The sequence below is a fragment of the Rhincodon typus genome, chromosome 2 (genome assembly GCF_021869965.1).
Source record: "Rhincodon typus isolate 14 chromosome 2, sRhiTyp1.1, whole genome shotgun sequence".
NCBI lineage: Eukaryota > Metazoa > Chordata > Chondrichthyes > Orectolobiformes > Rhincodontidae > Rhincodon > Rhincodon typus.
The window spans coordinates 101,433,169-101,505,257 of record NC_063333.1 but is presented as its reverse complement, the minus strand read 5'-3'; positions in this window follow the sequence as shown (position 1 = coordinate 101,505,257).

The window sequence follows — 72,089 nt, the reverse complement described above, 5'->3', positions numbered from 1 at the left end:
TGACGGCTTCACCAATACAAGTGCTCTGTCAATTTGCCTTATTGGACATCTTCGAGGAATCATTAATGGAAAGGGAAAACCTAGTCATTGGCATCACGCTAAACATTCTTTTGGCCTGGATGAGAATGGGAGGAGGACACGAGCCAGGAAAAGGTGAGCAAATTGCTTACAGAGAAGAAAGGGACAAGAGGGCAAACTTTCTCCCCGCTGTGATGCAGGACACTCTTAGACCTTCAAGACCTGTTTCAGGAAGACATGCTGAACAACTACAGGCAACCCTATTCAATTTGGGGTCCAATGCATTAAAAAAACTGCAATTAAAAAACACAAAGGTTGCATTTACATTGCCTTTCATAAAGACACCCAGGGCTTTCCAGCTAATCAAGTACATCTGAATTATATTCATTGCTTTCATGTGGGAAATGTGGCTGCCAATGTGCACATTGTAATGTTCCACAAACAGCAATGTGAAGATGACCAGATAATGTGCTTTAATGAGGCATAAATATTAGCCAGGATGCCAGAGAAACTTTCCTACTCATCTTCATATTGTACCATTGGACCTTTGTACCCCTGCGCTCCCTGCCGTCATCTTCAACCTAAGTATTATACACAGGGCTCTGGAGTGATACATGAAGGCACAAGCTGCTGACTCAGAGGAGAAATAGCACACCTGCTGAGCTACAGCACGGGGAGTGCAGAAGCTGCACATTTGGCCATACCTTTCTTTTACATTTATGCAGAATTTGCTGGAAGATAGCTGTAAGATGTGGTTACAAATCCAAAAGAGTTTTCTGGTAAAAAAGCAGAAAGTTCTCATCTCTTTATTGTCATGTAAAACACTGAACAGAATCCAATCCTCTATGGCAAACCAAGCCAGCAGTGAAAAATACAAAGCCAATCATCAAAACAAACGATGCCTTAGATTGTACTACAAAGTGTCCTAAGCTATAAAAGAGTCCTAAAGGTCAGAAGAATTCATAATCATTTGAAATTCATTTTTATAGCCAACAAAATTGCATTAGCTCTGTGATTGTTTTTGAGCATTGTGTCACATTCAGAATTGTCCATTGTACTATTGATAATCAATGTTCCAGAAGGGGATGAAGTGATCTCATGCTTTAATTAGGTTCAAGGCCTCCTCCAATGAACAGAAGATCTTTCTTTTCTGTCTGATTAACATCTTGTACCAACAATAGTTTGTTAACCTTATCTTAGAATTGTTGGCTTCTCTGAGTTTATGAAACTGACTTGAAATTGACAGCCAAGCAGTTGGGGTGGCGGAAGAGTTTTTGAATATCTTAAGAGATTGATAAATTTTTGATAAAAATAGAACAGGAAAGGTTTTTGGGCATAAGCAAAAATGTGGAATTGAGGTTGCAATTAAATCAAACATTATCTTAGCGAGTGGAATACTAGGTTCGATGGCCTACTCCTGCTCCACATTCATACGGACATTACTTATGTCCCATGAGTCTATTTCCTGGGATGAAGGCGTTGACATGTCAAGAACAGCTAACCAGTTTAGGCTTTTATTCATTAGAGCGTAGAAGATTAAGCGGTGATTTTATTGGAACTTACAAGATTCTGAGGGGCCTTGACACGGTAGTCGTTGAGATGTTTCCACTAGTGGAGTAATCTTACCTGGGGACATAGTTACAGAATAAGGGCACACTCATTTAAAATTGAGATGCAAAGGAATTTCTCCAGGAAGGTAGTGAATGTCTGGAATTCTCTACCCTGGAGAGTTGTGGAGGCTAGAAGATAGGTTTTTGAAATATCGAGGAGTTGACAGCTATGCTGAGCTGGCATGAAAGAGAAATTGAGGTCTAGTGCAGATCAACAATGATCTTGTTGAACGTTGGGAAGGCTTTGGGGACAAAATGGTTTACTTCTACTATTTCTTATGTGTTTATGTTCACATTTGATGTGGTGTGGTACTCCTCAAGCAATATAACCAGTAGTTCTCTCTCTCTCTCTCTCTCTAATGGTGTGAAATTCCTATGGTCCTTTGTGCACTAATTACCAATGATAAAGCATTAGAGTATATTTTTATCTTCTGGGTGCACACCAGCAAATCTCTTGTGGCTGAATGGGGGCTCATTTGGAGAGACAGGTCTCATTTTAATGCCACTGATGAGCTGCATAGTCTGAATGGGCAATCCACTGACGCTCATCAGCTTCAAGTCAGCACAATGTCAGAATCATCATGCATCATGCCAGGCTGCTAGTAGAAGACCAACACGAGATGGTTGTGAAGATGGCTGAAGCCAGGGCAACAGCAAGCCATAGCATTTTAGTGGAACCAGGAGGAACATTCTTGTTCTTTACAAATACTCAAAAATGTAACCCTGATATGTTAATTTTAATTGACCAGTTTTCTTCAGGTCTGTTGGTTATGCCACTTAATTCAAGGACTTTGTCTGTTCCTTCACCCATATATCACTGAAAATTGAAAACAGAGTTACTACATACAATTACTACATAGGACCCCAATTTGGATATCTAGCCCTGACCCTGAAGCACTGCAGTCACTGAAAAGACAGCTCTCTATGAAATTATGGCAGCAAAACTGTGGTGTGTGTCTACCAATCTCGTTTTAAGGTCAGTACTGTCCCATTAATGTTGATTGGAGCAATTTAAAATCAGCCATAAAATCAGTGTACTCCAAGTCTTTTTATAGCAAAAATCTAGTTTCCTACATAACTCAGCAAGATAATTGAGTATGTGGGTCATAAAAATCAGGAAGGTTCCAGGTTTACACCCTGTACTGAGTTACCCAAAGCCAAACTAGGCAGCAGTAAGGGATCTAATTAATGACATCATTGACACAAATTTATGGACGGGAAATCATCCCAGACTTCCATTCTTGATCCTTATCTAGAGGATATGGATGGAAGTATACATGTATGAACATTAAAATAAGACTTGGGGGTCTGTGACTCTCTTTTATTTTGTGATTTTGTGCCCACACCAAAGAGTTTGAATTCAAGAGAAGGTGAGGTCCAGAAGTGTCTTCCAGCTTTGGCTTCTTGGAAATCTGTTGAATACTGAAAGTAACTATGCATTATAATCTGAGATATGCCAGGCTCTAATCTTATTGTTATATTATTAAGAAACTACACCCTGAACTCTATCTATCTTCCATCTTTTAACTATTGATCTAACTATTGTCACCCACACTATGCTATTTAAGCTCAGAGGGGAGCAACTTTGTGATATTATCACTTGTTTGCTCCAGGGTCTGAAAGCTCTTACGCAACAGATTCCATTGCCAAATACAAATACAGAGGCCTGAGTGAAGTATCCATTATTTATTTCTGGAAACAAGAATAAGCCCATTTTAGCAATATGTAATTCAGATATTTTTTGAAGCCAAGGCTATGAATGAGCATTAATTATGATATCTTTTATCTTCTTTGACGTTTCTGCCACATAAACATAGTCCAAATATGGAGGCTTCCTTGCTCCAAACTTTTTTTCAATTAAAACACATTCGGCCTTTCAAGCCAGAGAGCATAGTGACTTCCTCTGACAGGCCAGCCTGTAGAAATAGTAAACCAAGACAGAAACAAGCTGGGAGGGCCTCTAAGCCAGCCTGGAGAGCTGCTCCCTGATGTACTGCCAGGGACCATCTCCAAGAAACTACAGTGTCCCTGCTGTTCCTGTTCAAGTTAGAACCAACTGGAGAATCCTAGCCAGCCTCTGCCAACAGGATTTGACAGGTCTTTAAGTGGGCAAATTGTCTATACACCAGTGCAAGGCTGGTAGCTCTGCCTACTCCTCCCTTCAAGCCTTCCCAGGAAAAAGGCCCAGAGACAAGATGGAGTTGGGGACAGGCATACCAGCCAGTCCCCCACTATCGTGAATCTTCTACAGAACCGATTACTATTCTCATCATATATACTTGATGTAAGTTATAGATATTTACACCTATATTAACATTATATATAATGCTCTATTCTCACTCTCTCACATGCATTCCATCAATTCATTGTCAAAATAATTCACTCTCATAAAGCTAATTAGATATTAATAATGTTGCCTGACAAGCAATCCACAGCTCACCACTAAATTGATAATTATGAATAGTATGTGGCCCATAAATTAATTATTTCTCTCATTTAATTACTCAAACCTGACATCTGATTAATCATTCCTTAGATTCACAACTTTCTTAAATGAAATGTTACAGTCATTCAGTTTCAGCTTTGATCAGATCCTAAATATTGATGAATAGCCTACAAATTCAGCAGAACAGTTTGGGTGAAGAATAAAACTAAATTACAAAACACAGATTTCTACATCTCCTGTGCAGTTAGGTTTCATTTATGAATCCACATGTAGCACCTCTTCCTTTCTGGGATCCAAAGATGTTCATCACATTCCAAAAGTGCACAGTGCAGCAAATTACACATGGTCAAAGTCATAAGGATAGACATGCAATGAAGATTGTAAAAATCTGCAATAGTTATTGTCCTAAATAACGATTTTTATGTAATTATTATATTATCAGTCATTTCTTTAAGAACAAGACTTAAATATTGGCAATATTAGCAGAACAATCAATTTATATGACATTAAGCAGTTTTGACATGGTACTGTAGGGTTACTAGTCAAGATTGGACATATTCCTGGAGATTTCACAATGGAATTTCTCCCTCAGTCATCTAGCCCCTACACTCCTATCATTGGTCATCCAACACTTCCATTCTAGATGTGCATCTTCTTAGCACATGCCATGTGAACAAACTCCTTTGGCAGGCTTGTCAATCTCCAAAGGAGACAGGACCAGAGGCAGATGAGGGCACAAATTCAGGTGCCCGACCAGCAAGCTGGCTCTCCGATGCAGTTCTACTCCCAAGAATCCCAGATGTCTGCCTTTTTCAAACAACACTCTTTTCCTCCTTCTGTCATCCAGACAGCCCTCCACCGTGCCTCCTTCATTCCCCATTCCACAGCTCTAAACCACCACCTCCAAAAATAATAAAGATAGGGTCCCCTTGTCCTCACTTTCCACTCCACCAGCCTCCACATCCAACATATCATCCTCAAACACTTCCGCCAATTCCAATTCGACCCCACCACCCGGAACATCTTCCACTCCCCATCCCTCTCTGCCTTCTGCAAGGACCATTCCCTTTGCCACTCCGTGGTTTGCAGCACACTCCCCACCAACTACTCCAACCCACCTGGTACCTTCCCCTGTAAAAGATGCAACACATGCCCACACACCACCTCCCTCACCTCCTTCCAGGGCCCTAAACAATCCTTCTAGGTGAGACAGAACTTCACCTGCATCTTCTCCAACCTAGTCAATTGCATCTGGTGCTCCCGATGTGGTCTTCTCTGCATCTAGGTGACCATTTCACCGAGCAATTTTGCCTGGCCTGTAACAGCCAACCTAACCTCCCGGTCACCGCCCATTTCAATGCTTCCTTCCCCCACTCCCCCTCCAACATGTCTGTCCTTGGCCTCCTCCAGTGTCGTAGCAACTTGCAACGCACTTTATCTTCCGCCTGGCACCCTGCAGCTTGGAGGACTCAACATTGAGTTCTCCAATTTCAAATAACCTTGCCATATATCGTCCAGCTCCCTTTCCAGACCCACTTCCTCCCTTCCATTCCACCTTCTGACCCTCCCTTCCAGCCACCAACCATATTCATCCCTCCCATTGAACAACCAGGTCATACCTACTACCAGTGTCCACCTATCACCTCCATTCTACTACCCTTTATCTGCAGCTCCCCCTACCCTCTCATCCAGTACTGAAGAAGGGTAATACCTGAAATGTTGACTTCTGCTTTCCTCCAGATGCTGCCTGGCTTGCTCTGTTCTTCCAGCCTCCTGTTTGTCTACCTTGGATTCCAGCATCTGCAGTTTTGTTTGTCTCTCCGAAGCAGTGTTGTCTTTCTCACAAATTTAGTAGAGGCATTAAGACCTGTTGGCAAGCCATATGAATGAAGCATTTCACCAATTCAGCATCCAAATGATTCATTTAAGAACCCATTGGTGTGACTCCTGGTTCTCATAATTTAGAAATAATTACACTTTGGACTTAAAATGCTGGAGCTTCATAAATGTTTTTCTTGTATCCCTCCATCTAGCTGGTCAACTGAATGACTGATACATTGAGCTAAATTATCCCATGATTTGGCTAAGTGCTAAATTTGATGAAGATTGCCTTAGTCCTGGAGATGAATCGACAATGGAGACTGTAGGCAAAACAACAGCCAAGAATTGGTGTTGGGTGCTTTAAAAATGCTCATTTGCCTCCTTATGCCCACTTTAAATACCTTTCCAAGAATTAGTTTTATAGAAATGTGCCTGCTTTGTTCAGGATTCTGAAGAACAATCATCTTGGCTCCAAAAGGATGACTTTCTTTCTTCACAGATGCTGCTACACCACTTAAGTGTATCCAACACTTTCTGTTGTCCATAAAGAGATTACTGTAAGTTGACATAAAAAATTAAATGTTTTTTTCTTGTTATACTGTGGAATTAGGGTGAGCAGGAGCACTCCTCCTGATTTGTTTTGGTCACTGCCAGAACTACATAGCTCCCTGCTCCCCCGCCAATTGCCTCCCCCTACTGCTAATGTCACAGCAACTCTAGATTAACATCTTTGCTTCACTGAAGAACAGCCTGCGCTTGCCTGCCTTATTAAAGTGAGGGCAGATGTTCAATGTCACACCATTAGCATACCTGACTGTAGAAATAGATTTCTACCCTAATTTATTTTAAAGACAGTGAGCAAAAAGATCATTAATGTCCTTTTTCAGGCATGGCTGTCATGATTCAAGAACTGCCCATTCCTCCTCATCAAAGTGGACTGCACCCAAACTTCATGCTGGTTTCTTAATTGCATGATTTCCGTGTGCAGCCCAGTGTGACTCACACTGCGGGATGGCTGTGTGCACAACAGAGGACCCAAAAGTGTTCAAGGTTGCCATATGTTTTAGCTAGCCTCCAGCTCTGAAATGTAGACTGTCCCACTCAAAGGGAACCTACACTGAATCAAAGGAGACTAATGCTGACTGCCAGGGCTGCAAATGGAGAGAATTAAAATGGAACATAAATGCAGAGAAAAGGGCCAACCGTAAACAACAATTTTTATTGCAAGAAATAAAACTCTGGGTCTGAATGAAATCCCTTCCCTGGATTTTGATTATAGGAGCTGATATACTAGCTTTTTCAAGAGTCTATCACTACTGACAGTTTACCAGAACAGTGGCACACTCAAAGAAAGGGATTAAACTGATCTGAAAAAGTATAGATAGGTGTCTCTCACTAGTATCTCACGCAAATTGCTTGAACATTCCATTCATTCCTATGTCATAAAGATTATTAAAACTCAAAATATTGTACCCTATGCAGTCAGTGTGATTTTGGGGCAAACTATCTCTGAATAGACAACTTTTATAGATTTTTTTTTAGCTGAAACTACTTACACTGCAATACTAGATTTCTCCAAAACCTACAACAAAGTTCTTCAGGAAAAGATTTTGTTCGAACTCCTTTGCTATTTAATCAGGGAGACACTATTAATTTGGTTCTGGCACTGTCTTTACCAACGGAAGTCAAAGACTGCGATGGGGAATCATCTATTCAAGATGTCCTCTCAAGTGCCCTAGGAAACTATGTCAGAACCATTATTCCTTTTGACATACAGATATAATGTTCTAAGAAGGGAAGGTGTGACCATTTGCAGATGACTGCATGGATAACACGTTAAGAGGAGATCATAGCTATTCATTGCAGATGATCTTCTGGATTTACATTAAAGGCAGGACAAATGGGAGATGAAATTCAGCGTCAAACATCACATGTCATGTTGCCAATAAAAATAATCCACCAATAAGTAACTTTAAATTCTGTCAAATTCTCCAGTGCACTGTCTATGGTTCATCTTAAAAATCATTGGGGATTCTGCATTCAACGGATTACATTCAAAGCAAACTGTTTTTATGGATCTCTTAGGTGGGATTTTTGATAATACAAGAAAAATATCAGTCATAGCTTACCAAACATTTGTTCATCTAATTCTAGAATATGCAAATTATTAAGTGGAATCCTTAAATGGCAAGGAATATAAGTAAGATTTAAGTTATCAAAAGGTATGCTGCATGGATCAGTAGGAAAATATATCCGTGTCAATTCCTTGATCAAAAATTGGAGTAGGAATCACTACAGCGAATGTGGGAGAAAAAATTAGTTTGCCAATGTTTCATAAAATTGACAGAAACAATAACCTGCAGCTTTCCAGCAAAGACGAACATAAAGTGGCCATCCACAAAAACTACAAAGGCCATCTGTTTCCAAGAAAATTTATCAATAATCTTTCTTCCTAAAGACAATGAATCAAGCTGTCAAAAGGAAATAGTCATATCACCATCAGGTGAAGCAAGGGTGTCTCATTCTGAAGAAAACTTGGTCTCAGATTGAGGAATACGTGGTTTCAGGCTGAGGAGGGGATTGTCTCAGGCTGAGGAGTCATAGAGCTATACAGCATGGAAACAGACCATTTGGTCCAACTCATCCATGCTGACCAGATATCCTAAATAATGTTAGGTCCATTTGCCAGCATTTGACCCATATCCCTCTAAACCCTTCCTATTCATATACCCATCCAGATGCCTCTTAAATGTTTTAATTGTACCAGCCTCCGCCACTTCTTCTGGCAGTTCATTCCATACATGCACGACCCTCTGCGTGAAAAGGTTGCCCCTTAGGTCCCTTTTAAATCTTTCCCCTCTCACCTTAAACATATGGCCTCTAGTTTTGGACCCCCCTACCCTTGGGAAATGACCTTGGCTCTTCACCCTTTCCATGCCCCACATGATTTTTTAAACTTCTGTAAGCCCTCTGACGCAGCAGGGAAAATAGCCCCAGCCTATACAGCCTCCCTGTAGCTCAAACCCTCCAACGCTGGCAACATCCTTGTAAATCTTTTCTGAACCCTTTAAAGTTTCACAACATCCTTCCTATAGTAGGGAGACCAGAACAGAATGCAATATTCCAAAAGTGGCCTAACCAATTTCCTGTACAGCTGCAACATGATATCCCAGTTCTTATACTCAATGCACTATCCAATAAAGGCAAGCTTACCAAATGCCTTCTTCAGTATCCTGTCTACCTGGGACTCCACTTTCAAGTATCTATGAACAAAGGTATCTTTGTTCAGCAACACTCCCCAGGATCTTACCATTAAGCATATAAGTCCTGCCCTGATTTGCCTTTCCAAAATGCAGCACCTCACATTTATCTAAATTAAACTCCAACTGCCACTCCTCAGCCCATTGGCCCATCTGATCAAGATCCCGTTGTACTCTGAGGTAACCTTCTTTGCTGTCCACTACACCTCCAATTTTGGTGTCATCTGCAAACTTACTAACCATACCTCCTATGTTCACATCCAAATCATTCATGTAAATTATGAAAACCGATGGACCCAGAACCAATCCCTGTGGCACACCACTAGTCACATCCTCCAGTCTGAAAAGCAACCCTCTACCACCACCCTTTGTCTCCTATCTTCGAGCCAGATCTGTATCCAAATGGCTAATTCTCCCTGTATTCCATGTGATCTAAACTTACTAACCAGTCTACCATGAGGAACCTTGTTGAACGCCTTACTGAAGCCCATATATTTCACATCGACCACTTTGTACTCATCAATCCTCTTCGTTACTTATTCAAAAAACTCAATTAAGTTAATGAGACATGATTTCCCATGCACAAAGCCATGTTGACTATCCCTAATTAGTCCTTGCCTTACCGAATACATATAAATCCTGTCCCTCAGGATTCCCTCCAACAACTTGCCCATCACTGATGTCAGGCTCAATGGTCTATAGTTCCCTGGCTTTTCCTTACCATGTTTCCTAAATAGTGGCACCATGTTAGCCAATCTCCAGTCTTCCGGCAGCTCACCTGTGGCTGTTGATGACACAAATATCTCAGCAAAGGGCCCAGCAATCCCTTCCCTAGCTTCCCTCAGAGTTCTACGGTACACCTGATCAGGTCCTGGGGATTTATCCACCTTTATGCATTTTAAGAAGTCCAGCACCTCCTCCTCTGCAATATTGAAGATAGTTCCCCTGACTGGGAACGGATGAATGATCTCGGACTGAAGATGGTGTGGTTTCAGGCTGAAGAGGGCCTGGTCCCAGGTTGTTATGAGCCCTCTGTTATAAGCCACCAAATCTTCAAAAGGGAGCAAAAAATGTTGCAAATGTATGTAATCCATGAATCCTGATGACTAAAATGTGATGGGGTTGCAGTGCACCGAGCAGCATTAGAATTTGCTGGTGCTGTGATTAGAGGATGGCACTTGAAGGTTGTATTCACCGACCTTGACTCCTCATGTTTGAAAGCATTACAGCCAGACCCTCAGGGCCAGACTCGTTGAATTGACCTCTGTGTCTACTTTTTTTCCATTCCCTTTGCAGCATCTGCCTTAAGGGTTCTCCTGTCCCCTGTTGAACATCTCTGTCACTCAGCTCTCCAGCACCGTATCAGGGTAACTCAGAGCCCCTGTCTGACTTGCTGCCTCATTGGTTCTCTTTATTCTTTCTCAGTGATACAGCTCCACAGCCTTTTACAGTAAAGATGTGCACACTGGCTTTAAGATACGCAGAATAGCTTCATCTCATGCTAGCTACGTATGCATCTTGGCCTCAGTTAGGGGCATATTCAGAGCTAGGTTGCAAGCTGTAAATGTGTTGGTTGGCAGGCAATACGAAGTTTGTGTCTCACCTACATCATCTCAATTGAATGCTGAGCAAATTATACATCACAATCCTCATGTTCAAAGGCCAGCAGTACCTAATTTTAGCCCTAAAAATAAAAGCAGATCAGAGATATTTACCAATTCAGAATCACAATTGTCTTGTAAATTGAATGATAAGCTGACAAAAAAGAATTTAAAGGAAAGGCTATGTGCTGCTAGATTCTATAATGCTAAATATCCCCTTCAAGCCACTCTCAAGGCTGTGGTTAGAAATTTGACTGAGAAATTCAACAATGCAGCACCTTTTAAAGGCACTTAATAGCCTCCTGATCATTCAGTATGGAGAGCAGAGAACACATGCTCATTGCAACCTGGAATTGTAGTGTCTATCTATTACCAGTGGACAAAAAGGCCATGTTGGGTGCACATCCACATATAGCAAGCAATCCTTGTTTGAGGCTCCTGCTGTAGGTCTACTTGCCCTGAGGAAGTTGGCATTGGGTGTGATATAAAGCAGTCAATTCAGTCCTATCAGCTTTTCACTAGGCAAGTTAAGTAAATTTGAGCTTGCAGCTGCATTTTTTAGTTCAGTTACAGAAAGATTTCCTTTGAATGAGTAATATGTGGTTACTTGATTAGGTGGTGCAGTGGCTCAGTGGTCAGCACTGCTACCTCACAGCACCAGGAACCTGAGTTCAATATCTGTGTAGAGTTTGCATGTTCTCCCCACGTCTGCGTGTGTTCCCTCTGGCTGCTCTGGTTTCCTCCCATGGTTCAAAGATGTGCAGGTCAGGTGGATTGGCCATGCTAAATTGTCCATAGTGTCCAAATATGCAGGCTCAGTGGATTAGCTATTGGGAAATTCAGGGTTACCAGGATAGGGTAGATGGATGAAGCTGAGTGGGATACCCACCAGAGGGTCAATGTGACTCAATGGGCTGAATGGCCTGCTTCCACACCGTAGGGATTCTACGATAGAGATTCAGAGAAAATTACAAGAAAACCTCCTTCACAAACCTCCTGAATTTATTGCGAACATGAAGATAAAGATGCAAATAAACTCCCTACAGTTCATTTGCATTTTCAGAGGCTTTCAAAAACTTTAAAATGGAAGTTTTCTGATTTAAGTGGAAAGCAACAAGGTTCAGTAAGAAGATGGTTAAAAAGTGTGAAGCAGACAGTAGTCAAGAGTGAGTGTTAGATAGGAGAATGCATTGAGACACCCTTCAGGACCAATGCTTTGATCTCTGTTATTTCCAACTTTGAAAGACTTCATGATTGAAACTTACAATACAAAAAATAAAAGTATGGTAGAGACAGGATTCAGCTAAATGACTTACAGAAAGATTTAAATCAGTTATACAATTGGGTAGACAAATTAAATTTAGCATTATTAAATGTAAAGTACAGGATGTTGACCAAAGTGTATATCATGAGCATGAAATGCTTAAAATTAAGTTAGCACAAGAGGATGTATAGTAGTAGTATGTAAAGTATTCTAGACTTGTCACTCTTAATCTCTAAACCTACTTTGATTGTGAAATATTCAGCCATTTAAAGTGCAAACATCCAGAGGTTTGTTAATGCTTTATAATGCATCAGTGAGACCATTCTTAAAATGCTCTCCTCTGTCCAGCTCTCCTGCAGCCGCCAGGCTGCCTATTTGGCTGGCTGCTTGGAAGAAGGCAGATCGACATGATGCAAAGCATAAAGCTGGGACCCCAACCTTGCTAGGACTTTCTGCCACTTTTGGTCTCAATTGTTGTCTTCCTACCAGCCCATAAGTATCAGGTTGATAAATGCAGTGGTAATTTAAATGTACTACAATATCTCAGCGAAATTTCAGTTTACCTTTATGATAATTATTAATACATATGAAAATGGTGCAGGGATGGATGCTGAAACAAAGTAGTGATCATTTGATGCCCCTCTCTACTTGACTCTGCTATCTCTGGCAAAAAAGAAGTTAAGCTACTCTTTGTCTTTGATCAGGGACAGTTTCAAATTTCATGTTATACAAGGATGTATGGATTTAAAAGCCTTATTGCTGAGATGTGCCTTAAGCACCATCCGCTGTGAAAAATGTCATACAGACTTGGTAGGAAAATAGCTTGGGATCTGGAAAGAGTAAGACACCATGTAACTACCTCACACTCTCTGTGGAGGGGGTACAGAGGAGGTTCATTAGGTTGATCCCGGAGGTAAGGGAGTTGGCTTATGAGGACAGATTGAGTAAACTGGAGCTATGCTCATTGGGATTTAGAAGAATGAGGGGGTATCTTATAGGAACATTTAAGATAGGATATAAGTAGGGATGTTGTTTCCATTGGTAGGTGGTAGTACTTTTATACCTCAGTGCAAGTTTTGCAAACTTTCATTTCAGTGTGAGCAACCAGCAGCTGCAATGTGTTCTCTTCCAGAAATTGTTATGGAATGTGACTAGGAACTTCAAGTTCTGCTTTCAAGTCCTTCATTTCCAAGAAATTTGTTTTGCTTACTCGGCAAGAAGACAATTCATACACATAATGTAATACAATGTAATTGCTTGAGGACGTATTTTGAAATCTACATTCCGACAATTTCTGAACTCCCAATGAAGTACAAACTGAAAGCAGATGGGCGGCCTTGCTTGATCAGTGAATGCATGGTTACTGCAATTGCCCCTAGGAAGATTCATAATCAAACCTGTTAACTTTGCCCCCAAATAAAAAAAAACAGTAGCCTACTCCAGAGCAGTAGCTTGTTCTAACAAGAAGTCCCTGGACTTGAAACAATTACTCTGCTTTCTTTCCACAGATGCTGCCAGGCTGACTGAGTTTCTCCAGCTATTTCTGTTTTTTGCTTCAGACCTCAAGCATCTATAGTTCTTTGTTTTATTATAGTTGCTAGCTCATCCACTTTGTACATGGTCACTGCCATTTTGTGAGATTATTACACAGATATGACCTAGCAAGGTTCTAACTCATCATAACCTGAGATCCCACTTTGCTATCTCCAATTTACCCCTATCACACTGGCCATTCTCTGTGCAACCCAATATAGTAAAGCCTACCGCCAGGATTGAATTGCTTGCTTACCTCAGAACTCCTTGGACGGCCCTGGAAATGCCTCTTGATCATAGAATCATATAGTACAGAAGAGGTCCTTTGGCCCATCAAGTCTGTATGGATATATTAAAAACATGACAACCTACACGAGGCAAACTTTTCCACACTGGGCCCAGAGCCTTGAATGTACAACACTAAATGTTGTCCAAGTATTTTTACAAGTTTGGGAGGTTTCCTACCTTAACTATCCTCCAGGCAGTGCATTCCAAACTGTACTACTCTATTTGTGAAAAACGTTTTCCTAAAATCCCCTCCAAGCCTTCTGTCCTTCACTTGAAAATTATGCTCCCTTGTTGCTGGCCATTCACTTACGGGGAAAAGCTGCTTCCTATAAACCCTGTCCATGCCCCTCATAAGTATACAGTTTTGACAGTAACCCCACATCCCCAACCATCTTTGCTCCAAAGAAAACAATCCAAGTTTATCCAGCCTCTCTTCATAGCTAAAATGCTCCATCCCAGCCAACACCCTGGTGAATCACAGTTGGGAGCACTTCTTGCATGTGGTCATCCTGGATGCTGATGCAGTCTATGACTCCCCATATATCACAGGACACACATTCCACTCGCCTGTTTAGTCTTCCTTAAAATTCCTTAGCCTTACTGCCTAAGTTTGACTTTATCCCTAAATAATTTTACATGTTTTAAAATATCTGTGATTTAGGGACAGTTCCTAAAAGTAGTTCCCTTATCGGGCATTCAGCTCACTGCTTCCTATGACATCATTCTCTTTTTTCCCTAAATTCAGAGTGAATAAATTTATATAAAGTTTTTAACTCATTGCTCCTTGCACCTCCTCCATAGGCTTCAACTCTCAGGAAAGTGGGCCGAATCCTCAGGTGTAAAGGTTTTATATTCACTATTCTCTACGCCTTCCCCATAGGCTCTGACTCCAAGATAAGTCATTAAAGTTATTGTAAGTGATATTATTATTGACCAAGCCCCCCTGACTGACCATGATTCACCCCCCTCACCATCAGTCTGACATGGCAGGACAGCCACAGACTGAAATCTCAATGGCACTCCAACTGACCTACCCATAATCCACAAGATGCTTGTACTTGATCTACAGAATTGATCATGGGCCAGTCCCCAGACTCTAATGATCAAGCATCTATTGATCCCCAGCCTGAATGACTGTGCCAACCCCCAGTACTGTAATTGGACAAATCCTTGATTGATTGTTATGGTACACCCTGACTGACTGCAGTGCCCCTTCACTCCACCAAGGACTCTTCCCTTTGACTTTCGCATGCCACAATTGCCTTGATGCACATGCCACATGTGTTTGCAATGCAAACTGCTAGCACATTTTGCAGCATTTTTGTAGTGCTGTGCCATACAGTGACATGTCCACCCCTGTCTAACTGATACATTTACTCTATAGTGATAACCACTACCACAAGCTACCTGCCTCTCCCTCTAAGTTGAAAATAAGCTAAACTGCTAGCCTGTAACATGAGCATTAAAGTCAGTGAGTCCTAAATAAAGAGCAATGAAACCGATGCAGAGGTTGGCAGCTTACAACTCAACACTTGAGTCATTGAGTACTAAAAAGCTAAGTCACCTATGTGTAGGCTGGATACCTCTAAACAAGTACTAAAGTCAATGAGTGCTAAAACAGCAGGTTAGGAGCCATAAGAAGTCTGTGACCACAACAGGGCAAAAGCAATCTGTATAGATATGTGAGACATCTGAAAAAGGGTCACTAGACTCGAAAAGTTAACTCTGTTTTCTCTCCACAAATGCTGCCAGACATGCTGAGCATTTTCTTGTTTTGTTTGTTTCCAATCTCCAGCATCCACAGTGCTTTGTTTTATATTAGATGCATGAGATGTCTGGCTGCCCCTGCACACAAAGCAGTTTGGCAGTATAAGGCATCTGACTGTTACCATGTAGGTAGTTGTAGTCCTGAAGTGGCACGAGTTGGTCCGAGAGCAGGCACAATGTTGTGGTGAGGCTGGTGGTATACTGATGCCAAACTGTGTGGATGAAGGATTAGAATTGATGGTGGCCGTAGACCATGTAGGAATGTTGTGCAGAAGAAATAGTTTCATAATGGTCAGCACAAGCACTCAGTAAACCACAGCAGGTATCCACTGTCTTGATAAAAGCCAAAAGAACTGCGGATGCTGTAAATCAGTAAAACAGAAGTTGCTAGAACAGCTCAGCTGGTCTGGCAGCATCTGTGAAGAGAAATCAGAGTTAATGTTTCCGGTCCGATGACCCTTCCTCAGAACTGGAGGTAGAAACAAGCTGTGCGGGGCTTGGTGACAATCAGCTTGGAGGCAGTGAGGTGAGATTACCAGTTGAAATGAGGTCAGTGACTGTAGTTGACACAATGGCTTGACGTTCCTTGATGGGGTCATGGTCCAAGGGCCAGTTCTGAGGAAGGGTCACCAGACCTGAAATGTTAACTCGAACTTCTCTTCACAGATGCTGCCAGACCTGCTGAGCTTTTCCAGCAACTTTTGTTTTTGATCCACACTGTCTTATCTGTCGGATTTTGCACTGTCTAGTTTCTCCTGGAGAAGAGGACAATTGGGAGGGCACTGCTATTAGGGAAAATTGGAGCATTAATGAGATGCAATGAATGGAAATAAGCTAGTTGCTACTCAAGGGCAAGTTTCTGAAGTCACCATTTAAGGCTTGTGGGGAAAATTGTGTGAGTTTTCATCAAGGTCAAGAATCTGATGTTTTTCATTCTTGCCCTATTTAGCCACCTCACTCTTGTCATACCTGAAACAAAATTTTTCCAATGATCACTTAGCATGTTAAACAATCTAACATTGTTAACCTATATGAGGATACGATCTATCACACAATCCACTACTAAACCGGAGTCCATCTGTGAACTCACAGCTATGATACTCCTGGGTTATTACAGGGGTCTCTTTTGACTCAATCCCATTAATAAGTGCAGCAACCTGAAAATATACGTCTACTCTTCTAATTTGTACAAAACTGGACCTTGAAGGCGTCACATTGATCAGGTCTTTGATATTCAGGAACTTGGAAATTTTATCTTGAGGCTAAGTTCAATGTCCTCCAAAAACAGGAGCAGAAATGAATACTTGATTAATACAGACAGCATGCCAACTTTGTCCTGGCTGGTATTTTAAATGAAGAGCCTCCAAACATGCAGTCAGAACGCTATGCAGATCAATGCCTGGAAACATGCACTGAGGGCGTTGGTACAATGTCACAAAAAATCGAATGATCTCACATGAGTGGTTAAGGTCAGTGAAAGCATCTTCAACTTGAATATTCCACTAATTGCATCATAAGCCTCAGATACTCTTCAAATCCTGACACCTGATTTCACTATCTAAGCAGCACTAACTATATTGTGGTTTAACTGGACATATGAGCAGGGGGTTAATATCATACATAGCTGATACAAGTTAAAGTTCAGGTTAACGTTTTGAAAAGAAGAAAATGAAACAGGAGGTCAATCCGTCTTGAGAAACATTGAATAATGACACCACATGAAAAGAGTATGTTCTCAAATTTTGGATCCTGCAATGGAAACTTTGGAGAAGAGATGGAAAATAGGAGAGATGTCACATATCTGCTGGTGGCTAGGAAGCCATCCGAATATATGTTCAGAAAGTTGTGGAGTTCATTTGCAGAAGACCGACACAAAGACATGGATACTGTTTTGCAAGAAGTTCAATCATCTGTACAACAGAAGGCAGTACATGGATTTAAAGGTAAATTGAAAGAATGTTCCATAGCATTTTACAGGTATTATCTAGATTCTTCTCATTCTTTCTATTTCTCTATATGTTACAGTTTTTCACAAATTTAAATTTTGTCTAAATATTTAATTACACTGTTATTTAATCATTCTAAGTGGAATTAGATCTTTGTTATTTAACAGTCAGTGTTATTTTATGATTCCTAGTGAATGAGTATGTAAGAATGAGAGTGAGGCCAATGGGAGAGGGGGTGCACAGCGTCTAGGCAGGAGGCACCTGAGTAGAGTAGTAAGGATGTAGCTGGATTGGTGATTGGTATGATGGGCAGAACAGCAGGTGAGTATGGTGATAAGGTGTTATTGTGGCAGGTGAGGGTGTCAGACAAGGGCCGGGTCAGATCCATGGGTGAGCCAGGTGGTGAGGTCAGGGTTGGGCAGAATAGGGAGGGAGGGTTTGAAATGGATGGAGTTAGGAAGATGGTCAGGGGAAATGGGGGAGGAGAGCTCGAGGGCAATGAGTCGTGCCGAATTGAGTTGGGTCGGGGAGTTGAGCTTGTGGAGGAAAATCAGTGGTTGTATCAGGTTGAAGTTGAGTGTTGAGGTGAGGTTGGGATGGGAGGGGATCAGTCATGAGTCAGGGAGTCAGTTTTACCACTACCCAGGAAAGCATGTTTCAATCAATAAGTCTAACTTTCCCTCAGTATTCAGGTAAGTGAGCAGGAATCCACTGAAATCTTCCACTCTAATTCAGAGTTGGAGACATTTTCTAAAGGATCCAAACTTTAAATTTCCCAGGTAGTTCCTGCAGAGTCAGAAGCATTGGGACTGCCGTACATTCCCAATTTGCATGTCTTGTCAATGTTGCAGCCACAACTATCTTAACTATTGCGAGACCCAGGCCACTGGATTTTAATTTTTTATTTTTGCCCATTATGCAGTAATCTGGATCACTCCCCTCTCCCTCCCTTTACAAACCCTACAGTTTCATTCCATTGAAACTGACAGCTGCAACAACAGATTGGTCACAGCTGTAAGGGAAAGCTGGGCCAGCACAATCTTAACATTTTGCTGATGTTGGACATTTTGTTACACTGCATTGTTTAAAAGTAAACATAGTTTAGGCTGAAGATGCGCCTTGTCTATAAGGATTTATTCTGTGCTCCTGTGCTTTGAAATGGCATGTAGCATATGCTGGGAGAAGGAAAGAAATATACATGTATAAGATAGTAACTGGGAGTACGTCTGGAAAATGTAAATTAATTATGGAGCTTGAGTGATTCAAAATGTGAAAGAATGCACAGTAAGACTCACTTTAATACTCAAGAGTCCTCTATTCTAAGCATGATTGTTGTCCATTGCTTTTACTTCAGATTCAAATGCAGTTTACTGCATCTAATACCCGATTAGGATTGATGCTTCCGATTGCTGTAGAATTGCTACCTCTGCAGCAATAATTGTTCAGACTTTTTGGCCCATGATGTGCCAGCTGATGCCTGCAATGGTGGGGGAGCAATACAACCAAGACACACTTTAATACTTTGACCTGCAACAGTACACCAATGTCAGAATTTGATAACTATGCTTTTTTGGCACCATTTCAGACAACTAAACTTTATTGTACTATTTAATGAATTAAATAAAAGAGTGAAAATCAGTATGATTCTGCTCAGTTTTTAAGAGTCAAGTATCAAGAGTTTATTTATATTTTCTTTCTGCATCATAGCCGCTGTTTAAACTAGTGGCATTCTTCAAAATGGAAATAACATGCAGTTTTAGCTGATCAAACACGCTATATATTTATATGTAACATGGACATAATTGAATAAACTGGACTGGAGTTTCTGCTTTGAGTACAATCAGCAATTCTTCTATACAAATTGTATCCAAATTGTTCTAATTTTGAAAAGTGTTTTCACCCTAAGGTTCTTCTCTAACTGATTTTCATGATGCAAATGCAAAATCTGCCATGGACCAGTGTAGTCAGACAACATTTAAAAAGTAATTTTAAGGGTGGAATTATGGGACAGTTGATTGATATAACTGAAATGGGCTGATCACAAAATATAAGTGTCACCAATCACTAAGTCAATGTACCAGTGCAAAGAAATGAATTTTAAATTGTTTAAAATGAATTATAAAAAAAATGCAAAATTATTTCCTAAGTAGATTGGGTGCAGTGGTCTGTTCCTTATTAAGTTCTAAATAATAATTCAAATCGTATGAAATATGCCTATTAGTTTCCTTGATCACAAAAGATTTGGTTTAAATTTTGGAGCTGTCCCACAGGTTGACAAATGAGCACAATTAGCGTAAACTAGTCCTGGGAATGAACTTATCCTGGGGGCATGACAAGTTGTGCAGGTGGGGCTATGTCTAGTGTGATGGTTTACAAATTACTGCAAAAAAATTCAGAAACTAGAGAAATTTCTATTTAAAATTATGTGAAGGTCAGGGGAATGATGGCAAAAAAGATCAACATACTTGAATGGAATCTTGACCCTGTTACACAAGTCAGTTATTATCTGAAAAGGTTAACAGATCTCACAAGAGAAACTCTGTCCATCAGAATATAAAGGACATTTCCTGGGAGGTGCTAAGGGGACTTAATGTGACTTTACCAATTGTAGAGCGGTGTCAATATAGCCAGCGTGCCACTTTCTCCAGGCGTCCTCCATGTTGAACACGAAGCACCATTATTGTAGGGCACACTACATGGTACTGGAACACATACCCTCACATCCACAGATATTGGCAGCTGATATGTGTCAGCCCCTAACAACCCTCAAGGCATATCTCCAATTCACGTGTGTTGCTTCTGCACTTCAATGCTCCATCTTGGGCTGCATCATCTCGGTGTAATGCTGGTGCATGGACATTAAGAGGCATCCCAGGTAGACAGGATGGTGAAGAAGGAGTTTGGTATGCGTGCCTTTATTGGTCAGTGCATTGCGGATAGGAGTTGGGAGGTCATGTTGCAGCTGTACAGGACATTGGTTAGACCACTTTTGAAATATTGCATTCAGTTCTGGTCTCCCTGCTACAGGAAGGATTTTGTGAAACTTGAAAGGGTTCAGAAAAGATTTAAGGATGTTGCCAGTGTTGGAGGGTTTGAGCTGTAGGGAGAAGCTGAATAGTCTGGGCTATTTTCCCTGGAGCATCAGAGGCTGAGGGGTGATCTTATAGAAGTTTATAAAACCATGAAAGCACGGATAGGGCTATTGATAAGGTCTTTTCCCCACAGTAGGGGAGTCTGAAGCTAGAGGGGAAGGATTTAAAAGGGACCTAAGGAGCAACCACTTCACGCGTAGGGTGATGCATGTATGGAATGAGCTGCCAGAGGAAGTAGTAGATGCTGGTATAATTACAACATTTAAAAGGCATCTGGGTGGTTATATGAATAGGAAAGGTTGAGAGATGTATGGGTCAAATGCTGGCAAATAGGACTAGATTAATTTAAGGTATCTGGTCAGCATACACAAGTTGGACCAAAGGGTCTGTTTTCATGCTGTATTGTTCTACGATTCTATGACTCTATAATTTGCACTCAGGGGCATGTACCCAACTCATGGACTGGACCACATTATAACTCTAGATCTTTGCTCATTGTCATTGTACCCACTCACTCTGAGCCTGCCTGGATGCTCATATCATCCCTGCCTTGCTTTGCCCTTTTGAATCTTGACCTCTCAGCCATAGGTACCAGGTCCATATTATTGCAGTCTTGCTGTGCTGTTTCCTGTAGACCACAAAGCCAGGAAGATTATCATAGCTGCTAGTAATCCTCAGTGAAGTCAACAGGGTTGTTCAGGGGATCCCAGCTCAGTAAGTCAGGGACAGCCTCCAGTACAAGTCCTGGACCTGCTCAGGGTGGTCAAAGTCAGAATCCTCTCCACATATTGGGTGAGAAACTAAAGGAAGGGCACCACACACTTCATCCCCAGGATCAACAGTGGATGCCGTGTCACCAGGCCATGCCAGCCTGGTCTGAGGTTGCCACCAGGATTAAAGCACTCTCAGCCATCTGAAGGAAAGCCCAGCACCAAAGGAAGATTAATGACCTTGTCCAGTCTAGCAGCATAAGTACCACCATCTTTTCTCCGATATTTTACATTCACTCAGTCTCTGCTAATGCACCATCTCCCACCAAGCTCTACCACTCCCGCTATTGCTTGCAACATCTTCCTCACTTGCCATCACTCCCAAAGCCACTAACCCTGCACATCCTTTATGCTGCCTAATCATTCACTTGGGCCAGCTCCCCATGTAAACCAAAACTAACAGCTGTGCCACCTACTTCTATCTCCATTTACCCCTGCCTCTCACTCATTCCAGGAGGAAAACAGGCCTCAATAGGGCAGAAAGATTCAAGGCAGATATTGGACTGCTTCGCATTCAGCTCCTCACTCGTTACGTGGAAAAGATCCTGACTCTGACTGCTCCAAGCAGCTTGTGCCCAAGCCCCTGAACTGGTATCAGACATAACGTCTCACTAACATCTTCATTTTGGAAACCCCTGGATGACCCTGATGGAGTTCAGCCAGTTCAGTCTGATGGCAACCTTTGCTCGGGGAAATCATTCTTGCTCCCCATAATAAAATGTCATCCTCTGCTGTGATCTGGTTTCTCCGGTTATAAAAATGTTTCAGTTCTGGTTGTGACAGCCCTTTGGACTCTCCCATCACCATGAGCTGTTTCAGTTTTTCCACGACCAGATCATTCTGCATTCAAAGGCTAATATTGCCAGTTGTGACTGTAAGTGTGTCCAGAAAATTTAAAACCGTTACAGACTCATTCAGTGACAGTACCACCAATGGTACAATGTGGGAGGTGGCTCAATGCATCCGCATTTGCTACTTGGCCTCCCAGACAATGTTCTAACCTGGAATTATGCATGCTTAGTATTAGAGCCTGCCGCTGAATTCATCTGATTCTATGGGTGGCACTGCCTTGTCCTCTTTAAGTAGACCTAGAAGGGATTTTGGTTCATTATTATTATAATTTGATGTCCATAAAGATATTGGTGGAACTTCCTGACTCCAAATACGATCGCCAATCCTTCCTTCTCTATTTGGGTGTATTTTTGATCTGCATTAGCCAAAGTCCTAGATGAATATTAGGCATTACTCTCCATTGGGCCACCTATGATCTACCCCAATTCCATACAGGGAGGCATCACATATCAATACCAGATCTTGTTTGGGATCATAATGTGCCAACACCTTGGAGGATGATGGCTGTTTCTTCACTACCCTGAAAGCTATGGCTTGGCCACATAACCATTTCCAAGGCTGGATAAATAGTTTTTAATAGTTGATGCAAAGGTGGCAGGATGGAGGCCAGGTTACATATGAACTTTCTGTAATAATTCACTAACCCAAGGAAAGACCTAAGCTCCAGTACAGACATGGGAGCTGGGGCATCTCTGATCACCTTCACCTTATCTTCTAACAGGTGTAACCCGGTCTTGTCAACTCTGTAGCCCAAGTAAGTCACTCGGGGTACTTGGAACACATATTTTTCCCTTTGAAGGCATATGCCTGCCCAGGAGAAATGTCTAAGGACAATGTCCAAATTCTCTAATTGCTCCTTAATGATCTTCCCAGTTATTAGCACGTCATCGAGATAAATGGCAACCTGGAGTAAACCTTGTAAAATGTTCTCCATCGTCTGCTGGGAAATGGCACAGGCTGACGATACCCCAAATGGCAGTCTCGTATATTTGGTACAAACCCTTTATGGGCATTAATTGTCGCATATTTCTTGGAATCTTCACCTAACCTCAGTTGTAAGTACACATGGCTCATGTCCAGCTTCGTGAAGTACAACCCCTGCCTGCTTTGCATAAAAACCCTCTATGTGAGAGACTGGGTATTTATCCAGCTGCAAAAAGTGGTTTACCATTTGTTTAAAATCCCCACAAATATGAACCTAACCATCAGCCCATTCTGCAAACTGGATTCATTTGATGATCCTTTTGCTTTCCAGCCTTCTGACTTCTGCCTCTACTCTTGCCCGTTGGCAAATGGCACTGGGCATGCCTTGCAGAATTGTGGAATTGCTTCTTGGTCAATATGTAAGGTGGTCTTAGATCCTTTGATAATCCCTAGACCTTCCTGGAAGACATTGGGTATTTAATTAGTTCTTCATTCAGGCAGCCGTTTTCAAACAGAAAAATGTTGAGCCAATCTAGGTGAATCTTTTTCAACTAATTTTGTCCGATCAAGCTTGGGTTCGAGCCTTTCACTACCGTCAGTAATAACTGAACCAGCTGCTTTTCATAAAAGACTGGAACTGAAGTTGTACTCTTACTTTGAAAAGGTTCCCCGGTTTTTTTCCCCCGAAAATCTTCAGACATTCGCCACCAACTGAAGGGAAACTTCCAAGGAGAAAAGGTGTGCCATGAGATTCTGAAAAGTCGATGATCACCTGACTGATGCATTCTTTGTTATTATGTTTTCAGTGGCCTGAGGTCTGCAGCAGTCATGATGGTAGAACTGTCAGCATTCACTCTCAATACTGGTCTGAAACTGAGAGTAACTTATAATGTCTGCAGATACAGAGTCAAGTGCAGAAATCCTGAAGTTGCTGTCAGTAATTCAATGCTTCTCCAGAGGACAAGCTGTTAAATTCTCACTGAGCTGCAAAGAATCAGAAATTACTGAAATGATGGAAACTTGTATTTTTACACTACTGGTCCCTTGAAGAAGTTATACCTTGGTAAATTGGATAACTAGGTTTTAACACTATAATAAGTTCATAATTACTTTTGAACATGCTCGCTGAAACTGGAAAGTTAATCTTATATTTGTGGAATGTAAAATTGCATCTTTGTGATAAAAAGTAGATATTTTTTAAATTACTTATGCAAAAAAAATTTATGCTATTTCAATTTCTACCTTAATCTCCATGCATATGTTCCAATCAATTCATTCTCTATGATATGTAAATAATGGTGAAAGATAATCAGTGCATTTTACTTCTTGATTTGCTGTCTGTGAGAATGCTTCTGTATGAATGACTTTTAATGATAACAAAATAGCCTGCATTGACTGCCATTCTGTAAAATTTACAGTAACCTCTGGAACTCACACTTGCAGTTAAATCTGGAAATCTTAAAGTTGACAGCAAGGATACCTTGTCCCTCCATGGAGTGTGCTGTTGCAGTTTTTCCAGTTACAGAAATCAGTAACAACTTGAAATTCAACTTCTTACATATTATTCTTGCTGTAAAATAATTGAAAAGGTTAAGCCTTGCCGCATGCATAGCAACATACTGTGTCATAATTACTGCTGAGCAACATTTCAGGCCTCGAGAAACTAATGTTAGAAGTCTAAAAAGTGCCTTTCCCTATGATAAAATTTCAAATTTTATGATTCCTATTTTTGTAAAAGCTTACTAATTATATTTCAGCTTCTACTTGAAGCCTATGTGTATTCCCAATCTTTATTTCACTCTCTATAAAATGATTTAAACTTAATGATAATCAGGGTCATTTACTTTCTGAAATAAAACAATAAACATAATGTGCTGGAGAGAACTCAGTTCCTTGAGGATAGAAAAAGAAGTCAATATTTGGAGGCCAAAATGACTCATCTTTGGAGTCTGTTCCATGTTCCAAAGAAGAGTCATTGGACTTTGAATGTTAACTTTGTTTGTCTCTCTGTAGGTGCTGTCAGACCTGCTGAGTTTCTCCAGCACTTTATGTTGTCATTTCATATTTCCTGCTTTGGGGTATTTTTCTTTACTTTTATTTCCTAAATTGCAGTCAAAGAGAATTCTTCTATTTGATTGGCTGCTAAGTCTGCTTCCCCTATGTCTGGAGCAAGAGTGGAATTAACATCAAAATAGGAAGATTGATATCAGACATCTCACTATTTCTTTGTGTATGGTTTTAGATCAGCTGCAAGTGCTATTCCTTTGATAGTTATTGGAAAATCTGGGCTATTTGCACTAAACTCTAATTGGTTTGTACAAGGTAATCCTGGTTGTGCATTTTTTTGTTCTGCTAAATCAATTTAATTAATGTAAGCAGATATCAGGAGCGATTGAAACAACTGGGTTACAATTTATAATTGTAAAATTTATCAAACAATACACCAAAGCTTGCAAAAACAAATTCAGATGAACTCAGCTCAAGCTGCAGATCTGACGGACAGAATTACATTCAATTTAAATCAGAACAAGCTCAAACCTCCTTTGATCCCATGAGGTTTATATTTGCACCTGCCTGTAGATTCAGTTCATGTGCTAGGCAGCAGTAAATTACCAGTGAGGTACATATGCTGAGCGTTTGCTTTGTGTCTGCAATGAGATGTCACAGCAGGTGATCTGGATCCAGCTGATGCAATTCTTTCATTCTGCGCAGTTAGACTTGCTGTGTTGCTGAGGGAAGCAAATGCTGAAAGGGCATCTATAGTTAGTAAGATAGTAGTATCAGGATAAATTATCTGGCAATATTACAGACAAACGATATATTGGTAGATTATATCCTTAAGATTACATCCTTACTTTTTAGTCTTTCTTGGGATGTGGGCCTCCTGGCAAGTCCAGCATTTGTTGCCCGTTCTCAATTAGCCTTGAGACAGAGTTGGTGAACTGCCTTCTTGAACTGCTGCGATCCATCTGATGCAGGTACACCCATGGTTCTGATCTTTGATATATCAATTGATGCATTAATATTCAAACATTTTTATAACTTTTATTCACACCAATACTGAATTTGTATTAATTATTATCATGTCTATCCTGAGCTAAGCAAAAATTATTTGATTTCTCTGACCCATGACTGATCCTTTGAGCCACAATTCTCAAATTTAATTGGCATATCTCTAACAAAAGAAATCCTAGCAGTGAGTTTCAAACTTCAAATTGAAGTATATAGTATCTCACTTTGCACCTGAAAAATTACATTGCCATATTGCATATTGTAGATGCTACGTACTACCATTAGACCTTAATGTAACTAATACTGCCAAAAACCTTCTGCTGATTCCCACTGCACTCCTGTCAGCTGATGAAGCAGCCCTTTGTGTTAGACAGTACCAGGAAGAAGCTCTCAGTGTAGCAAGGAAGTAGAATGGACGCTGGGTGGTGTCTTCCATGTCCACCACCAACAGTAGCTCACTAGCACCGTTGCTGACTGAGCTGGCTGAGTGCAGAAGGGACCAACAAGAAGGAAAAACCTATGTGTCATGATCCTATCAATCTACCTGTACACGTGCATCAATTCATGATAGTATTGATAGACATGGCCACCACATTGCCCTTGCGAGGATGAAGTTCCATCTTGACACCAATTGTTGTCTGGTGTGGCATTATCAATATACTCAATCAAATAGACTCAAAGCAGTTCTAGCAACTCAAAACTGGGCATCCATGCGGTGACATGGGCCATCAACTGCAACAGAATATTATTCAATTACAATCTGTAATCTCATGGACTGGTATATCCCTCAGTTTACCATTACCATTAAGTCACCTGACCCACAGTGGTTCAATGTGGATGTAGGAAAGCAAATCAGGAGCAGCACCAGATGTACCTAAAATGAAGTGCAAGTCTGATGGAGCTGCACCCCAGGACAGGCTTGCAAAACAGCAGAAGCAACATGCAATAGAGTAAAGCAATTCCACAATCGATTGAGCAACAGCAACAACTTGTATTTTATATAGCTGCTTTAACAGAATGAAATGTCCCAAATTACTTCACAGGAGCATTTCAATCCAAGATGAGATACAAAGTCATGTGAAGAGAAATTAACCAGATAAGCAAAGGTTTGACTAAAGATGTAGCTTTTAAAAGTGAATAAAAATTATTTGTTTTCTCTCACATTTTAAGGTCCTATAGCTACTCCACTCCTTGCCGCTCTTCCTGTTATCTTCTCTCAGCTGTCTAAAGGCTTCAGATCCTTTCCTCTCCCAATACTCTGTATGTTACACCTCACAGCTCCCATTAATTGTTTAAATCTGTCTTATACTTTGTAATTATTCACTCTCCAACTTCATTTTCTCCTAATGTCCTTCAAAGTAAAAAAGAAGAAAGCATACAAGACTGCGGGCCAAGTGCTGGAAAAATGGGATTAGAATAGATGGAGGTTTGATGACTAGTGAAGACAGGATGGACCAAAGAGCATCATTCTGTGCTGTGAAAGCTCCATGACTTGCACTTTTGAAGCACCATTGGACAAGTTGAGTGTGCGAGCAAATGCATGTCAGATGAAGTATAAGTTGGATAAATGTGAGGTTATTCACTTTAATAGCAAAATCAGGAAGGCAGATTATTATCTGAATGATGATAAATTGGGAAAGGAAGACCTGAGTGTCCTTGTAAACTAGATGCTGAAAGTTAGCATATAAGTGCAGCAGGCAGTGAAGAAGGGTAATGGTATGTTGGCCTTCATAGCAAGAGGGTTTGAGTACAAGAACAGGAATGTCTTGCTGCAGCTGTACAGAGACTTGGTGGAACCGTACCTGCAATGTAGTGTGTAATTTTGGTCTCCTTATCTGAGGAAGGCTGTTCTGGCTACAGAGGGAATGCACAGAAGATTCCAGATGGATTCCTGGGATAGTAGTTCTGATGTATGAAGACAGACTGGATCAGTTTGGACTATATTGGGATTTTAGAAGAATGAGCGTGACTGTCATAGAAACATATACAATTCTAACATGACTAAACAGGGTAAACGCAGGAAGGATGTTCCCAATGACTGAGGAGTCCAGAGCCAGAAGTCACAGTTTAAGGATACAGGGCAGGTCAAATACGACTGAGGAGAAATTTCTTCAACCAGAGAATGGTGATCCTGTGGAATTCTCTGCTACAGAAAGTGTCTGAGACCAAAACATCGAACGTTTTCAAGAAGGAGTTAGGTGTAGTTCTTAGAGCTAAAGAGATGGTGTATAAAGAAAGTGATAAGAGGGTAATGAGTTGGATGGTCAGCAATGATCATATTGAATGGTGGAACAGGCTTGAAGAGCCAAATGGCCTATTCTGACTCTTATTTTCTCTATTTCTGTTTCATTCTGGAGCTCAGGACATTTCAAAATGTTTTACAGCCTCTGAAGCACTTTTTAAAAAAAATTGTAGTCACTCTTTTAATATGGGCAATGTGGCAACCAAATTGAGCACAACCACATCCCATAAAATAACTAAGGCTGGAAGTAATAGTCAGGAAAGCTCCCACTGCCCCACCATCCACACGCTGGAACCCATTCAAAACCATTCCTTTCCTTGTCTTTATCTCATTTCCAGCCCTCAGTCTCTCTTGTATCCTCTTACCCCTGCTTTACTCCAAAAAACAGCTCCTTCATTTCCTTCAGTCTCACAATCATCCATCGCATCACAAAACATTTCTAAACTCTACTTCTTTTCTGAATGGTCTGAATATACTCCATTTCACCTGACACTACATCTTCCTCCAACAGCTTTTTACTGACTCCTTGTACTCTAAATATAGCATCATGTCTTGCCACCTCCCTCTCAGCTGCTGTTTGCATTTATTCTGATTCCATCCACCCCAATTCCACCTTCCTTAAACTGTAACAGGTCAATAACATGCTTACCCTTAAATCTTATAAATCTGCGATACTATTTCACTTGTGTCCTTATAAAACATTCTAAGCTTGAAATGAGCAATGCCTTGGGTGGTTCATGAGTAACAATAGAGTACCCATTTGTGCATTGCTGCTCTGCATTATATCAGCTTTAGTGACAGTTAAAGTCTTAATACACAACATAGTTTTCAGCTCAAGCATCAAGCTAGCAAGATTCTGCAAGCAAGCAACGATTAAACTCAAATTTGAACTTCATGTTTTATTTGTTATAATAATTAAATCTTACAATCCTAACATAAAACTCCTTGCTCTCAAAATTACACAAATCCAGTGTGTTGTTATCAGGAACCTGGGATCCCTGGTGGACATGGTGTAGAAGCAAGACACCCTCTTCCTCTAGGACTAGCAGAGGATGCTAGCCCTGTCCCGATGTTATCAGCTAGGTCAGTGCAGTCTCAGCCATCTGGAGGTATGTCCAACACTGTAAGAAGAAGGCCAAAGTCCTTCTCCACTCTGCCAGTGTAAGTGCCATTATGGTCTCTCCAGTACCTCACTCTCTCTGCTACTGTACTCACTTCCCACCAAGTCTCATGCTCTACTACTCTAAATATTGCCTTCAATCTCTTTCCCACTTGTTCTCACCAATCCCAATCTCTGACACCATTTACCCTACAAACCCTCTGCACTGTCTACTCACTTGCTCAAGCCCCATCCGCACCTGCGCTAAAACTTATAGCTGTGCCACCAACTTTTATCTCCCTTAATACATGCCTCTCTCTCATTCCAGGAGGCAAACAGCCCTCAGGATAGAAGGAATCAAGACAAGTGGTGGCTATCTGACATATACCCCTTAAGAAAAGAGGATCCTGACTCTGACCTCCCTAGTGTCTGACTGATCATGTTCGAATCCCAAAGTTGTCATCGAATGTTGTCCTTGACTGAGGCCAAGCTTCTTGGCTTTGTGTCTCCACTAAATGGCACAATAAGACAGCAATACTTTGATTCTGGTTTCACTAGCTGAGAGGCAAGGAGCATAAAGGCAAGGCAAGGCAAGGCAGGGATGCTGTGAAGCAACCAGGTAAACTCAAAATGTGTGAACTGCTGGAAAAGACTGAAAAGAACAGGAACTGAAAAAAGGCTTAACCATGGACTGTTATGTGAATGAAATTACACTGAGTCAGTCAGATCTGCTAAGAATTAAAACAGTAGGAGATCAGGAACTGCTGTCCCTACCAGATAAGGCATACATTTGGACAAAACACTTGGCATTGCTCATGTGCATGGATAATTCCAAATAAGCCACTTACTTGTGCATAAAGACTCTGAAGAAATCCTTTTGTTCAGCAAAACTTCAAAGATTAATGTTGTGCAAGAAGTACCCTATGTCAGGAGGCACGGTGAACACATTGAGCAGAGTTTCACCTTGGCTGGCTGCGAACTCTCCAGGGTAATAATGTTTGGGGTTATTTACAGAAATCAGGTAGTGAATACCTGCCATATCTCTTGTAATTTAAAACTGTGTGTTATTTGTTTAAGTACTTAATAAATTAATTGTGGTTTTATAGTGTTGAATGTCTCCACTGTATCTTCGTCTATGTATGTACTGTTATGTCTCAGAGCTGGGCAACAGAGCATTAGGGGAGCGAGTGAACATCTTAGAGATGTAGCCTGAACCAGTCCATGAGCTGGGTGCCTGTCCCTGGTTATGCAGAATGTCCATGCTGCAGCTTTACAATGAAAATTGCCATTGTGCCATTAAAGCATACTGTAGGTGTGCTGGAGATGTGCCATGAGGGTTCTTAAAGGCTGGCACATGTCAGATGCCAAAGTCCGTGGAGTGCATTTTGTCAGTGCCCATGGAGCGTGCCATGGTGCCAAGTTTTTAACGTTAGGAAGTAATTTGGAACAAGCTGGAGTTGCCAGGTACTGGCTCTGTCTTCCACATCAGGAATTCTGCACATCCAGTTTGATCAGGCAGGTGGTACAATAGAAAGCTGCATATTAATAAGACTTAATTTGCTGTCAATAAGGTGGTTAATGTGCAATAATCCCCATTACTGGACAAAACAGCTCAAGGCCTGGAACTAAGTTAAAGGATACAGTGCGTTTATCCCAAGATCAAGATAGGACACTTCTCATGTGATTCTGCCACATTGCTCACTAAAGCCCACATTGTTCAGGTCCCTAATAAGGTTCCGCCCAGTATATCTGACTTAATGCGAGCACTTCTGGGAAATTCATTCATAGATATGAAAGCTTTTAGTGTTCAAGTTTCAGATCTTCAGACAAGTTGTACAATAGTTCTTCTAGTTACACCCAGTGGCCATCTGAATGGCTCAATAGGAATTGGCAATAATGAAAAGTCCAATGCCTGATCTCCAGACCAACCAAATAAGCGTTAACGACTGACCATGTAGACAGGACCCATGTCAACGATCATGTCATGATCACATGGTGATAGATTCTAACAATGGAGCAATGACTCGTGCTTAGTTAGAATGTACATATATATATATAATTTTATATGTATATATGTAATTATTTAAAATGTCCTCAGAGTCTCACCAGATGTCTTTCATAAAGTAGTGTGCCCAACATATTGCTTAAAACATGTGTCACAGCTGATGATGGCACCAGTGAGAAGATGGCACCCAAAAGCAAGTTAGAGCAGGAGGCGAAAGTTTTGACAACCCTGATAAATATACAGAGCAGAGAGGAAAGCATGAGAAACACAGCCAGGTAACTGGCAAAGAAAGCAGTGCCTGAAGAAAGTTTATAACCAGCATTGAAGTGGAGTCTATATTGTCACTTCCAGAAACAATCAAACACATCAAGGGGCTAATCAGACCAAAAAAAATGGCAAAAATTGCAAAAGCAATTTACTCATTTGTTCCAGGATTGGTAACTAAAACCGATGCATAGAGTTCAGTGCCTTGCTTTACACAGTTGGCTACATTGCTGATGATGAGCTCAGAGATATTCTCCATAAAGATGTAGTCAGAGATTTTGACTCATATTTTAGTGATCACCATAACATTATTATTAAATAAACAACATTCAACTAAAGAAAACAAATCCCCAGAGAAGACATCTAGTAATTAACTTTGAGATAGTAGGAGCTGCCGATGCTGGAGAATCTGAGATAACAAGGTGTAGAGCTGGATGAACACAGCAGGCCAGGCAGCATCAGAGGAGCAGGAAAGCTGATGTTTTGGGTCTGGACCCTTCTTCAGAAATGGGGGAGGGGAAGGGGACTCTGAAATAAATAGAGAGGCGGGGAGGCGGATGGAAGGTGGATAAAGGAGCAGATAGTGGAGAGGAGACAGACAGGTCATGGAGGCGGGGATGGGGCCAGTAAAGGTGTGTGTAGGTGGGGAGATAGGATGGGGGTTGGTCAGTCGAGGGAAGACATGAGGTCAAGGAGGCAGGGATGAGGCTGGTAGGTAGGAGGTGGGGTGGGGTTTGGTCAGTGAGGTGGGAGGAATGGATAGGTGGGAGAAAAGATGGACAGATCAAGGAGGCGGGGACCAGCTGGGATGGTTTTGGGATGAGGTTGGGGGTGGGGAGATTTTGAAGCTTATGAAGTCCACATTGAGACCATTGGGCTACAGGGTTCCCAAGCAAAATATGAGGTGCTGTTCCTGCAACCTTCGGGTGGCATCATTGTGGCACTGGAGGAGGGCCAGGATGGACATGTTGTCCAAGGACTGGGAGGGGGAGTTGAAGTGGTTCGTGACTGGGAGGTGCAGTCGTTTGTCACGAACTGAGTGTAGGTGGAACACAGTCTCCTCTCCACCTATCTGCTCCTTTATCCACCTTCCATTCGCCTCCCCGATTCTCTATTTATTTGAGTCCCCTACCCCTCCTCCATTTCTGAAGAAGGGTCCAGACCTGAAACGTCAACTTTCCTGCTCCTCTGATGCTGCCTGGCCTGCTGTGTTCATCCAGCTCTACACCTTCTTATCTAAGTAATTAACTTTACTATTTGGAAGACAGTAGTGATCATAGAACATGAAAGGATCAGGGATAGAATCACAGGACTGAGTTTTATGTTTTTTGGCTAAGTCCAAGTTGTGCCAAATGTTTTGAGGGATTTTTCACCACATTCAGTACAGACCATTGTTACACTGACATGACAAACGATGAAGTGATACTGTATGGTTCCCAAGCACCCTTGAAAATAGCAGGTTAATGATTCACCTTTAATCAGTTTTGGCCTATTTTTTGCATCATTTTTGATAACTTCAGCATCATTGAAATGTCTGTGTTCAATTTGCAAGTACCAATGGCATGGTGCAAATTGCTTTTGACCAGCATTGACCCCTCAGCACCCTCACTCTGCACACATAGAAAATGGGTGACAAAATAATTACAAATTAAATATAGTTGGGGATTGCAAATGGCTGCTTCATGTATTTGCCCCTTCAGTGTCCTAATGTTCAGCAAACATGGATTCTGCTCTTTTGTCCATCAAACTGACTGTCACTCCACCCACCCCAGCCTTTGTCCCAGTCATGTTCTAGTAGCAGTTCACATTTTAAAGAAAGGCAAGTGATGGCAGGAAACAGAGCACACGGGTTGACACTGTCGACACTGGGTTCTGCCTGGTCACCAGGTACACCCACTCGCCACCCGCAGGACCTCCAGCTCCCCTCTTACCATCACTATCCATCCACCCATCCCCTTCATATGGAGACATACTATATTGGACTTCACCTACAACAATGCTCCCTCCCTCCTGAACCCCAGCATTACACTTTAATGATACAAACCCTGTTCCTCTGTACTTCATCCGTGGTGGTCACTGCCGCTAAACTTCCTCCTGTATCCTGACTGCAAGCTCGGGATGGTTTGCATTCTCTGTTGTCCTTGGTGCTTACAGCTTTTTAACATTCTGAGGCCCAACTAATCAGAGAGTTGTGGTCAGGCATAACTTTCCTAACCCATGCTGTAAGTGTTAGATTGACATCTCAGTCTGCCTTACAGTCCTCTGCCCTGCCAGACTGATCTCTACTTGCAATCAGGACAAGCAGTCTGACTGTGTGTCTGCACTAAAGATCATCTCAATAGAGGGGTACTGATAGCCTTTGGTTCTGGCTGAAATGCCAATGCACTAACAGGGAACGCCAAGACAAGGCAAAAGTTCTTGGTGCAATTCAGGCTTGAATTCTCCCTCTTACAATTTCCAAACAAAACAGCACTGCATTCCACAGCTCAACAATATGCAACACTCAATTTCCAAGTCGTAAAATAAACTTTCCTGGTATTCTAGTTACAGCAGTCCAGCTATTACTTCAGTTCATAGAGACAAAAATATAATGAAAAATATGTGGTCTGTTACAAAGGTAGTGCAGCTGTCTAAACAGGCCAAAGTACAAAAGCAAATTCAATTTAGGGGCGAGAGAGAAAGCCCATTGAAAAAAAAAACACTCGTGGTTGTTCAATTTATATCTTGTGCAAGCCAGAAGCACATCAAGGTAGAAGTCCGGTAAGCATGATGAAAAAGTGGCAGATGCCATTTTGTAGTGTCACTGATGTGGCAGAAAGAATGTAGATAGGCATAAGGAGAGTCTCACTAGAAACAGAATAGCGTACCTGCAGGAATGTCTATCATTTGAAACATCTAAGTCATTTCACATAAGCTTTATTCACCAAAAAGAAAAACTCTTAAAAAGCAGAAAATCCGAAAGAACTGCGGATGCTGTAAATCAGGAACAAAAACAAAGTTGCTGGAAAAGCTCAGCAGGTCTGGCAGCATCTGTGAAGGGAAAAACAGAGTTAACGTTTCAGGTCCAGTGACCCTTCCTCAGAATTGATGGGTCACCGGACCTGAAACATTAACTCTGTTTTTCCCTTCACAGATGCTGCCAGACCTGCTGAGCTTTCCCAGCAACTTCTGTTTTTGTTCTTAAAAAGAAGAGCTGCATTCAACATTAAAGAACCAGACAACACCTTCCTGGTAGGTACCAAGTCCAAAACCGAATTTGTATCACCGTCTCTCAGTTGAATAAGGTGGTAGCATGATAAGTACATCCTCTCACAACTGTGGGTGGATCTTCACAAAGCTCAATGTAAGTAATGGATTCTGATCAGATGAGAGGTCAAAACCTTTAACATGTTCATACACAATTTGGACATTGCAGCTTTAATTACCTATCCTTTGACTTGATTTCTGAACTGACAAAATTCTAGAGGATCATGACAAATATTTTAGAAGAAATACACGGCATCATTTGTCATAAGGATGATATCCTGGTTCAAGATTCAATGAGAACATAGCACAAACAGAAATTAGGGGAAGAGCTATAAAATCTCCAAAAATGCAAGACTAAATGTGAGGTACAGCAAGGCTTGCTAGTGGCACCTGGGAGAGTTTAAACTAGTGTGGCAGGGGTATGGGAACCAGAGCAGTAGGTCAGCATGTGGCGTGATTGAGGAGAAAGTCAATGTAAAGTCAAGTAAGTCTAATTGGCAGAACAGGCGGGGCCAGATTTACTTACACAGTGAGACTGACATCTGAAGTATATTTAGTTTAATACAAGGAGTATAGCAAGTAAGGCAGGTTAGCTTAGAGCCTGGATTATTACATGGAACTACAATGTTAGCCATTACAGAAACTTAGTTGAGAGAAGGGCAGGACTGGCAGCTTCCAAAATTTAGCTGTTTCAGGTGAGATAGAGAGGGATGTAAAAGGGTGGTGCATTACTGGTTAAGGAGAATGTCGCAGCTGCACTAAGAGAGGACATCTCAGAGAGCTTACCCAGTGAGGTTATATGGATAGAACTGAAGAAAACATCAAGTATGATGGGGTTATACTATCGGCCTTTCAACGGCCAGAGGGAAACAGAGTAACAGATATGTAAGCAAATCATGGAAAGGTGTAAAAACAACAGTGTTGGGGTAGTGGGTGATTTTAACATTCCCAATATTGACTGGGACTCTCTTAGTGCCAGGGGCTTTGGTGGGGCAGAATTTGTTAGGTCAATTCCAGGAGGGTTTCTTGAAGTAATATGTAGATAGAACAACAATAGAAGTGATGGTACTAGACCTTGTACTGGGGAATGAGCCTGGCCAGGCAATTGAAGTTTCAGTGGTGGAGTATTTTAGGAATGGTGATCATAATTCCATAAGTTTTAATATAGTTATGGATAAGGATAAGATCAGTCATCAGGTGGAAGTGCTAAGTTTGTGGAAAGCTAATTACAACGGTATTTGGCAGGAACTGGGGAAATTAGGTTGGGGTAGTTGTTTGAGTGTAGATCCACACATGACATGTGGGAATCTTTTAAAGGCCAGTTGTTCAGAGTTCAGAACTAGCATTGTCATGTGAGGATGAAAGATAATGATAGCAAGATTCAGGAACCCTGGATGACAAAAGATATTGAAAGTTGAGTCAGAAAGAGAAAGGAAACATATATAAGCATATAAAAAGGAGGAAATTTATGCATGGAGACAGAGGAAGTGGTTTTTCTGTTTGAGCATGTGAGCTCCACTTGTGAATGACATGAGGCCTTTAAAGGGACAATTTCATTACTCAGGCACTTTTGCAATACAACTGGAAGCCATCTGAAATCATACCACAAGCAAACTTGACAATGACATTGGTCATTGCACATTAAAGACAGATATCTCTGTCAAACAGAAGTAATCAGAGCTATCTTTAAGTACGGCACTCATAGGCCACTCGCAGGCACAAAGATAATGCAAGGCCTCATAGACTGTGTAGGGACATGGAACTGATTCCCTTGCACATTGAATTTTAAGTATTCGCCAACATGTTCTTATGTGCAGTGATGCCTTTCTTGGGTGAATATGGCTTGCGCTGAAAAGGTGTCAGCGCTCACACATCACTTGCAATCTCCAACTGCCTCTTTGTGCCGTGACTGGTGCTACATTGATCGGAATAAGGTCCTATGTCGAAGTTCCATGCAGAGGCATTCCATGGCCCTCCTTGTCGGAGTGCTTCATATCCCAACTGTATGGAGGACTATGTTAAACTTTCATCTATGTGTGCTGTGAATGCTCACTGTTCGCACGATTAAGGACCCGTTCTGTTTCTCATGTTTCCCATACAGATTCTTTGGAAGTGACTGATGGATTCAACCACAGCAAGGGTTATCGTCACTGCTGCTGTGGTTAATTGAAGGTGCAGAGAAATTGAAGAGGAACAAATGCACCAACAAGCCCAGAATCAGCAGCAATCTGAAGTGGATGCCAAACATCCTCTACTTGAAGATGTTTTAGTCACTGTGATCTATGTAGGTATGCATGACAGGGGAAAAAACAAGGAAAGAGATTCTGCATAGTCAATACGAGAACCTAGGAACCAAATTAAGAAGCAGAATCATATCATTACCCCAGCTATATGCAAATTGGCATAGTGCAAATCAGATTAGAAAGATCAATATGTGTTTCAAAGACTAGCACAGGAGAGGTGGCTTCTAGTTCATGGAGCACTGGGCATCAGTACTGGGAGATGTGGGGCTCTCTTTACCTAAGCATGCTGCAGCGAGTGTTCTTGTAAGCCAATTAGTTAGGGAAGCAGAGAGGGTTCTAAACCAAATAGTCAAGGCAAGGAATCAAATTTGGGAAAATTCAGTAAATCAAAAAAAAGAAAGAAGCAAAAAAAGGATATTAATAAACAAACCATGAAAGGAAGGAATAGAGAGTGCAAACTTTAGAGTATATCAACAGATAAACTAGAGGAAACAAAAAACACGGATGAAACCAAAGACTCTGCATCAGAATGCATGTAGCATTTGAAACCAAACAGATGAACTGAGAGTGTAAACAGAAATAAATAAGTACAGTCTAATGGTAGGTTCAGGATATCAGGAAAATTGGCAAGTGAGAAAAAGGTGAAGGGTGGCTCTGTTAATTAATGATGGTACAAGCAGAAAAGAGAGGGATAAACTAAGTTTCTGACGCCAGGATGTGTGGTTAGTAATAAAAATTGATAAAGGCAAGAAGTCAGTTGTGGGAGTGATGTACAAGCCCATTACAGGAACCATATGAGAGAATGTAGCACAAAGGAAGAAATAATGGGAGCTTTTCAGAAAGACTCATTGATAATCATGGGCAATTTTAACCTCCTTATAGATTGGCAAAGTTAGATGGCCAAAGGCAGCCTAGATGAAGAGTACATTGATGATTTCAGGTCAGTTTCTTAAAACAGCATTTTCTGGAGCCAATAACAGAACAGGCTATACCAAACCTGGTACTGTGCAATGCGATAGGATTAATTATCTCATAGTAATCCGATAGGCTCGAGGTAGCAGTGACCACAATATGATTGAATGTTAAATTCACTTTAAGATAAAGGGATGAGGGGCCAGAGATTTTTTTTTAACTTAAGTTTGAGGACATGAAAGCAGACCCGCTGACTGAATTGGCAAATTAGTTTATAGGTCAATAGCGAAACAGTGGCAGATAATTCAGAGGATACTTAAGAATACACAGAATAGGTTCATTCCGACGAGTAAGAAAAATTCCAAGAGGCAGATCCACCTTCCATGGCTAACTAGAAAGGTTGTAAGCATGTAATTGTGCAAACATGAGTGGCACATCAGAAGATTGGACAGAACATTAAAGGAGCAAAGAATGACGAAAAATTTACTAAAGAGAGAAAAATTAGAGATTGAGGGAAAGATAGCTAGAAATATAAAAACAGATAGTCAGAGTTCTATAATAAAAAGAGTGAGTTAACAAAGTGATAATTAGCTGGATAAAATGTGAGTCTGGAGAACTGGTAATGTAAAATAAGATATAGTAGATAAATTAAATGGGCATTTTGCATTAGACTTTGCTCTATAAGATACAAGTAATATCCCAGAAGAAGCTATAAATCAGGAAATGGAAGAGAGAGAGGAACTCAGGAACATTATAATCACCAGAGAAGTGGTACTGAGTAATTTTATGGAACTGCAGGTTGGTTCTGATTAATGTTTTTCTAAGGTTTTAGAACTAGTAGCAAGTGAAATTGTTGTTGCATTGGTTTTAAGTTTCCAAAACTGAAGATAGCGAAAGGTAATTCCTTCATTCAAAAAAAGGAGGGAGACAAAAAAGCAAGAAACTGTAGGTTAGTCATATGGAATATATTAGAAGCTATTACTAAAGAAGTTACAGCAGGGTACTTGCAGACTTTCAAAGTAATCAGGCAGAATCAACATCGCTATGTAAAAGAAATATCATGTTTAACCAATTAATTGTGATTATTTGAGGAAGAATTATATGCTGTGTATGTGGATATATTGTGCATGCATTTATAGAAGGCATTTGTTAAAGTGCCACATCAAAGGTTATTGTAGAAAGCAAAAGCAAATGGAGTACGGGGTAGCACATTAGCATGGATAAAAGACTGGCTGGCTAACAAAAAACAGAGAATAGGCATATGTGGATCCTTTTCATGTTGGCAGGACATGTGACGATGTTGTCAGTTTAAAAAGATTATTTTGTTCTGGGTTTTTTTGAAGAGAAGTTGTAAAGGCAGAAGTATTGAAGTGGCTAACCAGAGAGAACCTAGTCAACAGAGGAGACCTTTAGGTATTTTTAAAAAACAGTTGTATCAATGGAAGGGTTGTGGCCGGTTCTTACAGATCAAGCTTTCTAGTTTTTTAGCTGGAGCAGTCAGAATCTGTTTGGGTCCCAGAAGAGTTGGAGCTTCAGTAAAATGATTCCTAACTGCTACATTCTCTGAAATTTCTCTTGACATTGTTTCATCCTGGATTGGAGAATTACCTGTAAGAATTTGTGTCTGCCAAGGAGTGTCTTTATGAAATGTTACTATATTGGAACAGTTAATTATTAATAGATATTGTATCTATTATTCAGTTAAGTTTTCCAATAGTTAAGTATTCTAAATTCCTCTTTCTTTTGTTTGTGTTTTAACAATAGTGTTTAAATAAATTGTGTTTTGTTTCACGTCGACTGGTTGGAGTAGTTGGATCACATCTGGAACATGCCCTTCACATGTACCTTTAAAATAAGGAAATGGTAGGGTCTAGGTTACCTTCTTAAGATTTTGAGGATGACTGGTCTGGTCCATAACACACTGGGGGCTCTTGTTGGGATATAATTTTATAATTCCAATTGGGGATTTGGGTTGTTGGACTCAAAGGCGGTGAGTGGTAGATGTTAGTGTCTTTTGTTTCAGGCGTTGAATTTGGTTGGTTTGAACAGGGCATGCTTTGTGTAGTAATAACTCTTTCAGTCGCTAAGAGTTTTCTGTGGGTTGAAGAAGTGACTTCAGGTGTTTTACAAAAAGTGAGCAAGGCAAAGCTGTTGGAATTGGCAGACAAGCTGGAGTTGGGGAGAGATAGTAGGGACTGCAGATGCTGGAGAATCTGAGATAACAAGGTGTAGAGCTGGATGAACACAGCAGGCCAAGCAACATCATAGGAGCAGGAAGGCTGACGTTTCGGGCCTAGACCCTTCATCAGAAATGGGGAAGGGGAAGGTGGTTCTGAAATAAATAGGGAGAGAGGAGGAGGTGGATAGAAGATGGATAAAGGAGAAGATAGGTGGAGAGGAGACAGACAGGTCAAAGAGGCGGGGATGGAGCCAGTAAAGGTGAGTGTAGGTAGGGAGGTAGGGAGGAGATAGGTCAGTCCAGGGAGGATGGACAGGTCAAGGGGGCGGGATGAGGTTAGTAGGTAGGAGATGGGGGTGGGACTTGAGGTGGGAGGAGGGGATTGGTGGGAGGAAGGACAGGTCAGGGATGCGGGGACAAGCTGGGCTGGTTTTGGGATGCTGTTGGGGGAGGGGAGATTTTGAAGCTTGTGAAGTCCACATTGATACCATTGGGCTGCAGGGTTCCCAAGCGAAATATGAGGTGCTGTTCCTGCAACCTTCGGGTGGCATCGTTGTGGCACTGCAGGAGGCCCAGGATGGACATGTCGTCTGAAGAATGGGAGGGGGAGTTGAAATGGTTCGCGACTGGGAGGTGCAGTTGTTTATTGCAAACCGAGCGTAGGTGTTCCGCAAAGCGGTCCCCAAGCCTCCGCTTGGTTTCCCCGATGTCGAGGAGGCCACAACAGGAACAGCGGATACAGTATACCACATTAGCAGATGTGCAGGTGAACATCTGCTTGATGTGGAAAGTCTTCTTGGGGCCTGGGATGGGGGTGAGGGAGGAGGTGTGGGGGCAGGTGTAGCACTTCCTGCGGTTGCAGGGAAAAGTGCCGGGTGTGGTGGGGCTAGAGGGGAGTGTGGAGCGGACTAGGGAGTCACGGAGAGAGTGGTCCCTCCGAAAGGCAGATAAGGGTGGGGAGGGAAAAATGTCTTTGGTGGTGGGGTCGGATTGCAGATGGTGGAAGTGTCAGAGGCTGATGCATTGGATCCGGAGGTTGGTGGAGTGTTACGTGAGAACGAGGGGGATTCTGTTTTGGTTGTCATTGTGGGGAGGAGGTGTGAGGGATGAGTTGCAGAAAATGCGGGAGACACGGTTGAGGGCGTTCCTGACCACTGAGTGGAGGATGAGGGTTATCCATCTTCTATCCACCTCCCCCTCTCTCCCTATTTATTTCAGAACCCCCTTCCCCTCCCCCATTTCTGAAGAAGGGTCTAGGCCTGAAATGTCAGCCCTCCTGCTCCTCTGATGCTGCTTGGACTGCTGTGTTCATCCAGCTCTACACCTTGTTATCTCAGGATAAATAGGGTGGTCACTGGGACTTTAAACTAGTGAACTGGGGGGAAGGGAAGGGGAAGATGACAGGAAGTATAATGATAAATAGAAAAGAAAGCAGCAAGTTAACGTGTGCAGGAGGGTTTAACTACATCGAAGACTATGAAAGAAGTTAAAAAGGAAGGAAAACTCAGGAGATATTATTAATGGAGATGTTAAAATTCAAAAAGAAGGTATAAAACCTACCATAAAGGCACTTTAACTAAATGCCCACAGCATTAGAAGTAAGGTAGATGAGTTAACAGCACAAATTATCGCGAATGAGTATGATTTAATAGCCATTACGGAGACATGGTTGCAGGATGGTCAAGACTGGTAATCAAATATCCTTGGGTATCAGACTATTTAGAAGGACAAACAGGAAGGTAAGGGAGGTGGTGTTTCTCTGATATTTAAGGGCGATGTCAGGGCGATAGTGAGAGATAATATAGGTTCTATGGAGAATAAGGTTGAATCCATTTGGGTGAAAATTAGAAATTCTAATAAGAAAAAAATCACTGATAGGCATAGTCTATAGGCCATCAAATAATAACATCATATTGGGACAGGCAATAAACAAAAATAACTAATGCCTGTAAAAATGGTGCAGCAATTATCATGGAGGATTTTAATCTACATGTCAATTGGTCAAATTGAATGTATCCATGATAGTTTTCTTGAACAGTATGTAATGGAACCGACGAGGGAGCAAGCTATCCTCGATCTGGTCCTGTCTATTGAGACAGGAATAATTCATAACCTCATAGTTAGGGATCCTCTTGGAAGGAGCAATCACAGTATGGTTGAATTTAGAATACAGATGGAAAGAGAGAAGATAAAATCCAATAAAATCCAGGGTCCTGTGCTTAAACAAAGGAGACTACAATAGGATGAGGGAGGAGTTAGCTAAAGTAAACTGGAAGCAAAGACTTTATGGTGGGACAGTTGAGGAACAGTGGAGGAGTTTCAAAGCAATTTTTCAGAGTGCTCAGCAAAAGTATATACCAGTAAAAAGGAACGGCTGTAGAAAAATGGATAATCAGCAATGGATGTCTAGGGAAATAAGGGAGACTATCAAACTGAAAGATAAGGCACACAAAGTGGCAAAGACCAGTGGGAAACTAAAAGATTGGGAAGACATTAAAGGTCAAAGAAGGCTATAAAGAAGAGGAAGATAGATTATGAGTGTAAACTAGCTGAAAATATAAGGACAGATAGCAAAAGTTTCTACAAATATATAGAATGAAAAAGAGTGACTAAGGTAAACATTGGTCCTTTACAGAATGAGAAGGGGGATTTAATAATGGGAAATGAGGAAATAGCTGAGGCATTAACAGATATTTTGTGTCGTCTTCATAGTCGAGGGCACAAACAACATGCCGGTAATTGATGACAAGGAGACTAAGGTAGGTGAGGACCTAGGAGCGAAAGAGGTAGTGTTGGACAAGCTAATGGAGCTAAAGGTAGACAAGTCTCCTGGCCCTGAATGTATCCCAGGGTTCTAAAAGAGATGTCGGGAGAAATTGCAAATGCACTCATAGTAATTTTGTAAAATTTGCTGGACCCTACGACAGTTTCAGCAGTTTGGAAAACAGCAAATGTGATGCTTTTGTTTAAGAGGAGGTACGCAAAAGTTGGGGAATTTTTGGTCTGTTAACTTAACTTCTGGAGTGGGTAAAATGCTTGAATCTATCATCAAGAAAGAAATAGCAAGACATCTAGGTAGAAATTGTCCTGTTGGGCAGATGCAGCATAGGTTCATGAAGGATAGGTCATGTTTCACTGATTTACTGGAATTCTATGAAGACATTACAAACACAGTGGACAATGGGGACCCAGTAGATGTGGTGTATCTGGATTTCCAAAAGGCAGCTGCATAAGATAAAAGTGCAGAGTGCTTCAGGCAGTGTATTAGCATGGATCGAGGATTGGTTAACTAACAGGTAGCAAAAAGAGTGCCTTTCCGATTGGCAATCAGTGACTAAAAGTGTGCCTCAGGGATCAGTATTGGGACTGCAATTGTTTACTGTTTACAGGGGATTCTGCTATAACACAATAGTTGTGTTCCCATGCAACATTGCGTTATAGAAACTTGCACTGTAGAAATAATGGGGCTTATGGGAAAATCGGGATTAGGGGCAGACGACCAAAAAAAAAACAAACACTCAATAGCTTAACACAAAGGATAGCACAGTTTGAATAAATGTTTAATTCATATCTAATAATGAAATCAAAGTAAATTTAACACCTAATCTTGAAAAATGTGTCAAAACAACTTGATGTGGGAAGGAGGTTTTGAAGTTGCTGTTGTTAAAGCAGGGGCTGATGGTCATCATCATCATCATCATCATCACCTTCAGGTGCAGTTTGGTTGCAGGATTAGGGCGAAAAATAGTTAATCCAGAAGTAGATGGCTGTGGTTCATTGTCTTCTGACTGTTTCTTGAGGGTTGGCTTAAAAAAGACGTCCAGTTTTTGCTGCTTTGCCCTTTTTCTTCTTTCATGAAGAAGCTGTTCATAGGGTGCTAAATAAGATCTTATTCCATGAACTGCTACCCTGCTGCGTTCTGCATTGTAATTGTTGTCCTCGAAGAGCTACAATTTCCCTCAGGATAGAAGACAAAACAGAAGTGGGAAGCTCCCATGATGCTGCATGTTGGACTTCCTCTTCTTCATCTCCAACTTCTACTTCCCTCTCAGTGACAAGTTGTTGCAGATCAGGTGTAGAGAGGCCTTCACAGTGGGACTCAAACAGCTCTTCAATATCCTCACTCTCCACTTCCTCAAATCTAACTTGCTTTGCAAGATCAATACAATGTTCTTTGATTTTTGGGAGCTCCTCTGATGGATCAAAGGTTTTAAAATCTTGAAAAAATCTGGGAGAAACTTCCACCAAACTGCATGCACGCAGTCCGTACTGATATTACCCCAGGCCTCCATGATAATGTCAATTGCATTCTTGATGTTAAAGCTCTTCCAAAATTGAAGAAAACTGTCCTTATCCCCCTCAGTGGCTGCATTCAGCCTCTTAAATGTGCGCCTTAAATAATAAACTTTAAAAGCTGCTATTGCACGCTGGTCCATGGGTTGAAGGAGAGAAGTTGTGTTTGGGGGTAGAAATAGCACTTTGTTTTCGAAAAGTGGGAGGATGACTTGGTGCATTATCCAGAATGAGGAAAATCTTGAAATCCAATTTTTTTTTCCTGCAATACTTTCTAAAAACATCTTCGAAAGCATCAACCATAAAGTCAGAAAAAAATTGTCCCTTCATCTAACCTCTTTTACTTGGCCTAAAGTAGATGCTTAGAGTAGACTTAAGGTAACTTTTCAAGGCTCACAAGTTGGCAAAGTGGGACACCACCACAGGCTTAAACTTTAAGTCTCCACTGGCATTGGCACCCAGCAGCACAGTCATACGATTCTTTGCCACCTTAAAGCCTGCAGTGTGTGCTTCATTCATAGAAATGTAAATCCTTGATGGTATTTGCTTCCAGTACAAACTGGTCTCATCCAAATTGAAAATTTGATCTAAGTTGTAGCCTTCTTCAGTTAATCTTTTTACTATGGAAGGAATGCCATCGCATGCTCCTCGTCTGCACTGGCAGCTTTGCCACATAACTTCACGTTAAGAAAAGCATAGCTGTACGTAGATGATTTAGAGTTGGGGACCACATGTAGTGTGTCAAAGTTTGCGGATGACACTAAGATGAGTGGTACTCCAAGGTATGCAGAGGACTATGAAAGTTTGCAGGGGGATAAAGATAATTTAAGTGAGTGGGCAAAGGTCTAGCGGATGGAGTATAATGTGATAAATGTGAAGTCATCCATTTTGGTAGGAATATCAGTAAAAAGGACTGTTATTTGAACAGCTGTTCCGAGGGATCTGGGTGTCCTTGTGTATGAATGACAGAAGGTTGGTTTGCAGGTGCAACAGGTAATTAAGAAGGCTAATGGAATTTTGTCCTTCATTGTTATAGGGATTGAGTTTAAAAGCGGGGAGGTTATGTTGCATATGTATAGGGTGCTGGTGAGGCCACACCTGGAGTACGCATGCAGTTTTGGTCTCCTTACTTGATAAAGGATGTATTGGCACTGGAGGGGATGCAGAGGAGATTCACTAGGTTGATTCCAGAGTTAAGAGGGTTGGCTTATGAGGAGACACTGAGTAGGCAGGGATTATATTCATTGGAATTTAGAAGAACAAGGGGGGAATCTTATGGAAACATAACTTTATGAAGGGAATAGATAAGATAGAAGCAGGAAGGATGTTTCCGCTGGTGGGTGAAACAAGGACAAGAGGACATAGCCTCAAAATTAGGGGGAGCAGATTTATGACTGAATTGAGGAGCAACTTCTGTATCGAAAGGGTTGTGAATCTGTTGAATTCCCTGCCCAGTGAAGTAGTTAAGGCTTCTTCATTGAATTTTTTTAAAGTTAAGATAGATAATTTTTTGAACAGTAAAGGAATTAAGGGTTATAGCGAGCGGGTGGGTAAGTGGAGCTGAGGCAATCAAGAGACCAGCCATAATCTTATTAAATGGAGGAATGGGCTCAAAAGGGCCAGATGGCCTGCTCCTGCTTCTTACGTTCTTATGTTCTAAATTGGACAATGAGGAAGTTCTCCAAAAATTGGGATAAATTACTGAGTTACCTTCCACAGGAAAATCAAAATGACCTGAAAGAGTTATTACTGTTGCCTGGGGAGATATGTGAGAATAAGCTGGGAAGTACTAATCCAAAGACACATGTAAATATATGAAATGCTGTTCCAATTAAGCAACATCCCTGTAGACTTAACACTCTACAGTTGGCACAGGTTCAAAAAGAGATTGAATGCATGCTCAAAGTCAACATAATCAGAGCAAGTTGCAGTGAAAAGAGCTCACCCATTGTAATGGTGCCAAAACCAGATGCTACCCAACAATTATGTGTGGGCTACTGCAAAGTCAATGCAATAACAAAGTCTGATTCGTATCCTATTCCATGTTTGGAAGACTGTATCGAGAATGTAAGACAAGAAACTTATATTTCTAAGTCGGACTTACCCAGAGGATACTGGCAGGTATCTTTATCCAAAAGAGTGAAGACAATTTCAGCTTTCATGACACCAAATGGACTATACCAATTTAGAAACCCATTTGGTATGAAAAATGCACCAGACACATTTCAAAGACTAACCAATAAAGTCATTTCTAGATTATTCAATTGTTTGATGTATATCGACAACCCAGTGATTTTTAGTTACATGCAGAAGGGACATTTTCAGCATTTATCAGAATAATTTGATTGACTTCAGGAGGCAGGCTTGTTGATAAACAAGCTAAGAGTGAATTTGTAAAAGCCCAAGTCATGTTATCAGACACGGACAGGTAGCCCCTCATCTTCAATGGCAGGATCAAATGAGTCAAGCTTCCCAAATAACGGCATGGTGCCAGCAATGCTTACATCAACTCAGAGATGATTGTGGAAAGCAAATGTTCTTCAGACACGTACTGTTTTCTCCCATCATCAGTGAAATAACTGCACCGAGGCCGGTATCCTGTCACCAAGTCACCCTTTATTTACATGTGCACATGACCAGCCAGCTCAGAGTAAGTCCCTGAAGTGAGAAGATTCTGAATCCTCTGTTTATGTTGGTCAGCCAGGGCTCTCTGATTGGCCCAGGTTAATAATCCCAATCAAGGGTCTCATAGCCAATAAGATCCATCTAGTTCCAATCACTACACTATCATTAGAAAAAAATCCTTACTCTGTACAATGGCTTCTAGAATGTATCATTTCACAACATCGAAATTCTCCTCTCGTCAAATGGGAGACTTTATAAACATAATTGCAAGTTATATTTGCATGAGATAAGTGACTGAACAGTACAGACCTTAACACATTAAATAGATATATTTCTCTACACATTGCAACATATTAAACAAAACTGTAACTCACATTTTTTACTAAACTTGAAGATATAAATGCAGCCCACTGAACTCACAGTAGGTGAACTTAAACATCTGATCAGTTCGAGCCAAATGTTTTAGAGCCAATGGCAACAAGTTTCAAACATTGACTGCTTCAACTGAGGGTTACTGATATAATTCTGTGAGAATTTTTTGACAGAATAGCCAACACATGCATCATTACAGCACAACTGAGAAGTGGAGGTAACAGAATCAATAGAAAATAGAAACATGGGTAACAAAAAAACTTTTGTCTCTAGTTAAAGAAAATACGCAATTTGAACAAATTTGCACTGAATTGTAGCAATGCTAATGTAAGAGACATTCCCATTCCATATGTAAAGTAATCATCTAGGACAGTATTAAAAATAGTCAGTGACAAACTCATTCTCGCTTTGGCATCTTATTGTGCAAATATTTATCACTCGGCAGAATATTAAATGGCTCAGGGTGAGATTTCCACCTCCATCCGGGGACAAAGTCCCATCTCTAGAGCTGTTAGCTTATCAGAAGGCCTGTGGCACTCTGGTCTCAGCAATGCCACTGGTAGCAGTGATCACTGCTGGTACATGTTATGGACAAGACCAGACTCCTCAAAATATATTAGGAAGGTAGCCTAGACCCTAACCTTTTCTTATTTTCAAGGTAAATGTCATGTGCTGTGTTCCAGATGCAATTCGATTGGTCAAACTACTTGACGTTAAACAAAACACAATTTATTCAAACACTATAGTTAAAATGTAACAAAACGAAGAAGAACTTGGAATAACTTAACTCAATAGGAAAATTTAACAAAATATTAGATATAGTAACTATTACAAATTAACTGTTCCAATATAGTAAAGTCCCATAACCACACCCTTGGTAAAAAGGCAAATTCCAATCCAGCAGAAAAGAACATCAAAAGGCAGTTCTGAGAGAAAGATTGTAGCAGCCAGGAAAGATTCACTGCCCTCCAATCCTGCAGAGACCCCAGCAACAACTGCTGAAAGCCAACTAAAATCCTGGATCTGTGAGAACTTGACCACACCCAATCAGGCTGCTTCTATTGTTCCAACAATTAAAAAAAAAAACAAGGCTTCACAAGTTGTTTATCTTCTCATAGACTGCTTTCCACCTGTCCACCAATCTCTCTCTAAAAGAAACCAGGACAAAACACATCCCTCAAAGCCACAGCATCATCACATACTGCATCTATTCTCTGACACTGATCTTCACTAGAGCCTGAAAGGGAGGTAGTCTGGTGATATTTTTGATAAGACCACCCCAGGAAGCCTTATGCAGGCTGGGAATGGGTGGGGAGGGAACTCAGATGGAGAAGACATGGAAGGACCCTTTGGTGGACACAGAGAGTCATAATGGAAGTAGTCCAACTTTCTTGCCAATAAGCCATACAAACATGATGCCAACCTCTTCCTTCCCAGACAAAAATTATACGAAGCATGGAATGAGGTCATTAAGTGGCAATTAACCAGCAACTTAATTGGGACATTCAATGACGTAAGGATGTATGGGCGAACTAACTTTCTCCCATACTGAATAACAAATTGTATTAGTATTAGGGTGAGCACTAGATGCTGAGAATGTTGGAATATTAGGAACCTGATTATATTCATTAATGAGCTGTTCCAATTCTCAAAGGCAGGAATTGACTTGACGCAAAGCTCATTGTGGTAAAATGAAATGCACAAGGAATTGAGGATTCAGCTCCCCCCACCCCCCTCCCCACCCATTTAAAAATATTTAACTCATCTGCAATCTGTTCTGGAGAGGTTTCTATTTATGTTGGTGTCTTTCGATATCAAGTATTTATCTCACACATTTTCATAAAGTACCAGCACAAGTTAGTTTTTTTTTTAAAAACACCTAACTTGCTAGTGTCCAACTTACTGCATCTCAGATCAGCTTAAGACCAGTCAATATTGGTTCCAATCAAATGGACCTCCTGTAAATTTGGTGTCTTTTTAATCTGTTCATTGGATATGGGTGCTGGTGGCTGGGCCAGCATTTACAGCACATACACAATTGCCATGGTGAAGGTGATGGTAAACTGCTTTCTTGAACCACTGCAGGGTGTAGATACACTGGTCGTGTTGTTATGAAGGGAGTTCCAGGAATTTGATAGAGCAACAGTGAAGAAATGGTAATATAGTTCCAAGTCAGGGTAGTATGAGGCTTGTAGGAGAACCCGCAAATAGTAATGTCCCAATGTATGCCCTGCCCTTGTTGATTGGGTGGGACCCATTTCATTCCCATCTTTCCTATGCTGCTGACTGACTCTGAACTCAGCAGGGGCCAAACAAACTTATGCAGATACCATGTGATGTAACTAGCCTGCACTTTATAAAGGCAGGCTTTCCCTTTTAAAGGGAAAATGCATAGAATAGAATTAAATTGATAGAATTAAAATGATGGGCAATTGAGCATGAGGGCAGATAGAGGGTTCCAAGATGATAGATATATCTCTGGAGTCATTAGTGACAGTGGTGGGTAGGATGAGAAATGTTATAGATCTAGGGGGAGGCCCTGAATAAGCACACACTAAGAGAGTGAGAACAGGTTGCTGGGGAGGTTAATTGCTGGCTCTACCCAAGGACCTGATAGCAGTGCCACAAGAAGTTTAAAAACTCAAGGTTAATTGAATGTATGACTTTATGATAGTTCTCCTTAACAGTTAGAGATCACAGCTAAAGTCCAGATCCTCCACAGCCACCTCTTGCTATCTCCAGATATCCCTACATGTTGAACTATGGCAGGCACGTCTCTAAAAACAGTAACCCAATCACTGATTCTTTCTGGACAGGAAACAAAGTGGATCCAGTGGGAATAAGGACACTTGTATCTCCACTCCTGTGCATCATGGGTCTGACTACCACAGAGGCTATGATAGCTGACATTATTGAGAGCATTGAAGATGCTGGCATGTTCCTCCATCATACCTGTTCTCAACTCACAGCTTACCCTCACCTTGCTATCTGGCATGATGAGCAAGCTGCAGGTGGTGTGACAATGGACGCTGTGCTCTTACCTCACACCAATCTTCCCAATTCTGATTTCTTGTTCTCAGACAACCAAGAATTGTTGCCTGTCCAGGCAAAATGGGCCAATGCAGGAGGAAGACAGAGAGCAACAGCGCGGCGCTAATGATCTAGCAGTTCTGACACGGTGCAAACCTTGACAAGTGAGGAGTTGTAGTCAATGTATGGAGAGTTACTGAGCATCAGTGAACTGTAGGCAGACCAGAATTAAATGATGACTCATTTGCCAGATTTCTGGAGGTCAAGATGGCAGAGGAGTTCTACTGTAGGGAAATGGGGAGTTTGATCGGGCTTCATAAAGGAGAACACTATGGGCACGGACATCAAGTTGCTGGGTGAATTGACTCACTACTGGACACACTTCTGTCACAGTCAACCTCCAACTTGGCAGAGGGCATGATGCAGAGCCTGCTCTCACTGTAGCATCTGGTTCATCTCTCAGTTGTGCCGCAGACCCAGATGCCCTGTTGCAGCTTTCGTATGGACGGATAATCTGCTCCTCTGGCCTGCCCATGAAGATATAGCAACACACCCTGCTATTTTCAGGAACCAACCACAACGTAACCACAAACACTTGAGGATGTTTCCAGACAGCTTGCTATTGCAGAGTTCTTAATAAATTCATTGCCTTCAATTTGGGTGCCTGCCCTTTAAGGACTGTTAATGAAAAGCCCATCTTGCAATTGTTTGATGAATGATTGTCAATTCCACTACTTCAATCTACGCAGTTTAAATTATACATCTTGACATTACATCAGTGAGTTAGACAGAGTTACGTTGGAATGACGTGCATTTGTAGCTTTGCAATATTAGTGATGGTAATCCTCCTGTATGGGCCCTTTCAACTAAGGAGCTGTGCAGGAAGTACATAGTGATACATTGTACTCCAGCAAAACAGCAGCAGACCCCAGAGCTCTACATCCAGCAGCACTACAGCAATGAATTTTCTGTCCTATAAATTTTAATTCAAATGAAAGTTTGGTATTTCATCAATTAATTAATTCTATTTCTATGTACACATTAGTATGCAATATCTTCTGAATTCTGCAAATTAGCCCACTAGGATTGTTAATTGAGTGATTTTAAGCAACAAAAATTAAAGCAATAACTTCCCAATTATTTTACTCCTCATCTACTTTAAGTCTTATATTTATATGATAATGCATATAATAAAATCTACTTGATGTTAGCTTTCATTTAGTTGTCTAATATCAAATTTTTACTAAGGAACTTGTATGTAAAACAGGCCAGAACATTACCACTTACTTACTTACCCCAGTATCAGATAAAATTTCTTCACTGTCCAGGATATTATATATTTCTGTTGTTACTAAAATTTTTATTAAAGAACTTACAGATTTCTCCACGCTGCTATTAAAAGTCTCCTAAATCATTTTCATGACCAAAGATTGGGAATTGTGATAATACAGCAGGTAGTTCACAGATAAGATGATGTGATCCTTTGGTCAAACCACTAGAAGTTTGAGCAGTGGAGTTAGGGAAGCTTTTCCTTCTGAGGCCAAAAAATTTATACAAGATGGCAAGCCTACCTCTTATCCAGAAACTTGATGAGAATGGCATTCAAGACTGGAATTTCAGATGGGAAAATCCATCTGAATGTATCACCGCAGTGGTTCAGTAAAAGGTTCTCCTGATGTTATTTTTATAACTTGAAAAACATTCAATTATTTGAAACATCTTTTATCTTCAAACATCTATAGTACTATATCAGGCACCATCTGAAAATACAGCTGTATGTACTGAGTTTAACCAAATAGCAATACAAAATAAACTGGCTTGATTTTATTACTGGCAAAAAGACATAAGTGCATCAGTATTACTAATCTTAGCCAAACTGAAGCTATTTACAGCTCAAGGTTAGTTCAAGGCCATTTCAATGGAATCACAAATGTGGAGTATTTGTAGTTTATGAAAGTCTTCCACTGTTCATGGTGTCAATAACGATAAATACAATTACTGGAATAAAAAGGACAAAGCTATCTTAAGTAGCAACATTTTCCAAGCAATTTAAAGTTAAAAAAAAGAAAATTAAATGCCTGTGGAGTATTAAATGAAATGGAATATGTAATGTTAAAAAGAATAGATACTCCTTTAATTCGAATTCAAGCATAATCAAGTTTGCATTTTAGTCTTCAGACTTAGTATGACAGGCTGTTTAAAACAACTTTGCCTTTATTTTTATGTTGAAGCAACGTGAATTAATTGTATCAAGTTACATTGAGTCCAAAGTGTAAGAACAGGTTTTTCAGAAACCTGGCTTATGCTTGCATTTATACTTGGCATAAATCTCTTACCACCCTTTTTCAAATAAAAGTATCATCATATGCTACTATTCCTTTCTCCCTTATGTGCTTCTCTAAGCTACGGTGATGGCGGTATCATGGAAATATTACTGAACTAGAATTCCAGAGACCCAAAAAAATGTGCAGGAGATAGAGTTCAAATCTCACCACAGCAAGTGGTGGAATTTAAATTCAATTAATAAATCTGGAAAATAGTCACCACAAAGCTATTAGATTAATGCAAAACTCATCGAGCTCACTTTCCCCTTTTAGGGAAGAAAGTCTACTATCCTTACCTGGTCTGACCTATAAGTGACTCCAGACTTGAAATTACATGGTTGACTCTCAACTGCCCTCTGAAATGGTCAGGTAAGCCACTTAGCCAAAATGCAGAAAAGAAAGAATGTGGACAGATCACATGCCATTGACCCAAAACAAGATGGCATACTGTGCCCAGCTACTTTTGCAAAATCTTAGTATTACCAGTCTCTGAGTGACACAGGGTAATGGCGAGATGAGCAGTAGAATCTGGGGAGACAGTTTTGCTGACGTCAAGATAATCTCACTACAACTTCCCTGTTTTGCTCAAGTAGGTGATGAGATTCTCATTGGGGCATAGAGATTGACACTTGTTATTGTTTGCTAAATGGCTTGTTTCCAGTCCAGCTTGTCATGGGTTGTGATCTTACCAAACTCTATGAACCTTCTTGAAACATCTCTGATCTATTTACACTACACTTCTGCACTTCAACGCTATACCTCAGGCTACTTAGGCAACCATCATTGCAATGCTGCTGCAATGACATTGTGCACTCAGGGCTTGCAACCAACATATGGACTGGACCAGGCTGCATCTCTGGCATTTCATTGATTGTCATAGTGCTCATTCATACTGAGCCTAACTAGAAGCTTCCAGCATCCCTGTCTTGCATTGCCTTGCACATTTGCACATTGGTCAGCCTGAGATACCAAATTCACATTACTACTGTAGTGGTGTGCTATTTATCACAGGCATAAAACCAGGAAGCATGCCACAGTTTTCAGAATGCCTCAGCCCAGCCTGCGAACAGAAATGAACAGTAATTACCTACAGTACCAGTCCAGGCTGTCAGATTCAGGGTTCACGGCTCATTATGAAGTGCAACAAGAGGTTAGTAATGGTACACATCAACTCCAGGCTTTCAGATCACCTTGATCTGCTACAGTTCACATTCTGTTGTAATAGGTCCACAGCAGAAGCCATCTCCCTAGCCCTCCATTCTCTCTGGAACATGTGGATAACAAGGACACCTACATCAGACTCCTATTTATTGACTTTATCTCTGCCTTCAACACCATAATTCCAACCCAACTCATCTCCAAATCAGAGACCCAGGACTCTGCTGTCCCCTCTGCAACTGGATCCTTGACCTCCTGACCCACAGACCACATTCAGTAAGAATAGGCGACAACATCTCCTCCACAATAATCCTCAATGCTGGTGTTTTGCAGGGCTGCATACTCAGCCCCTTACTGTACTCCTTATGCAGCCATGACAATGTGGCTAAATTCAGCTGTAACTCCATTTACAAATTTCCTGATGATACCACTTTAGTGGTTGAATCTCAAACAACAACATGACAGAGTACAGGAAAGAGATGTACAGCTTATTGAACACGGTGTAAAGACAACAATCTCACCCTAAATGACCAGGAACTGGTCGTTGAATTCAGGAAGTGGAATAGAGGACAAGCCCCCTGTCTATATCAATGGTGCTGAGGTGGAGGTGGTTGAGTGCTTCAAGTTCCTAGGAGTAAATATCACCAACGACCTATCATGGTCCATCTAAGTCAACACTACAGTCAAGCAGCACACCAACACCTCTACTTCCTCAGATGGCTGAGGAAATTTGGCATGTCCACAATGATTCTTACCAATTTTTATGGATGCTCCATAGAAAGCAGATATATCACAAATTCATATGGCAACTGCTCTAAACAAAACCACAAAAAATTACAGAGAGCTGTGAACACAGCACAGTCCATCACAAAAACCACTCCGTATACACTTCCTGCTGCCCCTGGGGGAAACAGCCAAAATAGTCAAAGATCCCTCCTACCACAGTTATACTCTCTTCCACCCTCTTCCATCGGGCAGAAGATACAAAAGTTTGAAAACACGTAACAACAGATTTAAGAACAACTTCTTCCCTGCTGTTATCAAACTTATGAATTTACCTCTTATATATTAGAGTTAATCTTTCTCTGCACTTTCTCTGTAGCTGGACACTATGGTCTGCATTCTGTCCTATTACCCTGATATACTTATTGTATGATATGATTTGCACGGATGGCATGCAAAATAATACATTTCACTCTATCTTGTTATATGTGACAATAATAAATCAAATCAAATCAAATCAAATCAAAGGAGATGAATCATGAATCACCTTGACTCTTTCTGCTACTTTGTGGGCTATTTTGCTCCAAGGTTATGAGAGAGAGAGATAAGTCTTACAGAAGATGACAGTGAGTGGCAAAACTATTACTGTTGGTGCAGGTGGTGAGTTTCCTGAGCAGGATAGTAGGCAGCATAGAAGGCATGTAGAGTTAGTGATGTCGCAGTTTGGAGTAGGTGAGGGCAAGTGGGGAAAATAGTGCAGGAATTAATGAAAATGATACAATATGAACCATGGTGGTAGGTGGGTGAACTAGCAGAAATAAAGTGAGTGTTGGGGTATCAGAGAGAAGATGGTGGCATTTACACCAGAAGATTCAAAAATTACGTTGACCTTCCACCTACAATGCTGAGCATTCCTCCAAATATCTGAGACTGCTTTAACATGGGTGGCAATTTCAGACCAGACTGGCATGGTCTGGTGTTTTGACCCTGTAGGGTTCTGGTTTGCAACGATTTATTTTCTGATCTTTAAGTAGTTCGAATTGCTCCCAGATCCCTGGTTCTTGACACTTAGTTTTTATTTATTCATTTTTTTGGGGGAATGTGAGTGTCACTATCTGGCCAACGTTTATTGCCCATCTCTAGTTGCCCTTGAGAAAGTGGTGATGAGCTGCACTCTTGAACCCATGCAGTCCACCTGCAGTGGGTTGACCTACAATGTCCTTAGGGAGGAAAATCCAGGATTTTAACTTAGCGACAGTGAAGGAATGGCAATATATTTCCAAGTCAGGATGGTGAGTGACTTGGAGGGGAACATGAAGCTGGTGATGTTCCCACGTATTTGATGCCTTTGTCCCTCGAGACAGAAGTGTTCGTGGGTTTGGAAGGTGCTATCTGAGGATCTTTCATGAATTTCTGCAGTGCATCTTGTAGATAGTACACACTGCTGCTACTGACATCGGTGATGGAGGGAGTGGATGCTTGTGGATCTAATGCCAATCAAGCGGGCTGCTTTGTCCTGGATAGTGTCAAGCTTCTTGAGTGTTGTTGGGACTGTACTCATCCAGGCAAGTGGGGAGTATTCCATCATTCCCCTGACTTGTGCCTTGTAGATGGTGGACAGGGCTTGAGGGGATTCTGGAGGTGAGTTACTCACCACTGTATTCCTAGCTTTTGGCCTGCTCTTATAGCCACTGTCCTTATGTGGTGAGTTCAGCTGATAACCCCCAGGATGTTGATAGCGAGGGATTCAGTGATGGTAACACCATTGAATGTCAAGGGGTGGTGGTTAATTTGTCTCTTATTCATGATGGTCATAGCCTGGCATTTGTGTGGTGTGAATGTTGCTTGCCACTTGTCAGCCCAAGACTGGATATTATCCAGATCGTGTTGCATTTGGACACAGACTGCTTCATTATCTGAGGAGTCACAAATGATGATGAACATTGTGCAATCATTGGCAAACATTCCCACTTCTGACCTTATGATGGAGGGAAGGTCATTGATGAAGCAGCTGGGGCTAGGACACTGCCCTGAGGAACTCCTGCAGATATGTCCTGAAGCTGAGATAACTGACCTCCAACAAACACGACCATCTCTCTATGTGCCTGCAGAGTGTTTTCCCCCAATACCCATTTTTTCCAGTTTTGCTAGGGCTCCTTGATACCACATTCAGTCAAATGCAGCCTTGATGTCAAGGGTTGTCACTCTCACTTCACCTCTGGAATTCAGTATGTTTGAACCAAGGTCATAATGAGTTCAGGAGCTGATTGGTCCTGGCAGAACCCAAACTGGGCGTCACTGAACAGGTGAGCAGGTGCCGCTTGGTAGCACTGTTGCTGACACCTTCCATCACTTCAGTGATGATCCACAGTAGACTGATGGGGCGGTAATTGGCTAGGTTGGAATTGTCCTGCTATTTTATGTACAAGACATTCCTGCGCAATTTTCCACATTGTCAGGTAGATGCTAATGTTGTAACTGTAGTAGAACAGCTTGGTTAGGGGAGCAGCAAGTTCTGGAGCACAATCCTTCAGCACAATTGCTGGAATGTTGTCAGGGCCCGCAGACTTTGCAGTATCCAGTGTCTCCAACCGTTTTTTGATATCACGTGGAGTGAATCGAATTGGCTGGAGATTAGTATCTGTAATGCTGGGGACCACTGGAGGAGGCTGAGATGGATCATCCACTCGGTACTTCTGGCTGAAGATTGCTATGATTTTGCACTGACGTGCTGGGCTTTTCCATCTTTGAGGATGGGGATATTTGCGAGGCCTCCTCTTCCAGTGAGTTGTTTAATTGTCCACTCCCATTCATGACTGATGTGACAGGACTGCAGAGCTTAGATCTGATCTGTTGGTTATGGAATTGCTTAGGTCTGTCTATCACTTGCTGTTTATGCTGTTTGGGATGCAAGTAGTCCAATTTGATGGCTTCACCAGGTTGACACCTCATCTTCAGGTATGTCTGGTGCTGCTCCTGGCATGCCCTCCATTGAACCACGGTTGATCCCCTGGCTTGATGGTAATGGTTGAATGGAGGATATGCCAGGCCATGAGGTTACAGATTGTGTTGGAGTACGCTGGACTTATTTAGGGAATGTGAAATGAAGAGGCAGTAGATAAATATTTCAGGGCAAAAGAATCTCTATATTTATTTTTGTTACTTATTTATTATGCTGTGGAGTGTCATCCTGGGTCAACCCACAGCACGTGAACTGCAGCGGCTCAAGAAGGCAGCTCACCACCACCTTCTCAAGGGCAACTAGGGATGGGCAACAAATGCTGGCCAGCCAGCAACACCCACATCCCACAAATGAATAATAAAAAATAAAAAATAAAAACACAAAAGGTAATTATAGTACAAAAAAACAGATAACCCAAAAATCAAGGAAATTAACACAATCAATTATACAGAGAACAGTTGTACTTTAAATACACTATCAACTAGATTTACACTATTAGAACACTATCCTACTGACACTCACAGAAAACAACAGTGTTTAATTTCAGACTCTTTAATCAGAATTCCTATCCTTGGAGTCCTAATGCACTGCCACCACCCACTTTCCCATCCTTACTAGCTAGGTCAGTACTTTGGGGTTCAGGGAGATTATAATCACCACTGAGAAATGCAATTTTGAAGTAAGCCCAGTTGCGGAGCTTCTTGCCTTTGGTTCTCTTGGTTTGGGTCTGGAAGCTCTTGCTTGGATAGCACTTGATTGGCTTCCCTCCTCTCGGATGTCCTTTGTTCCGTAGATGCTCTAGGTTCAGCTTCCCTGCTCTTGGTTCGGCCTCTGTGGTTCTTGGTTCCAAAGCTGTTTGTTGGGAAGCTTGTGGGGTAGCTATTCATGCAGAAGCTTGATGTTGGAAAAGACATACTCAGGTGAGATCGGGGCTGGCAGTTATATCTTGATGTTCTCTTCTGAAGTCTACTGGCTTTCCAGTGGTTAGAGTATATGTTAATGGGCTTTGATCAAGGTTGGATATCCACTATCTCTGTAGGTCCCATACTGTCTGTGCTGTGTAGCCTGTGTGTAAAAGTTGTCTTGGGCCAGGGTCTGTTGATTTCGGTCAATTTTTCTTTTAGAGAGGAGGTGTAAATTGGAATTCTAGGTTGAACAATAGTCACAGACAGCAATCTCATTCCCAGGCCCTGCTGGTTGTGTATTTCCCACATTCTCATTCCAGTTTTCATTTTTGTTTTTAAAAGTTTTGAAAGTCCAGGACTCTGCCCAAAATCCAGGGTTTTGTTCATATGTTTTGCTCTATCTTACAATCCCCCACCTTTGATACTCTACATCCTAAAGTATCACTCTTGCTGAGCAAAAATCATCGAGACTCAAAAGCCAACTCCCCAAATTATCTAACACTAACACACATATTTTCTTCCATTAAGAGACAGTGCATTGTGCCCTGAAAGGAAAATTGTAGGATTAGGGAAACCAAAACATGCAGGTATACAGTACACAGTGCACATACATATCACTAAACTTTAAAATTAAATACATTTCAACAGTTTGTCCTTACACAGGAAAGCAATGCACATCTCCATCAAAGATCCCCCCCACAAACACAATTTTCACCCACATTTACACCTCCAGCCCATTGTAAACTCTGTGGTGTCGGGTCCTGCAACGGGGGGTCTTGTGTTAGCCATCATGGCTACTGTCCCTGACCCTGTGAGCACCGTCTGGAACGCCTCGATAAACCCCCTCAAAGGAGTTAGGGAGCCCTGCGCTACTGGATCCACTTCCCAGACAGAAACGGAAGGATCCTTCCCCTCACCCTCTACCATGGGTTGAAGCAATCCTTCTTCCAGTGACCGCTCTTCCCACACTCAAATCAGTCATGCTTCATATCAGGAGGGTTATATCCCTCCTGGTGTCATTCTTTCCTGCTGTGTGCAGGCTTCACTTCGTGTACCTTACCCTTACCTTACCCTTGCCATTCCTGAATCTAGGGACAATTGCTTCACCACGATCTCCTTGGTGATCTGGGGGTCTTTGGGGGCAAATCAAAGCTCAGCCTTGGCTCACAACCTCAGTAGGTTGTTGGCCATCAGGATGCAGAGCCAGCGGGCCTGATCGCTCCCCCCTCCCAGGAGGTTATCCCAGTCGAAGTACTCTCCATAGGCATTCACGTAAATAGGCCACAGCCTGAACGCAAATGCCTACAGGGTTTCCCCTGCGAACTGTAGGGCATTCTCTACTCGGGAGAAGGGGCTTCCATCATTGAAGCCCATGGCTTCCAGGATCTCTTCCTGGATAGCAGCAAACACACTCTGCCCACTCTTGCTGTCAGCCGAGAGGGCCTTATACAGCCTGCAGTCCAGGGAGAACAGCAGCAACTTGGTCATCTCAGCATCATCACAGCCATTTATTTCTCCTGCCTGTTCCACTTCCATGAAGTTTACAGACGGGTCCCCCTTATAAATGAGCTTATCCAGGTGTGCCACCATAGCCTTGAGCTGCTGGGTTCCATGTGGGGACACAAAGCGACTCTCTATATCCCCCTGCTCCTAACTCTCCTGGGGCGTGCCATACTTCTGCTGTCGTACCAGGCACGTGGGCACTGGTCCCAACCCTTCCTGTACTGGCCCTGCGCCCCCCTCTACTTGCTGCCAGACCAGGCCTGATCCTACTGCCACAGGTGGCGATCCAGAGTCACCCCTGCCCTGCAGTCAATTCGCTGTCCCTACTGCCACACTGGGCCTCCCCCAGCACCACAGGTGACTGAGCGACCCCGACTGCCCTTTCATCTGCTCCTGCCTTGCCCCCTTGCTCTTCCCTGCCTAGCTGGGCTGGACCTCGGCTTATCAGACAAACCATGGCTCTAGCTTACAGATCTGCTCCTGGCAGGAACTATGCTCTCCCCTTTTCAGCCCTACACTGCAGGTGACCCTATATGCTGCCTGGCCGTCTCTTAGCTTTACTTCCTACACTTTTACTTGCTTCCCCAGATGGCTATTTTCCTCTTTCAGTGCCTGTTCACTAGCCTTGGCTTCAGTGACCTGACATGCAGGTAATCTAGTTGGTTTCAGGTCCAGTGACCCTTCCTCAGAACTGAGGAAAGGTCACCGGACCTGAAACGTTAACTCTGTTTTCTCCTCCACAGATGCTGCCAGAGCTGCTGAGCTTTTCCAGCAACTTTGTTTTTGTTCCTGATTTACAGCATCCGCAGTTCTTTTGGTTTTTAATCTAGTTGGTTCCTGCATCTCTCCTCTGCTTGCCACCTCTCTTGCCTCCCTCACTGCAAATCTGCATACAGCATTTCTCCTGTCCTGGTCCTCGTGCTAGAACCTTCCTCTGTTTCCCTTAACTTTGCTTTCAGTTCCTTGACTTTCCTATCCAGCACCTAGACCTGTCGCTGTCAGCAGAGCAGCCAGATTGCCTTCTCTATGGAGCACTTACTCTCCTTGCGGTCAGTCCACTGGTCTGCTGCCTCCCCTGGACACTCAGCCCTCAAGAAATCAAGGACACGTTTCTTGTCCATAAATTTTAAAATTGGAGATTTTTGCTTGATCTTATAGGCCACGACTGCTGATCCTGGGAGAAGAGGAAGTCCTGCCTCGCACCACTGTCCAGCAGGAGCTCGAGGGCACTACCTGCAAAGCAAATTGAGATATCCTCCTCTCTGCCACGTCCGGAGAAAAAGTCGGGAACCATGCAGGGCAGCTCTGGACTGACAGCGCTTGTCCAGGTGAACAATGGGCTTCTAAAGGTGGCACTGGGACAAGGGATGCCTATCAGTTCTGGGATCGCCAGTGAGTGACAAGTTGTTCCAGGAGTGGTAAGATGGGGCAGAAATCATTCTCACTGCAATGGCTCAAAAAGCAATTTAAGTTGTGAGTTTGGTAAAATATGGCAAGAAAACTCACTCAGCCTCACAGCGAGAATCACTCCACCAAACTCCACAGATTTTTTACTGAATTTAAATTCCACTATTTACCATGAAAATTATTGCACTTCGCCAAAAATTGGTAAGATTCCACCCCTTCTTATATACACATCTGTGGGATGTCCCACAGGCTAAACAAACCACAGTCATGTTGTGCTTTTTTCTGATGAAGGGTCTAGGCCCGAAACGTCAGCCTTCCTGCTACCATGATACTGCTTGGCCTGCTGTGTTCATCCAGCTCTGCACCTTGCTGTCTCACAGTCATGTTGTGCTGTTTTAAATGGGCTGTCTGCCAGTATGAAAAATGGTGGTTCCTGTCATTTAAAAAATCTGGAATTAAAAGCTAGTCTACTTGTAGTTAACAGCCCCTTTTTTGTTTTAAGCTGGTATGTTGGGCAGTGGCAAACGATGAGCGATTCTGACTGACAGCCCTGCATTATTTGGAAGAACCATTAATTTTACATAATGCACGACTATGACCTGCTTCCCTTACCATCCCAAGAATAAACATTCAATTTTCTCTATACTACCAGCTATTGTGTTGTGCAGCACTGCCTTTGTGTTTAATGTGATAGGTTGAGAATGGATTTAGCAGCACCAAAACTGGACATCCAAGAGGCATTGTGAGACACCAGCAGCAGCAGAATTCTATTACCCTGCAAGCTGTAATCTCATCGTCTGTCATATCCCTCACCTTACTATTAACATCAACACAGGGGATTAACTCTGGCTCAGTGAGGATTGCAGCAGAGCATGTCAGGAGTACCACCAGACATAACAAAAATAAACTGTCAACCTAGTGAAGCTACAAAACAGGACTACATTTATACTAAACAATGGAAAGAGTAAGTGATAGATAGAGCTAATCCATTCTGCAACTATGAATCGGAGGTGGTAATCAGCAGGAGGATTCCTTGCCCATTTTTGTCCTGATTTCATGAGATTTCATGGTGTCAGAGAGAACACCTCAGGCAACTCTTTCCTGACAAGATACCACTGCGCTACCATCTCTTGTGGGCCTGTCCTTCTGGAGGGACAGATTATACCCAAGCTGGTGCTGGTGATGACTGTAATTTTGGAATGGTAAGGCATGATACCATAAGTATGACTATGTCAGATTGTTGCTTGACTAGTTTGTGGACAGCTGATCCAATTTTAGCACAACCATCTCCCCAGAAATCGACAAGGTGGACTTTGCAGGACAACAGGGCTGTGTTGCCACTGGCATTTTGAGTGGCTAGATCAATGCCAGGTGGTCTGTCTGTTTTTCATTTATTTGTTCAGATGTTGCAACAGTTTGATACAATTGAGTGATTGGCTGGGGCCATTTAGGACAGTAGTTAAGAACCAATCACATTGCTGGGGGTCTACAGTCACATCCAGTTAGGAATGGCGGACTCTCTTCCCTTATGGATATTAGTGAACCAGACTGATTTTTGTGACAATCGACAGTGATTAGGTTGCTAGGTTACAAGTAGACTAACTTTTAATTCCAGATTTTTTACTGAATTTAAATTCCACCATTTACCATGAAAATTATTGCCCTATTAGTCTACTCTTGTTTATTGCCAAAGAGAAGGTGTTGTTGATAGTGCTATCAAGTGAGTAGCTGACAGATATTTTTATTTAAAACCTGATATTTACATAATATTAAATTGGCCATCTTGGTAACTGGGAAATATACAGTTTTATTTTATATTGTGACCAAGCTTTAGTGGGACTACAGCAACAGTGTACTCCTCAAGCCTTGGTTGTAACAACATATAATTTGACTGTTCAACTCACACCACTGGACTTTAATACCTGAGACTTCCATGAACTAAAAATAACAATTTCTGTAAAGATAGTATTGATCAAAAATGGCTCCAACGGTCATCTGATGAACCCATTCAGTCCACATGGAATTCAAAACTGGCTGCATCAGACTTATTATTTTAACAAGACACATTGAAGTTCAATAAGGCATCGAGAAATTCACATCTCTTGTTTTACTCACACTTACATGATAAATTTGTATACTGGAAAATGGGTTTAGCATCTTTTTGCAGACTGATGTAATATACTGGCTTCAAATTGCCCAAGCCTTTGGACAGTTTTGTAAATTCTTGTGAACACTCCCATTTTCATTCTGGAGTATTCTATCTACTGTTTTTATGAGGCCTAGCCAAATACATGCATTTTTGCTCAACAATGAAGTTTTTTGATTTTTTAATGTATGGAGTGTCTCACTGGCATCTCATCCTTTTGTGAGTAAGTTTCATGGTGATTTGCCAATGCACCTTAAGATATGTGCTTATTGGACCTTGAAGTTTGGCGTTCACTAGTCTAACTTTCACATATTTCAACCGTAGAAAGCTATGTGCCAGCAGGGAAACAGCTGCTCCTGAATCGAGTTTCAATTCTGTTTAAAACCCTTGTGCCTTCAAGTTGATCATCCAAACTCTGAGACGTTTTGACTTCATGTAGAAGGAAAATTTTTTGTTCTGTATCTAACTTACTGAATTTTTCCTTGTTGTATGATCTCCATTCATCCAGGAAATTTCTCATTCAGCACTTTTCTGCTGATTTCAAGACAAGGATGGCATTGCAACCAAATAGTATGTTTTCAAACTTGGCCAGACCTATAGCACTCAGTTCCTCTTGCTGGATATTGCTTCTCATATTTTGACCCACATCTTTTACAATCTAATATGGTTAATGACATTGCATCTGGCATTTTAGTGGGCATTTGGGAGGGTGGCAATTCCATCTTGAGCCTAATCTATCCAACTATTTCAGAAGAATCCCAGATGATTCCTCACAAAACTGATTGATTTTGGCCTCTGGTTTATATCTGCATAACAAATTGCATTGTCAATTCCAACATTAAATTCTTTTGAAGAAATTCTGACAAGTTCTCATCGCTCACAGCAAGTACTCTATGTCCAATAATTAATTCATCCTTTAAAGCTTCATACTCGCATTATCTTGTTGGATAATCTAAATCTGTTAAAACGGATTATTATTGATTCCCCCAAACTCTGAGATCTGTAATTGAATCTCACCAAGTCGATAACTCAATTTCTTTTGGATGTAGACTATACACCAAATGCTTTAAAGAATACATCATATAATATAGTACATTCTTCTACATGTTGCCTTATGAGAGTGTCGTCAGCTTTTGGATCTATAGAGTAAAAGCAAATTGCCTTGTTATCACTGTTTTTCCATGAGCAAGCCTGATGCAATTATTTAGAGTCATAAAGTTTTACAATACAGAAAAAGGCCCTTTGGTGCATCATGTCCATGCTGGTCATCACCAGTTGGCATGTAGGGCCAAGACAAGGGGTGGTAGTGTGCCCAACATTCGTCTCCTAACCCCTTGTGAGGAGAGAATCCTTGCCTTAGCAGGAGAAGAGAGAGATCATTCAAATGGTGCAATTGAGACCTAAATGTCTTGGCAAACAAATAAGATTCTTGCCACAAACAAAAACAGAAATTGATTGAGAAAGATCAGCAGGTCTGGCAGCATCTGTGGGGAGAAAGTTAATGTTTGGAGTCCTATGAACTTTCTTCAGAAAAGGTGGTATATATGTTTGTGACAAGGTGTGGTGGCGAAAGGAGTGAGTGGATAGTTAGAGATGGAGCCCAGAGAGAAAAAGGCAAAAAGAAAGGCAGGCAGACAAATGGATTGTTGATAGTAAACCAAGAAAGAAAACAAGATGGGTGATAATGGGGGTTATGAATAGTTGAAAATGGTTTGACTATGCTGAAGGCGACCCATGACAGGACCTGGGGTATGGGTAATAGATATGGAAGGAGCTGTTCATGCTTTAAAATAGTTAAAATCGATATTGAGTGCTGAATGCTGTAAGGTCCTCAAGCACAGGATGAGGTGTTATTCTTCCAGCATGTTATTTTAGTTGCACCTGCAAGAATGAAGCAAGAGAGGCTAGCCATCCTTAGTGCCACACACTATTCCAACCCTCCCTGAAGGATAGCTATTCTTTCTGTAATGTCCATACCAGCATGAAACTTTGTCATGATTCAATGAAGCAGCATCGGATGTTGTGATGGCTTCCATTGGTTGTAAACAACTTTTATTAAACAAGAGGGAAAGCAAAGAATGATTAAAGCAGTAAGCAACAGTTGCAGTTGGGATTAAGCAAGGGATGCTGGCCTCTCCGGAATCAATACATTTACCATCAGTGAATAGTATGTTCAGCCAACTCAGGTCCATTGAAAGCGGTTGCCAAAGTGGTCTGGTATTGGTTGCTGCAGCTCATAATGCTGTGCTGTAGGATGGTGATGTTACTTTTGATGTATGTCATCCGATTCTTACTCAATACAATACTGTGGCTCTCAAAGATCCTCAATCTCTTGTTACATCCTCCAGTTGTCCAAAGTACATCATGCAAGGGTTATGTGGCAACCTTTGTCTGTACTGTCCTACAACAAACTCCCAGACCTGACCAAACATGGAAACCTCATGTTGAGAAGACATTGTGTGGCACTTGTTGGCTCCAGTGAAAGATGGTGGTGCGTTACCTATAAGCTGGGCTTTGTGATATAGAATAGACCTGACTCAGATGTATGTCACCCAAGCAATGTGACACATGTACAGTGGAGGATTACAAGTATGCTAGGAAGAAGAAGACCTCCTCATGTCCCTAGCTCACACATTACACAAGAAAGGTATAATTGCACATAAGATAATGGTGCGCATATTATATATGCCCAAGGTGTGAGGTAATAGCTCCTGCACATTGTGTAGACAGTAAGATTTTCAAACGTGTTTGTGAATTGAGGAACATAGGCGAAATTTGATAGCTTGCCTGCCTGGTGCCTGGAGAGGAAAATGCATTAGGTTTGGGTTGATCAGTGGTAAACTAGAATCTTGTCAAGAAAGTCTCAGGAAATGACCTTTTTCCAACAAGAGAGAATGTAACTATCTCCCTTTGGCATTTAAAAAACTGCATTACCATCACTGAATGCCTCATCATTACCATGGATTTAAATCTAACCGGTCAAGCCATATGAGTCCTATGACTACAAGAATAGGTCAGAGGCTGAAAGTTTTGCAGTGAATAATTCTCATTCTGACTCCTGTCCACATGACATAAGTCAGGATTGCAATACAATATACCCTGCCTTGACTAGATGAGTGTAGATCCAGCAACAGTCAAGAAGTTTGACACCATCATTCAGGGCAAAGCAGCCCACTAGATCGGCTCCACCTTAAATATTCAGTCCTTCTCCCAACAGTGCACATTGGCACCTGTGTGTACAATACGTAAGTTGCACTATAGCAACTCCCTGAGGCTTCTTCAGCAACATGTTCCAATACAATGAGTTCTACAACCTAGAAGAACAATGGCAGTAGTTGCATGGGTACACTACAACCTGCAAATTTTCCCACAGACCATCGATCAACCTTACTGGAAGTCATATTGCAGCTCCTCCACCATCACTTGATCAAACTCCTAGAATTCCTATCCTACCAGCAATGTAAGTGTACCTATACCAGACAGTCTACAGCAACAGTTGAGGACAGTTAGCAATAAGCAACAAGTGCTGGCTTTGCCAGTGAAGCTCAAGCCGCATGAGAACAAAAATTCTCTTAAAGTATACTTGCAACTCTAATGAGTGGTAAATGGTTAAATGTTTTTATCATCTGCATACTCTTAGTACCTGTACATTTATCTAGACCAAAACTAATTTTGGACTCAAGATATTTCCTGTGTCTCAATTTTTAACAATTTTATAAGATGCAATTTTAAAGAACTTTTTCACCTAAATCCTTGTTAAAGTTTAGGGAAAATTAATCTCTCAAGCACATACTCTGAAGCAAATTAATATGTGATTAGCCACTGGAATGTTTAAGGCTACATTTATATGACAACTTTATTGTAGTGTGATTTGGTTTATAGACTGAGACTAATCCAAGCAAACCCAGAGTGGATTTGACAGATTATCTGTAATGAAGTGAATGTGGGCAATGTTATAGCTTACCAATGAGTCAGAGAAGCAACAGATTCTTTTAGAGTCATAAAGATGTACAGCACCGAAACAGGCCCTTCAGACCAACTCGTCCATGCCAACCAGGTATCTTGAATTAATCTAGTCCCATTTGCCATAAGTTGGCCCATATCCCTGAAAACTTTTCCTATTCATATACCCATCCAGATGCCTTTTAAATGTTGTAATTGTACCAGCCTCCACCACTTCCGCTGGCACCACATTCCATACGTGCACCACCCTCTGCATGAAAATGTTGCCCCTTAAATCCCTTTTAAATGTTTCCCCTCTCACCTTAAACCTGTGCCATCTAGTTTTAGACTGCCCCATCCAGAGAAAAGACCATGTCTGTTTACCCTATCCATGCCCCTCATGATTTTATAAACCTCTATAAGGTCACCCCTCAGTCTCCAACGCATTGATCAAGTTCTGAAAGCCTTTGACCAATTTTTCTAACCTCAGAACAAATAATATTATGAAAAAGCAAGTATTAATAGAAGAGTTCAACATCCATGGGAATCCATTTGTAATTGCATTAATGATCTCTACAGCTTGGTAGAAAATTGTGACTATGGAGCTTTAAAATCAGAATTTATATGAGACAGAATTTTTTGACTTTTGATGAGTCTTTGTCAGATTTTTTACAGTCAAGTGAATATTTAACTCAGATACTAGAAGTCAATTTCACTGCTGTGGATAAAGAAACCTCACTGACACAAACAATGTCTACTATTAAGAAGTAATACTTTATCTGTAAGGCAACAGATCACTTTCAGAAACTGTGCTGAAATAGGTGACAGATCAGCAAGAAGACACATAACAACTCACACAAAGAAGTTAATGAGGTAGAACAGCCTACAATAGAAGAAAAAACAAATGTAATCCTTGGGGAAATAGAAGATCTAGAACTAGATTTTTGACTAGATGCTTATATCAATTGACATCTAACTAATTTAAGTTTGGGCCAAGCATCACTATACTTTCACGCTGTATACCGTGGGTGATGAAACACTGTTTACAACCCATAGTAGTGCAACTACACAGTCCAGGAGTCATAGCACTAAAGGTTTGCAACAAAAAGCTGCAACATAAAGTGTGTCAAATATTAAAGAACCTACTCATACCTCATAATCAAAATTCTCATTTTTGATTATCACTGTGAGCTTTGACATGAATCTTCTTCAAATTCTGAAAAGAATCAAACTAGCTAATGTCATAAAACTGCTGGTCAAGAAACAGCTAATCAGGGAACAATAGGTCAAAGGAAATTTGATTGGTTAAAAAGAATTGGTCAAGGGACACTAGTAGAAGATTTCTTAGAACGTCCTAAATTCATAGAGTCACAAAGAATCAGAGATTTTACAGCACGGAAAGAGGTCATTCAGTCCGTCATGTCCCTGATATAATCAAGCATCTATTTATTCTGAAGAAGGGTCCCGAACCAAAACGCCAACTTTCCTGCTCCTCTGATGCTGCCTGGCCTGCTGTGTTCCTCCAGCTCCACACTGTGTTATCTCTGACTCCAGCATCAGCAGTTCTCACTATCCTCTGTTTATTGTGATCCCATTTTGCAGCATTTTGTCCAAAGCCTTGTAAGCTATGATGTTTCAAGTGCTCATTTAAATACTTTTAAATGTCTCCAGGGCTCTTGCCTCTACCAACCTTTTATGCAGTCAGTTCTAGATACTCACCACCCTCTAAATGAAAAACATTGTTCTCAAATCTCCTTTAAACCTTCAGTTCCTTGCTTTAAAACTGTGCTCTCTGGTTATTGGCCCTTTGACTAATGGGGAAAGTTCCTCCTTATCTATCCTATCTATGTTTCTCATAACTTTGAATGCTTCAATCAGGTCCCACTCAGACTTCTTTTGTTGAAGGAAAACAATCTCAATCTACCTAGTCTCTCTTTATAGCTGAATTGTCTCAGCCTGAGCAACAACCTGGTGCATTTCCTCTTGTCTCTCGTTTCTAATGCAATCACAACTTTCCTATAGTGTGGTGAGCTGAACTGCACACAGTATTCCAGCCGTGACTTAAAGAACATTCAATACAGCTTCATCATAACCTTTCCGAAACATTGTTCTGAAGAAGGGTCACTGGACTTGAAACGTTAACTCTGATTTCTCTCAACAGGTGGTCCCGACTTGCTGAGTTTCTCTAGCCATTTCTGTTTTTGTTTCAAGATCTTCAGCATCCCCAGTTCTTTGTTTTATTTCATCATAAACTCCTTGCTCTTATACTCAATGCCTTAACTAATGAAGTCATCTATCCCATATAGCTTCATTGCCATTTTATTTACCTGTCCTGCTGCTTTCAAGGATATATGGACATGCACATCAGGGTCCCTCTGATCCATTATATTTCCTAGGGTTCTACTAAGTAATATGTAATCCCTTACATTGTTAGTCTTCCCAAAATGCATCACCTCACACTTGCAGAATTAAATTCCATTTGACACTGTTCAGCCATCCATATCCTGTTCAAAGCTTTTCTCCTATTTACACCATGAATTTTCATGTCTTCTGTAAGCATACTGATCATACGTCTTACATTCATGTCTAAATTATTAACGTACACTACAAACAGCAAGGTACTCAGCACTGAACTCTGTGATACACAATGAGACACAGACCTCCAGTCACAAAAGCACCTTTCGACCCACTGCTTCCTGCCACTAAAGCCAACTTTGAATCCATTTTGCCAAATAGCCCTTAGCTCCAGACTTAAAAAGTATTAGAACAAGGATAACAAGGTGTGGAGCTGGAGGAACACAGCAGGCCAGGCAGACCAGAGGAGCAGGAAAGTTGACGATTTGGGTCGGGACCCTTCCTCAGAAATGGGGGAGCAGAAGGGGGGTCTGAAATAAATAGAGAGGAGGGTGCAGTGATAGCAGGTAGATAGTGGAGCGGATAGGTGGAGAGAAGACGGACAGACCAAGGAGGCCGGGATGAGGGGGGGATGCTGGTCTTGGGATGAGGTTGGGGCTGGGGCCAAATGACAACACCTCCCAGTCGCGAACCACTTCAACACCCCCTCCCACTCCCTGGACGACATGTCCGTCCTGGGCCTCCTCCAGTGTCACAACGATGCCACCCGGAAACTGGGGGAACAGCACCTCATATTCTGCCTTGGAAGCCTACAACCCAATGGTCTCAATGTGGACTTTACTAGCTTCAAAATCTCCCCACCCCCGACCTCATCCCAAGACCAGCACCCCCTCTCATCCCCGCCTCCTTGACCTGTCCGTCTTCTCTCCCACCTATTCGCTCCTCCCACCGCACTGACCAATCCCCATCCCCACTTCCTAACTACACTCACCTTTACTAGCTTCATCCCCACCTCCTTGGCCTGTCCGTCTTCTCTCCCACCTATCCACTCCACTATCTACCTGCTATCACTGCCCCCCACACCCATTTATTTCCGAGCCCCCTTCCCCTCCCCCATTTCTGAGGAAGGGTCCTGACCCAAATCGTCAGCTTTCCTGCTCCTCTGGTGCTGCCTGGCCTGCTATGTTCCTCTAGCTCCACACCTTGTTATCTCAGACTCCAGCATCGACAGTTCTTACTATCTCTGAGTGCGTTACAACAAGGATAGTTCTGACTTGAGGTGGCTACTTTTAAGAAGCTGACAATGTCTATGTTGAATTGTGAGTCTATGACAGTGGGAGAATTGGAAGAAATTTAATATGATGGGCTGAAAAGTCTCCTTCCTTGCTATAAAATCCCATGATTCTATCTGGTTTAAGAGCTTTGATTCTGGAAAACTGCCTTTGGAGAGTTAATGGGACCTCAGTGTTGGTAGCAGTGCATAACCTTATCTGGAATTGATTATTATTTTCAGTGATCTAGGTGATCAGTAAGGAAGGAAACCTCAGGTCTCACAGTCTCTCCCCTTAGAAGAGGCTCTTGAGAACCTGAGATTGTTACCAAGCATCTGATTACTTTATAAATTCTGAAAGGCCGAATTAAAACCACTTTCCAGAGATTCAGATCTAATGAGATTTCAATTTGAATTCAAAATCTTCCAATAGACTACAGTTGTAGAAATTTGATTTTATTGGCAAGAAACCAAACAGAGGAGCCTTTATGTAGCACAGTTGTACTGTGTAATAACACCTCTGAACAGGTCAATTAGAAAAATAAGTTAAATTTTAAAACACCCAATGGAAGTGATTTTGGTGGTGGGAAGGTTGCTCAATTGTGTGTAACAGCACTTCTGGGCAGAAGAAAGAAACCCAATGGAGTATGGCTTTTGTGGTGCAGTGGTAATATCCCAAC